Here is a 71,705-nt window from a genome sequence, read left to right as displayed (position 1 = left end):
ACACGTTTGCTTTTATATAGTCAGGTAGAGTATGAGGGATGATAGACAGGCGGCTAGGAATCGCTGAAAACTTGCATATGTGGCATAGGAGTAATTCAAATAAACCGTCCAAATTATAGGTATCGGTTCGGATGTGTTATGATTTGAAAATTACTTTTATTTGATTATATAATTACTAGATTGATGAACATCCATTGGACGGCCAAAAATGAAAAAAATGGGCTTATTTCAAAAGCCAAGTGTCCAGGAACCAGAGTTTAGAATTGCCAAACAATCTGATTATCAAAATTAACTTTGAGACAATGGGTTGGACAATTTAGTCGGTTTAATCTGAGTTAATATATGCTACGTGTACCATTTCAAGTGCCTGCGTATCAAGTGTCATACGCATCCAGAGTATCATATAACTCAGGAAAAAAAAAAACAAAACAAAACCGCGCACTCAGGTCACTTTCTCTGACTTCGGGAAACCTACCGTGCATGAAATCCAACCCGTCCATCAGGTACATCACCCCTTTTTTACCTTTTATCCCAAAAACAGGATGGTTCAACCACTCAGGTGGGCCACCCTATAAAATCATACTTAAAGTCCTATAAAATTACGTGATATGATCCACCCAGAGTTTGGAATACTGTGTTTTTTGGACAATTCTTTCGTCCTAACTAGGCATATCAAACGAATGGATTGGATTGCATGTAAACATCACAGTGGGCCCAATACAAAACTAATGGTGGGCATCTCATGCCAATTTTTCCTAGGGTGTGGTCTACCTGGATTGTGGATGATCATAATTTTAATTTTTTAAAAAAAATGAAAATCATGCAACGTATCTGATGGACGGGTGGATCTCACGAAAGAGATTTTGAGGCAGGGCGGCCTGCATTAGATGAATGGATGGAATAGGAATATTGGTTTTTTTTTTTTTTTTTTTCTTAATTGATATTTCTTTGTCCATGTGTGATCCGCATGATCAACGGATGGATCAGGAATATTCAAGTTAGAAAATAGAGATTTGATCAATTTTCAAGCTGTATGAGTTGGGCTGGGCCAACCATTTTGGGCTCAGGATCGGGCCTTGCTGTGTCGGGACGGGCTTAGCCTAGTCTGGCCCAGCCTGATCCAAATCCGGCCTGCTAGTGTGACATTCTTAGAGGTTTACATGAGTTGAACTGACTCGGCTTGGCCACTAGCTGACCTCAGCTTGAACTCGGCTCAGCTCAGTCCTCGAGCTTGACTAGCCAGCTTGGCTCGGTTCGGTCAGCTCGGGCGAGTTCGAGCCGAGTTTGCCTGTGTAACATTTTCACAGACACATGGACGTCACCTTCAAATTCTCACTCTATATAGAACAACCATAGTGGTTTTACGAGAATTTCATCAAACACCTTGTAGGCAACATTAAAATCAAGAAAAAAAAAGTATTTGTTTGATGAAACATACCTTCCTTGCCATCAGCTAACACTTCGTTGAGTCATTTCATCAAACACTTGGTGAGCAACATCAATATCCAAGTCACCAAATTGGTTCGATCTGAGTTCGATTCAAGTCAAGTTGAGCTCGAGTAAGCTCGAACTCGGTTTGAAATTTTTTCGAGCTCGAAAAATCAGCCTACACTTAGTTTCAAATCGAGTCAAATCAAGCTTTTTCGAGTCTGAGTCGAGTGAGCTAACCGAGTACAGCCCTAGACAATCAATCTAGCCAAGATTAAAAATATGGGCAACATACGGTGATAAATATATTAGACCATATTATCTCGATATTCTCGCTGAGATTTCAAAATCTCAGCAGATTTTAAAATATTACATTTTTATCATAATATTAACATGAAAAACAGTATTTTTTTAAAAAAGAAGAAATTTGTTATGTAAATATGTATTTATATTTTATTCTTATGTAATAATTTAAAATAAATATTTTTGTTTTTTTCCGAGCTTGTAAAATTCTTAGAAAAACTTCAAATTTTAAAAATCTCTTCAAAAATTACCGTTAGACCTAGTTCTCTCTGAAAGTCTGCTCTTCTAGGAGTCCTAAGCAGAATGGGTTGGATGCAGGGCAACTCTAGCCTACTCAACCATCATGTGGGCACCATTTGAAATTTGGACTGTTTGTTGTTTCCTATGGTGTGAACCACCTAATAGTTGTATAGGTTTGATTTTTGGGGCATCCTATCATTATAGTTAGAACTAGGTACGGGACGACTCGACTTGGCAGACTCAGACTCGCCGGATTGGTTCAAACTCAACTTGACCTGAATTGAGTGGGTGAGTCGATCCAAACCAAGTAGAATTCGTCCAATCCGATCACTCAAACCGAGTTGAGTTTGAGTCACCTGGTAACTCGACTCGACTCGACCCGACCTGAAATCCGACTTAGAAACTTGACTCGTAAAAAAAAAAAATTTTAAAAAAAAAAACAAAAACAAAAACAAAAACAAAAAAAACCCTTAGATTTGATGTTTCAGATATGCGATATCATGTAGTTGATGGAGAGGCTGCAATTACGACAAGTGCACCTAAGTTTCGAGCTGTGATTTCAGCTCGCAGATAACCACTGCACTCAACCCAACTCGGTGCTAACTTGACCCGACTCAATACATATGACAGGGTCGGACTCGGTCGGGGTTTGTCTATGTCAAACTTGGACTCAGATCAGGTCAGGCATGCTGGACTCGGTTGAGTTGAGTTTGAGTCATATCTATTTCAAAAACCAAGTTGTGTTGGGTCAGCCGTAACTCAGTCTGACTCGACTCAATGCCCAGCTCTAAATTCATGGTGGGACTCATATGATGTGTAGGTTGGACATCATATGCACATTTCTAAACATGGTGGGTCTACTTATGGGGGGACCCAGCATGGATGGACCATGTCTTTAAGTTTAAGCTTTCATGTAGACGTATAAGAAGAGAAGTAAATGGGCACACCATGTGGAGCATGCTCCAACAGTGGGGCCCAACCCATCAATGGTTGAATCACTGAATGATGGGTCCCACTTCGACCAGAAGAAAGCCAGTGACTCATATGATGGTTCACCATCATTTTGAAAAGGGTGATGATGACCATTCCAACAAACACATGGCATAGTTTTAGTACAATCCAGACCATCTAATCGCTGATTCAACCACGTGCACGCTGCTTTATGTATCACGATGTGGGAGATGTCCAATCCAAAGCAAAAGATGATGATAAAAGCTACCAATGAGTCGCGTCCATTTCGGGTATATAATCTGGGCATCCCATGACAATTGATGAAAAGGAAAAAGTAGATAAGAATGCTCCAAAAACAAAAAAGGGGAGTTCTTATCTCTATATAATGGTAAGAACCATATTTATATCTTTCTTAAAAAAAGGAGGTCTCAATTCCAATGCATTTGGACAACAAATTACAGTACATTCAAAGGATAACTACCAACAACCCTTGTAATAGGTGGGTCTCACTATGAGAGAACAATCATCAATAAAAAATTTATTAGGTTGAGTATTTAATCTCTGATAGCGGCACGTGACTCAGTTGAGGTCATCATGCAATCCACCCCTAACACTACTCAACTTGATAGTGTTGAAAGTGGATTATGTCTTACCTCTACCTAGACGCGCTTAATGCGTCAAAGTAAGGGCTCCATTGGGCCTACTGTGAATGTATGGGTTTCCATCCAATTTTTAGGTTATTTTAGGGCATGAGTCCAAAAATCAGGCAGGTCCAATGCTCATGTGGACCGCGGCACATGAAGTGGTAGTGATAATGAAACTCACCATTGAAACCTTCCTAGGGGCCACCATGAAGTTATCTGCCATCCAACCTGTTCATAAGATCATATAGACCTTGATGAAGGAAAAACACAAATATCATATTGATCCAAAACTTTTGATGTTCATGAGAAAATTTTATTGGTTTGAGTTCAACCCCTATTGTGTTGAGGGTTGGATCTGCCTCATTTTTGAATTCATATCTTAAAGTGATCTAACAAATAGATAGACAGCATAGATAAAACCCATACACTACGGTGGGCCCCACATAGCCCTGCTTAGACGGATTATCATTCATGGAGGGCAACTGGGCAAGACACAGTCCACTCCTGGTAGTGTTAGGGTCGTTTGGCACCATGGATTTGAGGGGATTTGAAATCCCCTACGTTGTTTGGCACTATAAAGTAACTGAGGGTTTCTTATCCCCTCAATCTGGGTTTGAAAACCAAGGTGAGATCTATTACATATAAAATCATTCACATAGTTGCATGTGTAACATGTGTTGTAACAACCCCCTTTTTTAATCAATGGTGGGACCTAAATCCCAGCATTTCCTATGGTGTGGCCCACTAGAGTATCAGATTTATCTCATTTTTTAGCCCATTCCCTAACATGTTTGAATGCAACTGATGAGCGAAGTGGATTTGTCATATCATTCCCATGGAGTTCACTGTATATTTGAAAAAAAAAATACGCTAAGTGATGTGCCTCAGCACGTCACCACTCGAGGCAACTGCCCGAGTTTATTTCTCTCCTTCCTCCTTTTCCGTTTCACATGGTGAGACCCTGTACCCATCTGAGGCTAGCACCATCCATCATTTAGGGCCCACCTTCTAAATCCGGACCGTCCATCCAAATTGAAATCCCATGAAACCTTATCCATTGACGTTTTTTGCTATGAAATTTCACGTGTGACCCACTTTGAATCTCCGATCGAGCCACAAATTGAGCTCTTAAACCATTTCGACCCTACAAAACTGATTGACGGATTTGATTCCTCTTGACTAGCTCGATGAACCCCACCTATCAATCATATTTCCAACTGCAATCTGCACGTTACAAGACTCCATCTACACGACTCCGTCCTTCTCGCAGCGGTAAAGTCACGTATGACATCCATATCTGGCAATTCGTGTGAAATCTTTTTAGGTAATCTCAGTCATCCAAAGCCTTTTATCCAATGACTCGTAAAACACCAACCTTACTCCGCTATCAACAATCAACCAATAAACTCACTTTACGTGCCTCTAGCAAGAACAACGTCGAAACTCTTCAATTCACCTAGATTGCTCGTGAACTTCGATTTACATCATCCATAAGCTCCATCACGATGATCTGGACCATCCAGGAGAAGCAGTAGACCGAGATTTGTCAGCTACAGGAAAATGTCATTGCCATCTTCCTCATTCGCATCAAGAACCCGTCAACCATAGGTTGTCGTTCAACCCTTCTCTCCATTTCAACAGTCAATGGTCCTTAAATCCTCCAGCAAGTCATCCCATCACCAACCAATTAAAACGTCTTCTACTCGTCGTCTTCAACGTGCAGAAGCTAGAACACTTTCTCCTCGTGACCAGCGGATGAAGAGTTATGAACTTTTTTCTTTTGCCTTCTTTTACGCTTCTTGACATCAATCCTCACCATTCATCTAGAAATCAGAAGAATAGATAAAGAAGGAAGAAAGAGAAGTAGACAGTTCAATCGGGTTGACTCAGCGAGTCAACCAGATGACCCACTGGCCCGATCATCTTAGCTAATTCCAGATTTTGACTTCGAGCCATTTATCAGCTAAGTTTCTATCTCCATCATTTGATTTTATACGTTAGAGTAGCCTTGATTCGAGTCAACTCACCGAATCAACTCAGTGATTTAATGTGTTATATTTCTTATATTTTAAATATTAGATAATTAGAAACCTTAGTGTATGTCTTAATAAATCAGTATGTATTATTTATGTAGGGACGCAATCGTTTTACGTTGAAAACATTTATCGAGTGATACTAATTTAAATGCGTCAAATTGAGTTCATGAGATATCAACTCAGACCATCCACATATAAAATCCATCATCACATCAAATCTATCACTTTAATTGTAGGTAGGTGATCTTCCTTGTTGAAAATTTTATATTAACATATCGATTGATTTGATTAGTTATTATGTATTAAATTTATTTGATCATTGTCATTAGTTGCATATTATTTTATTTGATTTCTTGGTTACATATTTTAGAGATAATTTATTTGAGTTCTTAATTGATCGACTTCATTTTATTATCGTGGCGTGCTAAAATTATAATTATTTTCTTATTATTACATGATGAAGAATGTATTTCAATTTACGGGTACTTTGCCCCAAAAGGATCACCATGTTATTTTTATGGGATGCTCTGCTCAGAGTCATTTCTGAAAGGATCGGCACGGTACGGGTGCTCTACCCAGGGTCAATCCCAAAAGGATCGGCACGGGTAGTCTGCCTTGGGCAATTCTCTAAAATGATCAACAGACACGGGTGCTCTGCCCTGAGTATTTACCTTAAAAGTTTATTCACCAGGTGCTCTACTGAGGATTATTCCCTAAAAGGATCAATACACACGGGTGCTCTGCCCTGAACTGAACCAAAAAAAGATTTTAGATAACTGCATTGTCTTATTTTATTGTTATGAAAAAAATAAAGTATTATTGTTGTCATGTAAAATGATGATTCAATACTCGTAATTAATCATATTTGTATTATTAAGTTTTATTTGTATTAACGTAGAATTTTCAATTTTGGAAAGTATGTGACCCTACAAGTTGTCGAGCTCACACCCGTATAAATTATTTTGTAGGATTTGTATATAAAAAATCGGTTGGGCAAGATTGAAGACTTTTTTCCTTATTTATTTAGAAGTTAATTAAATATCAATGTATGTTGTTATTACTTATTTTTGAATGTCAATGTAACTAAATATTCAATGATTAATTTGTGGATGTTATTTAATGATAATTATTTTGACCCATTTTAGTTGCTCCGATTGCCTTGAAAATGCATGAAAATAATGTGAGTTTGCGATGTATATTTTGTCTAAGTACAACTCACAGTCCTGGAATTCGGGTTCGAGCCTGGCCAACTCAGGTACTGATTTTCGGGGCGTGACATGTGTATCACTACATTATTAATTTACTGGACACATAGTCCACTAATGATATTCTAAAATAATTAGATTATCAATTGCATCACTATAATTACTTTAATACAATGATCAACACTATCCAAACATTGTCCATGTAAATCGACGGTTAAAAATCATTGGTTAGTCACTCGTACATGATCTTATGCTTGTAGCCCATATGAGGCTTAGAATTTCATCATTTTTTGGCAAAGTATATATTTCAGCAAGCTTATTACAACCATTGTATCAAAATTTACATAAGTTCACTAGTTAGAGATATTAGAGTTGATTTAATAATCAATTTCAAATACTTGCAAATATATTATGAATGGCTACTTTTGGATTAAAGTTGATTCTCAATCTAGGGTGCTAAACACAATAAAAGGATTTCAAATCCAAGGAGTTCCGAATCCAGGGGTTTCAAATCCACACTCCCAAACAGGGCCTTGGGCGTGTTTGGGCGGTGGGATTAGAAGGGATTAGGTGGGATGGGATTCAAAAAACATAATTATTACCCATGGCAGGGATGGTCCCCTGTTGCCATGGGATAAGATTAATTCCAAGCTTTGTTGGTAATACGGTGGTACATTGAATGGATATACTTACCATCATTTGAAATTACTGACAATAACACATGTGTTATATCTAAACCGTTCATTTGTTTTGTAACCTCATTTTTTGCCATGGGCCTAAAAATGAGGCAGATCCAAAACTTATGTGGCTCCAAAGAAGTTTTCAACGGTAAGTATTCAATCCTCATTGCTTTCTATGATGGGGTCCACTTGAGCTTTAGATTTGCCTGATTTTTTGGCCCATGGTCTAAAATAATCTCGAAAAATGGGTGCACGGTGTGGATATAGCCCACACGTCATGGTGGGACCTACACAACTTGTTAACATTGAGTGAAATTGGCATGGGACCCAATGCAATTCCATCTACAGCTTTTCCATTCTCCCCAACATGGAGTGGAGTTGGCACGGACCAGACGCACCTTCTAATCCCACTGCCCAAACACGCCCTTTTTGGGGGGGGGGGGGCGGGGGGACTTGAACTTTTGAATAATCCCGGCCCAAACAGTTCCAAATCCGGGCCAAACCCCAGCCCGTCCGTCCGCAGCCGTACTCGTTTCTAAAACTAGGGAGTTATTTTCTTACCCTTGCAGAATATGACACTTGATATGCAGGCACTAAAAAATTATGTATGTTATATACATCAACTCAAATCAAACCGTCCAAATTTTATAATCTGTTAGATTTAAGTCACGGTCCAAAATTAATATTGGTTCATTGACATTTGTTTGTTAAAAGAGGACCATTGATATTTTTCATTCAACTATCCCATAAATGTCCGCTGTTTGTGTAGATCATCAAACGAGTGTAATTTTTTTTATTCATGATGCTTCTAAATTGGAACCTTCCAGAGATTAATTTGAATTAATTGCATGCCACGTATGCAATTTCAGAGTAATATATAAGTGCCCGAGTATCATCCATGTCATTTTGCAAGAGCATAGAGTTTTTCTGGAGAAAAGAAAATTTCCCTTAAAAAAAAAAAATCCAAAAACTATTCAAATATTAAAATTTTATTAAAACAAGTTAATTTTGTGAAAAAATATTTGTAAAAAAAAAAAAGTACTTTTGTTCATTTCTCTGTTTACTTTTACCTTTCTCATCTTAGGTAGGGCTGTTAATGGGCCCCAACGGGCTCAGCCAATCAGGCCCGGCCCAAATAGCTCACTGAAGCTAACCTCAAGCCTGGCACATTGACAGCCCTATTATAAGCCCTTTTCATTTTTACCCCATTACAAAAATCATGGGCCGAAAATCGTTCTCCAATCTCTCTAGTCTCTTCTCATGCGGTTGGTAAAGAAGGCAATCGGAGATCGATCCGAGGATAGACAATAGAGAAGGAATCAGATTGCTAATTGCAGGCTAAGGGCCTATTTGATTTCCAATTTACAATGTAAATAAGGTGTAAAGGAGTGATTATTACTTATTCAGCAACAGTCACTTGATTTTGATGGTAAGCTTGTTTGGAATGCTAACTATGGAATAGAGGGAAGAAGAATTTTTTCAACTTAAATTTGTGGGGCCCACTGTTTATGTATGCATTTGATCCATGCCGTCCATCCGGTTTTTCCCCTCATTTTAGGGCATAATTAAGCCAAAAAATGAAGCAGATCCAAAGCTCAAGCCGACCACGCTAAGGGAAACAAGGGGAGTCGAATGCTTACCGTTCAATTCTTCTTGCAAGCTACAGAAGTTTCAGATCAGACTAATATTTGTATTTTCCCTTCATCCATGTCTATATGAAGTTATGAACATGTTTGATGATAGGATACATTTTTGTGGGCCTTAGTCTCATTTTTAACTTTCAATGGCAGGCATTCAATTCACCATGTTTCCTATGATTTGGTCAACTTGAGCTTTGGATCTACCTTAATTTTGGGCTCATGTCCTAAAATTAAAATGTAGAACCGATGGACGAAGTGGATTAGAAACATAATAATGGTGGGCTCCTCAGATTTTATAACCATAATTCCAATTCAATTTTGGAGGCCTAGTTACAAAATAAATACCTCTCTTCCAATCAAGTGTGAGAAGCAATAATTACTCATTTGCAATGTAAATTGAAAAACAAACAGGTCTGAATATAAAGCAGTGAATTGTCAACATGCAAACACGTACAGGTAATACAACATGCCTTTGCTAGATTTGAACTTTCAATAAAATTGGAATATTGCTTGGATCTTTGGCTTGAAAAAATAGACAATTTCACTCTTTGGATGGGCCACAACATATGAAACAATTGTAATAGTTATAAATCTTTATACGGATATTCAATGGTTTTGATTTGTTGTGGGCCCCACTGATGTGTGGGGTAGATTGATTTTTATGACATAATATCTAAGACATTGTAATTCACCTAATGGAAAGCTCAAAATCTTTCAGGTGTCGATTTATGGCATGTGTATAGTTTGAATGCCTACTAAAGTAAGAAATTAGAGAAGAAAAAAATCTCACATTTTGGGCTTTTATAGGTTTTGGGAGGGAGACGTACTTGAATGCATATAAGGCTTTAGGGACTCATTGAGGTTACTTTCTCTAAGGGTCCTAACTCAAAAAATCATTCTGATTCACCATTTAGCTGAGCCACCCAAAACATTATACCTAAAAGGCTAAAGCCTCTTAATCCAAATGGCATAGCCCACGAGAAGTTTGGAACACCCATTTTGGCCATCATTTCATTTTGATGAAGTAAATGGGATGAATAGATTGAATGACATATAAACACCATAATGTACCGGGAGCTGTACACAAGTCAAACTTAGTCAAGCTTGGTATAGTTCAGCTTGGCTCGGCTCGGGCAATAGCCAACCCTAACTTGAACTTGGCTCGGCTCGGTCCATAAGCCTAATTGGCCAGCTCGATTTAGTTCAATTAACAGCTCGGGCCAGCTTGAGTCGAGTTCGAGCCCATGTGACATTTTCTTAAATATATAGATTGCATTTTCAATCTTTTACACTTCGAATGCAAATAAGTAAGAGTATCTTTTAAGCAATTCATCAAATATTTATTAAACAGCATTAAGATCAAGATATGAGGACAGTCTTATAATGTAAAGTTTTTTCTTTTTGGAATTTGTTTATTCAATTTTCACTTGAATACCCATCTTTATAATACTTTGATAAGAGGGCAGTCAAAGAAATAACACTTCGTTGAGTCATTTTATCAAACACTTCGTGAGTAACAGCAAGATCAAAATCACCAAGCCACTGAGTTGATTCGATCTGAGTCGGGGTTCGAGCCGAGTTGAGTTGAGCTCAGGCAAGCTTGAACTCGGCTCGAAAATTTTTCAAGCTCCAAAAACCATCTCGACTTGGTCCGAATCCAGCTTCGAGTCGAGGCCAATCGAGCTTTTTTGAGTCAAGCGAGCTAATCGAGCTAACTCAACTCGTGTACAACTCTAATGCACCTTACCCAAAACTAATAGTGGACATTTTATCCCTACTGTTTCCTATGTTATGGTCTACCTAATCTTCAATTATTACAATGTTTGGTTTATGTATTAGTTTACAATTGCAGTTGTTAATAACTAGACTTAAATCAACTCTGATTGGGGTCAGCTCCTTTTGAGATTGAGTTGGGGCAAGGGCTAAACCTCAACCCATCTAGACCCAATGAACCCGAGTTGCAACCGCATGGGCTATCGCATGGTGGACCCAGATAATAAGTTCCTATCACTAGACTACCTGCACATGTGCCCCAATGCAGATTTCCTATGACCTTTGTAATTGGAAGATAGGTGGGGTCTACAGTGATGCCTGTGAGAAATCCAACTCATTCGTTTGTTTTTCAGCTTACATTACGATGTTAACTCAAAAATGAGGAAGATACAGAGCTTAATTGGGCTACCATGGGACACATGAAAAAGTAGGAAGGGAAATGCCTATTGTTAAAACCTTCATAAGGTCCACCTTTATGTTTACATGACATTCAAACTGTTCATAAGGTCACTCCCACAGGATAACTGAAAATACATAAATATTAGCCTCATCTAGAAATTCTATGGCCTTATGAATGTTCAGGGGCGAGCATTACATCCTCACTCTTTTTTCTTTTCTTTTTTTCATGTCGCTTTCTTGAGTTTTGGATCTACTTTATTTTTGGACTCATTTTTTAACACAGGCAGGAAACATGGATAGGGTTGATTTTTCACAAACACCATGGTGAGCTCCACCTACCTTCCCGGGCCATATTGCCTTAAGAACAGCCCAATTACCTGACTTCTTGCGACACATTATGATATGTTTTATCCATGCTGCCCATCTCTTTTGCCAACTTATCTTATCACATGAGACCAAAACTGAGACAGATCCAAAGCTCTAGTGAACCACACCACGGGAAACAGTAGACATACTGAGGGTCACCAGTGAAAATTTGTTAGGCCTACCATGATGTTTATTTGCCATCCCACATGCTCATAAGGTTACAGAGATCTGGATTAAGAGAAAATATAAATCTTAACTTGATCCAAAACTAATGTGGCTTCAAGAAGTTTTCAACTTCAACAATAAGCATTCAATCACCACTTTTCCTACGGTGTGGTACACTTGAACTTTGGATCTGTCAGCGGAAAAACAAATGAACGGCGTAGATAAAACACACATCAAGCTGGACCCAAAGAGTCAGGTCATCATCCCTATTCTTGTGGTACATTTAAGATTTGGATATGCTTCATTTTGGGACCATACCTAAAATGATCTGGAAAAACTGATGGACGGTGTGGATATACAAAAATACATCAAGGTGGGCCCCACGGTCAGGCCAACACCCACTGACGATTTGACCTGGCCCACCTGGGTAACACCACCCAATCCGCTCGAGAACCGCATAGAACATCTGTAAAAGAAAAAAAGTTAGATACTGGAGCAGGCGATCGTTGATACTCAGGCGCTAATAAGTTGCAGACGTGGCAATAGATGACTAAATCAAGCAGTCCAAATCGTGATTCCCAATTTAAATTGCTTTTAAGTTGAAATTTTTTTTTTTTTTTCGTTACATGGATTAATTGCTGGGCATTTAATGGACCGTTGAAATAAAAATTATTGAACGGTCAGGAGTCAACGGAAACATGACAACGAATCGGAGGTTGTAATCTCTACAAAATTTCCAAAAATTTGGACGGTTTGATATGAACTGAAGCATGTCTAACCATCTCAGTCCCTGCGAATCAGCCATCAGTTCTGCCAGAGTATCAAATCAAAATGAGAAAAAGACTAACTCGCCCCTCGAATTGGACGAAAGTAGCAAGGCAGGCCGCGAAATTTCCGAAAACAGTTAAGGGTAAAAGCGTCATTCAGCTCCATTCAACCGCTCTCATCTGGAGAAGCGAGAGGGACGGAAAACACAAACGAAATAGCCGTTAACTCTCTCTCTCTCTCTCTCTCTCTCTCTCTCTCTCTTTCTCTCTGAAAATCGCTCCAAAATCCCAAGCCTTCTCCGTCCCAGAAACCCTATCTACTCTCTCTCTCTCTGTCTCTCGAATCCTCATTCACGCCCTTTCAGGTGATTTTTTAAAAATTTATTTAATATCTGAAATGGGTTGTAGATTAGAGCTTTTGATCTTTATAAGTAGAATTCAGGAAATTTTGATTTTCTGTCCTTTTTCTCTCATCTCGGTAATCTTTTCTTCTTCTTCTTCTTTTTTTTTTGGGATTTGTTTTTTTAATATAATTTCAGGTGTTTTTTTGTTGTTTTTATTTAATGAGTATAATTCAGAAATTTGATTTTCTTTTCTCTTTCTTTCAGTTCAGTAATCTTTTTTTTAAAAAAAATATTTTTTAAAAATTAAATATCAGGTATTTTTCTTGTTTTTATTTAATGAGTAGAATTAAGGAAATGTTGATTTTCTTTACTCTTTTTTTCAATTTAGTAAATTTTTTGCGGATTTGGTGTTTTTTTTATTTATTATAAAAATCAATGAAAGGTAATTTGGAAATTAGGGTTTGGATTTCTTTTCCTTTTCTTTTCCCTGTTTCTTGGATTTTTGAAGAATCTAACTACTTTTTTTCCTTTTTCTTTTTTAATCTTTCTTGTGTAAAAAGGAAATAAAAATGATCCTCAAGCAGTTCAAGGGGATTCTTTTTGCTTTTTTCCCCCCATTTAATCGTCACTGATTTCTTGTAAATTTTCTTGTAATTATAGAGATTTGGATATTTTCTTTTGAGATATTACACAATTGCTCGGCCTGAATTGCTGCATGATCCTCTTGCCGAGCATTTATTTCAGTGATTCAGATCGTTCATATGGTGGGGCTCACCATTGGTGGGCAATGTTCCAAAAAAAATAAAAAATAGAACCATCAAACAATCCCAGCATTCCAATTGGTGGACTTCTGTTGCATGTGGACTGAAGGCTATGTTGTCCGCTGAAAACGTTCTTTTGCAAGCCAGTAATAGGATGGCTAGGATTGTCTAACAGAGGAGTTCTTGGTAGCATCATCCATCCACAGTAGGGCCCACCAGATGAATTGTTTAGATTGCTGATAGATGGGCTCCACCTCTATGAAAATTGCCCAAGCAAGCAAGAAAAAAAAAGCGGCAGTTTAGGGCGAGCATTAAATATGTCCTCTTTTCCTTTATATGAATTCATTTCCTGGTATTGTTCGTCGCAGGATTCAAAACCTCAGATCTCCTCTGAGCTAACAAGAAAGTGGCCCACATGATCAATTTTCTGGCTCTCAGATTCTGAAAAACTACTGAGCACACTAGTGCGTTTTGCCAACAGGCTACTGAAAAGCCGTTGCTTGCCGGCTGAAAAGCTTAAGACTATAAATTCATCTTTGGAATGTTCATGAAAATGACGGTTAGAACTCCAACAACGCCATTGTCGAAAGTCAATAGGACCCCTTCGTCTACTCCCAGAGTACTAAAAGTTCATGAGGAGAAGATATTTGTCACAGTCCGAGTAAGACCACTGAGTCAAAAAGAACAAGAAAGGAACGATCAAGTCGCTTGGGAATGCAGCGACGATCAAACAATCCTATTTATGAGCTCAGCTGGCCAGCGCTCAAAGACGACTTATACTTTTGGTAACTACCGTAAAACCTTTTTTTTTTCTGGCTTACTGTATTTTTTTTGAAAGGCAAGAATATTATTTACCGTATGTGACATATATGCAATCAATCACATTTCTGACTGTTGGACTGCAAACTCTGATTTTATGAAAGAGAGAATTTCGTATCATGAGGAACTTGCTTGCATGTATGATGACATGGACTGCTGATCTGGTTGGTCATTATGTGAACTGGCCATAGACCGAACGTTGCAGTGATTGGACAACCCTACCTGTTTGATGTTTGTGATAGTTCATGTCGAACATGGTCAGCCCATTTCACATTTTTGCTTAAGCATTCCTTGAACCATCCTTTCTGATGCAACCATATCCCAAGCTGGAACCAAACTTGCAAAAATAAATAAACAATCAGAACCTCGTTCTTACTAGAACCAACAGAAAATTGAAACAGAATCTGGAATTTTTGTTTTAGCAGATTCGGACCCATATATGGATCTGTCCTCCAGCAGGTCTGGTTTATATATATATATATATATATATATATATATATATATATATATATATATATATATATATATATATATATATATATATATATATATATATATATTTACACATGCACACACTCACACTAGTGGAATTTCACCACCTATGGGTACTTGAACCCTTGACCGGGAGTTGAAACTCCTGAGAGTCTACCACCTGAGCAAGAGTAAGGACCCGCAGGTCTGGGTTCCATTTGCTTCAAACATCACACATAGGTACAAAAAATTTATATAGATTCCGATATGGAACTGTTGCAATAGATTAGTATCTGAAATCTGATTGTATTCCCGACAAAGATGCAAGAAGACCAAGGCTATGGGAGGACCCAACATCCTACTAGCCAATATTCTAGTGTTGACATTCAAAATTTCCCCTCTTATGCTGTAGCAAAACCCAAAACAAATTTTCTTTCTTTATTTAATCATAGCAAAAGACTATAATTTTAAGACTCGGATGAGTACCGTGCGACTCGTCCGAGTCAACTTGGAATCAGTCACACCCGGTTAGGTTCAACATCCCGAGCCACCCCAACAATCACCCCCGATTTGGGCTAGTTGGTTGGGCTAGTCGGGCCTATTCACCCACAACTTGATTTGTGACTTAACTCGCGACCAAACGAGTTGGTCTGAGTCGTTGAGACATTTAACCATGTGTAAGGCTGATTGACGGACCAAAGGATAGAAAATATATGCATAATATGTTCTCTTTCTATTATTTGCTCCAATCATGAAACCTAGACTTATATTCTTTTTTTTCTTTTTTTTTGAAAGATAAATTAAAAGAAAGAAGAGAACAAAAGAAGGGAGCTGCTAAGGGGGCAGACCCTTAAGACAACAAAAAGGAAAGATCTACATTGGTCCCTTCCCTAAGGGACGCCCATTCGGCAATAAAGCATTTAGCATAGGAGGACACTAAGTGGGAAGGCTTTGCTTCGTTCTGAAAACAACGTTTGTTTCTTTCAATCCAGAGAGCCCACCAAACCGCTAGGATTCCAGTTCCCCAGATCCTTGATTTGTGTTTCCCTAATCTAACCCCATGCCAGGCTTTGAGAAGCGTGTCCACATCTTTAGGGAAACACCAACTGATTTTGAAACAAGAGAGAATGGCACACCAGACTGAGTAAGCGGAAGGACAGTGGATGAGCAAGTGACTAACTGATTCTTCAGAGGACAAACAACATAAGTAGGCATTTGGAAGAATCATGCCTTTCTTCCTGAGATTGTCCAGGGTCAGAATTCGGTTGTTCCCAGCCAACCAGCCGAAGACTTGAAGCTTTGGAGGAACAACATATTTCCAAATGAAATGGGAGTGTTGAGAGGGGGCAGAAGCATTGCTGACCGATAAGATTTTGAAAAAAGACCGCACTATGTAAACGGATGACTTCTCTGGCTTCCAACTGATGGTGTCATTCCAGCCGATGTTCAGGGGCACTTCCTGTAAATACTGTAATAGAGCCACATAATGATCTACTTACCGGTCCTCTAGATTCTTCCTACAGGGGATATTCCATACCACTTTGTCTTCAACGAGGGAGTAGTTATTAGCTATGAAGTTATATCTCTTACTCGCCACCCTGTATATGGAGGGAAATTTGTCCTTTAGAGGGATGTCACCTGTCCATGTATTTTGCCAAAACTGAGTACGATCTCCTTTGCCCACCTCAAAGCTAATCCACCGGGTGACCTCTTCTTTCATTCGGCTGATTTCTCTCCATATGGCTGAAGCCCTATAAAGGGAGGACCTAATCGTCCACCAACCTCCTGGCGAGCTCCCATATTTTCCTTTAATAATAACATTCCACATTCTGTCCTTTTCTTTGCCAAGTCTCCAAATCCATTTACCTAACAGGGCCCTATTCATTAAGCTGAGATCTTTGATGCCAGCACCTCCATCTTCGAAAGATTTACAAACTTTGTTCCATTTCACTAGGCTGAATTTCTTCCTATCTTCCGTTCCACTCCAGAGAAAATTGCGTCTGAGTCTGTTGATGGACTTAAGAACGGCAACAGGACACCGAAAAAGTGACATAAAGTAGGTGGGTTGATTAGATAATGCAGCTTTAATTAGAATAAGTCTACCGCCAATCGATAGAAAACGCCGTTTCCACCCAGCCAAGTGGTGACGGAACCTTTGTAACACTTTGTCCCAATGCTGTTTTTTAGGCTGCCCAAGCATTAAGGGAAGACCCACAAAAACAGTTGGGAAGGATCCCAAACCGCACCCCATAAGTTCAACTAAAACCTCGCTTTCCTGCTCGTCCAGATTAACCCCAAATATTTTGGATTTGCTCAGGTTCACCTTCAGCCCCACGACCGCTTCGAAGCATCTGATTACTGTTCTCAGATTGGCAACGAAATCGGAAGTTGCTTCAGAAAGGATAAGAATATCATCTGCGAATTGCACATGGGAGAGCGGGTCTTGCATACCTTTCATTGGAACTCCCTTGAAAATGTTTCCCGATTGAGCTTTCAAGATCATAGCTGAGAAAGCTTCTCCGATGATAAGGAAAAGGAAGGGGGAAAGGGGATCTCCTTGTCTGAGACCACGGGAGCTTTTGAAAAAACCTTTTGGGGATCCGTTAACAATGACAGAGAAATAAGCTGAATTGAGACATTCCTTAATCCATTGTCTCCAGTGGGCACCGAAACCCATCCGTTGCATCAGATAGAGAAGGCCTTCCCAATCGACGTGGTCGTATGCCTTCTCCATGTCCAATTTGCAGAAAATAAACTTCCCCTTCGATTGAAGACTGGAATGAAGGCATTCGTTAGCGATGAGGGCAGCATCAATGATTTGTCGACCTGGAATGAAAGCACACTGATTTGGGCTAATGATCGAATCCATTACTTTCTTCAATCTGTTAGCAAGCACTTTCGCCAAAATTTTGTACAGGCTGCCAATAAGACTTATCGGTTTGAAATGTTGGAATTCGGAAGCTCCCGGTCATTTAGGAATCAGAGCAATAAACGTGGCACCAATGTTCTTAGACAATCTACCTTGTTCAAAAAATTCATTGAAAAAGGAGAATATATCCTCGTGAAGGAGATCCCAGAAAGACTGAAAAAAGAGAATGGGAAAGCCATCTGGGCCAGGAGACTTGTCGCCACCCAGTTCCATAACAGCTTGACGGACTCTTCCTTGGAAAAACGGGACTCCAGATATGTATCGTCTTCTCCACTGATACGTTTGAACTGAAGATTATCCAAACGAGGTCTGGTCCAGTTCTCTTTTTGGAGAAGACGTTGAAAGAAGGAAACTGCAGAGGAGCTGATCATGTCTATATCGTCTGTCCAAACACCATCAGTAGAGATACAGGTAATGTGGTTGACCTGAGCTTGGACTGAGGCGATATTGTGGAAGTAACGCGTGTTCCTATCACCTACTTGATCCATTTCATATGAGCTTTTTGTTTCTAAGAGGTTTCCTCCTGATAAATTTTGTCAGAGAGGGCTTGAACTAATCGAATTCTGTGCGCCAAAGTCTGGGAAGACATAGGACTGCTTTCGGCTTGAGAGTCAATCTTCTAAATATCCCTAAGGATGGAGTCAATCTCCTGGACCGAACGGAGCTTATCCTCTTTAGACCACTATTTGAGTTTATCTTTAAAAAACTTTAATTTACAGCAAAGGCGATGACCAGCGTATCCCTGGAACTGGACTTCATGCCACCAATCAGCAATCATCGATTTAAAACCTGTCATGTGAAGCCAAGCTATATTAAAACGAAACGGCTTTGGACCCTAGTCTACCTCCTCCGTCGATAAGATCAGAGGCCAATGATTAGAAGTAGTCTCGGGAAGAATTGACTGAGAGGAGGTAGGCTCGAGATTCAGCCATTCAGCAGACATAATAAAATGATACAATCTACAAAGGATAGGATCTAGTCTCCCATTTGTCCAGGTGAAACGGGAGCCTAGAAGAGGAAGATCGATAAGGCAGTTAGTATCAATCTAGTCATAGAAGGTTGTCATCTGGGATTTAGAAGAATTCCCTGAAGATTTTTCTGCCGAAAACCTGATAAGAGTTGAAATCCCCAGCGAAACAAATAGGACCATTGAAGCTTTGACATATAGAGAATAGTTCATCCCAAAACGTGCTCCTCAGAGAAAAATTGGTAAGCCCATAAATTGAACAAATGAGGTAGTCCGTCCCTGAAATGCTGTTCCTGAGAGTGGCGGAGATAGAGAAAGATCCCACCGAGCTGTTAAGAAGGGACCAATGAGAAGATCTCCAGGCTATGAGAATACCGCCGGAGGTGCCCGAAGCTTCTTTCAACACCCAATTAGCATTAGAGGCTTTCCAGATAGAACTCATGAGACGAGAGTCCATTCCCTTGATCTTGGTTTCCTGAAGACAAATAATGTGGGGGTTGTTTCTACTGCAGGATGACTTAATAAGTCTCCTTTTTTGTTTAGACCCCAGCCCCCGAACGTTCCATGAAATTATCTTCATGGGACGACTTCACTTCCCCGCTTTCCCTTGGGCTCTGAATCATTTGAGATAGCTGAAGTAATTTCTGAATTGATAGAATTGCGCCTTTGAGCTTTCCTTTTTCTACCCCTTGGAGTTCTTTTCTAAGAGGATCGGATAGGATCCAACGGACGACCCCTGTTCTCCACACGCTGAAAAAGAGCAAGGTAATCCTCAGGACAGTGGCCGAAGGAGAGACCCAAAAGTTTGCCGATGTGACCCATAGCGTCCTGAATCCACCCCTTAGTGTGAATCTTCTTGCTTAGCGAAGTCCGCTGATCTACTTCTAACAAACCTACGTCTGTGAGGGCTGATCTCGACTGCAGATGTTCCGCTATAATGATGTCTGCTTCGGAGGGTCGTGAAACAGAGAAAGAAGGTTGAGGTCGGAGCCGGCAACAAAGAGACGATCGGATTTGGAAGTCGCGAAGGACGCAGGAGATAGCGAGCTAAGGGACGAATCGTCTTCAAGAAATAGAGAGTCTGAGGGAGCGTCAAATGGAATTAGTTGCAAAAGGGTATCGCTATCTTCCGGTCTGATGGGCCCAGCGTCGCTGATACAATCACTCTCCACCACCGATGGGGAAGTCACCTCAGAGGGGAAGAGGGAGTGGGGAGATCGAGAGGTAAGCAGTTTCTCCGAAACCGGTGAATGGTTGAGATCGAAAGGAGAAGATTGCTCGATTCTGTCAGACACAGGGAGGGGACCAGAGTCATGGAAGGATGGAGGGTTCGGATGAAAAGTTAGGCAAGGGGTGGACATGTGGCGAGCGAGAATCGGTTTATCGGGAGCGGGATCTCGAGGAGCTGGCGAAGTTCGAAGGGCTGCGTCTGCACATGGAGAAGAACCTCTCCTCGTGCCACGTGGGGGTGATGTAGAAAAGCGGGCAGAGGGCGTGGCTCGAGACGGAGGCGCAGAGGGAAGTTCGCCATGTGTAGAGAGCTCCGAGCGAGTTGCGGCGGACGCGGCTCAAGGCGATGAGTGACAGATGCTACGTGGAGAGGGATTAGGCAGCAACGCAGGAGGTGGATTTATTGCCTCACCTACCACCGAGGATATGTCCGGTACTCCGCAGGAGCACCGAAAACGAGGGTCATCTCCATCTACTATGGCAGTTTCCGGCTGCTGGGAACGGACCCTGCACCACCACAGGTCCCCCCAACGCGGAAGGGGGGAGGCGGGCCCTTCTCTCTGAACTGGTAAGTCGATGGAACTGTCGTCAATCAAGATCACTATCGATGAAGGGGGAGGCCTTTCTTTCTCCGGACGCACAAGCGGATCACCCTCATCTCCACTCCTCGACTAGTCTTCAGATCGATTTCGATGAGGGTGCCCAAATGATAAGCGACTTCTAGGAAGAAATGGTCGTTCCAGAGCTCGAGGGGAACCACCCCCCCCCCTTCGACTAAAAGCCACATCTCCTCAAAACCATAGGCTGAGAATTCATTCCAGTAAATTACACCCCTAACTAGCTCGTCCTTGTGAATTGCTCCTGCCATCAGCAACTGATCCAGCTTCACTCCCGGATCTCCTTTTACCCAAACCTCGTTATAACCTATAGGTCGGAGGCTGAAAGAGGCCGCGTGAATGTTGGTGCATTCTTCGATCCAGTCGGAGAGTTGTTCGATGGTGGCCTGATCGTGGCTCAAAATGACTACCGTGTCCTTCAGCTCTTCCTGCGCACTAAGTAGATCTTTAGAATTGATATGTATGGCGTTGGGAGGGTCGGGGGTTATGTTGGGGAGATTGGATGCTATAGGCGAAGAAGGCGGATGTGGGTCAGAAGAACCGTGGTCTTCTATTCTAATAAGTAAATATATAACCGAAATACCTGAAACTCGACTTGTAAGAATTTCTTAAATCTAAAAACTAAATCTAGGCCTCTAAAGCCAAATGTAAAACTTTCCAAATCATGCAAGTGTCCAAGGGGAAGTTTACACAGCTGTATAGTTCTATTCGGCCATAGGTTGGTAAATTTGCATCAAATATTTATGTGCATGCTCATATTTGCTGGTGATCTGGACATGTGGGCCCATCCAGACCATCAGAATGCATTTACGGACTCTTTTCGGCCATCAGGTTGATCTGTGGAACCACGTCAATCCTGATAATTGATCGTAGTCAACTACACTCGTCAGGACCATTTGATGGATCTGATCTTCCATTGAAAAATCTGGATCGTCGATGTGGTTCAGATTATGATCCAGATGATTGGAACTAACAGATCTTTAATCAGGACCCTTGGATGGGCCTGATATGGTTCTAATTTACAATCTGGTGGCCCAATCGCCAATCAACCTGATCATAGGATTATCTGGGGATCCCATCTGACAATGATTTGTGGCCTGGATGCTCACATTCTCTGGCCACTAACAGGGTGGCTACCATAGCTTGATCATCTTGATTTTGAGCTATACTCCATACATGTTCGGGATCACTAGATCCACAGTTTTGATCACCATGCGCATGTACCATGGTGTGCTAGAGATTTTTGTAGATGATATTTCATTGTACTCCAGGAAAGCAAGATCATATCGGTATTCCTCTTATGGATTGAAAAAAAAAAAAAAAAAACAATTTGGGCCAATTTACCCCAATTAGGGCAAGGCCTGACCAAGGTATTCAAAATCGGTTACATAATGGCTGTAACGGCTGTCACATAACGGTAACAGTCATAACCGTTACACATTACAGGGTCGAAACATCTGTTACAGAAAAAACAGGCCGTAACGGTCCCGTAACGACCTTGTAACAGTCCTGTAACAGTTTTTTCAAAAAATAAATAAACAGGCGTAACGGCGGATACGGGGGGCCATTACAGCCCATATCATAACGGTAACGGTGGTAGCCGTTACCGCCACCATTACCGTTTTGGAACACCTTGGTCCTGACTAATGCATACCCAAAGGAGTCGGGATGAGTCATGGAGTAAAAAAACCATGATTCCTCTTAATGAAAGAAAAATAATAATCTGACCGGTAGATTGTTAACTCAAATGATCTTATGTAAATTGTCAAGTATTTCATTGACGCAGCTTAGTTGAACTTGAAAATTTTAAAGGCCAGTTTTCCAGCTGATTTCCAGTTTTTGAAAGATTCAAAAATAATAATAATAAATAAATAAAATTCCCCCTTAGTATCTGAGTTTCTATGATTGGTTGCAGACAAAGTATTTGACCAAACGTGCTTAACCGAGAAGGTTTATGAGGAAGGAGCCAAGGATGTCGCGTTATCTGCACTCACTGGCATTAATGGTAATTATACATTCATATGATTAGGCTCCGTTGGTTGTAAACAAGGTTTCTATTTTGCTCTGCATGAAATATATGCTTTGTTAACTATTTGGGTGTTGCTAAGAGTAAACCTATTCCTTATTTTGCAGCGACTATATTTGCATATGGGCAGACGAACAGTGGCAAGACATATACAATGCAAGGCATCACTGAATGTGCTGTAAATGACATCTACAAGCACATTTTAAATGTATGGTTTCTGTGCAATCAGTGCTGTCAAAATGTTCTACTTTTCATGTTCAATACTTTATCTCAAGCCGAATCCCATCAAAGAGGAGTACATAACTTAAATCCTATTTTGCAGATTTTTTTATTTTTATTTTTAAAAACATAATTTACTTGAAAATTGGAAGCAGCATTATATGCTTTTGAAGCTAGTTTTGTCTCATTGAAGGAGAGAGGAAAGGGACATCTTGAATCCTGCATACTAAAAGATCCATTACTACGAAAGATCCATTACTACGAAACCCTGTTGAGTGTTATGAGCCAACTATAATTTGATGTGGAATGTTTGAATATGTTTTATTTGGAAACATCCTATGGCCTATATTTTTTTTTAGTCATCTTGATTGATGTTGTCGAAAAAAACCATTTTCATTTGATCCCCACCCGTACTCATTTTATGATCCCATTTGATTTTCAGAACAAAATGTATCCTTCTATCAGAAAATTTTAATATTTCTGTTAGTAATTTCCATTCTCATTAGATTTGATACTTTTTCTTGTAATATAGATGAAGGGTTTTAAACTGGAGAATCCAGGGTATGATGACTGCTGATCTGGTTTTGATAATATCCTTTTGGCATACTCCACAGACTCCAGAGAGGGACTTTGTCGTAAAGATTTCTGCACTGGAGATCTACAATGAGAATGTCATGGACATGCTCAATCCAGAAAATCCCTCCCCTCGTTTGCTAGATGATCCTGAGGTCTTTATCATATAGACTTGCATTGTTTGGAAGTTAGATACTCCTATTCTTTTCTTATCTGTAGGTAGACCTTTCTAAATTCTTCCTGTACATGCAGAAAGGGACCATCGTTGATAAATTAGTTGAAGAAATAGTGAAGGATAGCCAACATCTGAGACACTTGATTGGCGTATGTGAAGGTACATGAGCCAAGCTCTTTTAGATCCACAATTATACCATCTATAGCATTTCCGCCAATCTGGCCTTTACCAATATTTATATTGCAGCACAAAGGCAGGTGGGTGAAACTGCACTAAATCATGTGAGCTCAAGGTCTCATCAAATAATCCGGCTGGTAAGTTTAAAGCTTATACTTGTTTTGGAGGATTATTCCTAGTTTCATAGGATAGGATTAACTTTCATCTTTCACGAGCTATTGCCTTTTGGTTTCAGACCATAGAGAGTAGTGTCCGGGAAATTTCAGGCCGCGTGGAATCTTTTGTTGCAAGTTTGGTATGTTCTTCTTCTTCTTCCATTTCCTACTATAGTTTCAAGAAGAATTCTTTCCAATTGCAATTGCTAATCAGAATATCCAAATACTGCAGAATTTTGTTGATCTTGCGGGAAGTGAGCGTGCCTCCATAACACATGCGGCTGGTATGAGATTGAAGGAAGGGTGTCATATTAATCGCAGCCTTCTAACACTCACAACAGTAATAAGAAAGCTGAGGTCGGCAATATCAGATAAAGATATATTTATTTGCAATTTTTTTCCAAATAAGGAAGAAACCCCATCACACACACATATTGATGATGATGATCAAATTCTATTTGGGCAAATAAAGGATTTTTATTTTTATTTTGTTTGAATATTTTCTAGCTGCTAGTCATCCACTGTACATTTAGGCATACATGTCTAGCTGTCCAGATTGTGGGCCCCATTGTTGATGGAGCATAGCACAAAGGTCACTCTATCAAATGATCTCAACCATCTAACGTTGCCATTGGATTTGGACAGATTAAAAATTTGTTGTTTGCTTTCCATTTGGTGAATACCAACTGGATTTAGGATTGCTCAACCAGGGAAATTTTCAAGCCATACATCATCCACAGTAGGCCCACATTTTGGATGGTCCGGATTTGACATTGTTCTTGCTGGAGTAGTTATCACCACAGTGAGACGATTCCTCAGCATGGGATTTTGTCGGGAGATTTTCAAGTTTTGTTTTTTTTTTTTTCCTTCACGATATTATCAGGAAAATTTCGGTGAAAATAAAATATGAAAAAATATTTATTATAATTAGTAAATATTTAAAATTGAAATACATAGGTATAAATCAAATTATTTTAACTTCTAAATAATTTTCCCTTAAGATTCTGATAAGTTTGCAATAAAAGAGTGACAATTTCACAATATTTTGAGAACTGACAAGATTTTGTAAATCTTGCGATCAATGGCTCTCACCATTTAAAGATGGTGGATTCAATTGGCTGCGAACCTTATTCTTATTTAATCTAGAATATGAAGTTGTTGGTTGCAAACCTTGTCCTTATTCAATCTAGAATATGAAGTTGTTGGTTGCAAACCTTGTCCTTATTCAATCTAGAATATAAAGTTGATGCGTGCTTTTATCCCATCTCATGCTAAGGCAGTTGAAGCACTTCTAGAATCACAGCTGCTGTTGTTGATGGAGCATAGCACCAAAATATATCGATTGGGCAATCTCAACCGTTTCCTCTTGGATTTAGACTGCTGGAAAATTTATAGATGTCCCTTTGATGGGCCCCAACTGGACAACTAGGAGGACTGCTTGTCCAGTGAAAATTTCAGGCTATACTCCATCGACTGGGGCCCAGATTTTGGGTGGTATGGATTGGACATATATGCATGCTGTGTGCACAGTGATTAGCCATCACCTTTTGCAGAAAAAGAGAAGAAAAGAAGTGAAGAGTTCTGTCTCGCCACTCTAAATTTATTTATGATAACTTAACCCTAAAGAAAGTTATGGTGCCCTGAGGGAGTGCAATAATGTGATGCACATACACATATTCTCTACATTCGTGAATGAAATTGTAGCCTTTTTTGGTCTAGAATACAAAAACTGTGTATTTTATGCCATGTTGATGGTGGATTAGTTATCACCATTTAACAATGGTGGATTCTGGTATTGCAAATTGTAGCCTTATGCAGTCCATTATATAAAGATGGTGTGTGTTTGTTCTTATCCCATCTCATCTTGAGGCAGTTGAAACCATTGATTGTTGCTTAGAAATGGCACACCACAGATAATGAGATCATTGACATTGGGACTCTTTATGTCTTTGGAAATTGTGTGGACTTCTTTGTGTGATACATTTTTTTTTAAATGATTGCAGCAGTGGAAAAAGAAATTGTCACATACCATACCGGGAGTCAAAGCTTACCCGCATATTGCAGCCTTCACTAGGGGGAAATGCCCGCACGGCGATCATATGCACCATGAGTCCGGCGTTAAGTCACGCTGACCAATCTCGCAACACGCTTTTGTTTGCAACTCGGGCAAAGGAAGTCACCAACAGTGCCCAAGTAAACATGGTATAGACCACATAGCAAAGACTGCATCTTTTTAAATTTGTTTCTTGTAGATACACATCGATTTTACAAATAGTGCGAGAACTCAAATCTATTGTTTCTTTAGTTTCAATCTATCAATTTTATATAGTTTAAATGCCTTCTCTATTTCTCATATGATGTTTTTAAAGAATGTTTACTTAGAATATGAATTGATATCTTTATGATGGTAAGTCTTTCAAATTTATCATCTAACAATATGAATGTGTAAGCTTGTCTGGTCTTTTCAGAGAAATGTGACACTTGTGTGCTTGCATCCAACAACGACACATGTTTGTGTTGATGTTGCATAGGACACAATCGATTACAGCGCTTGGTTTGAACTTACAGAGTATATGTAATTTGGATAGCTTGGACGCTAATGTTTTTTTTTTATAAATAAATTTACTTTTCGGCTTTTTTACTTGATCAGGTTGTTTCGGACAAACAATTAGTGAAGCATTTGCAGAAGGAAGTGGCCCGACTTGAAGCAGTGTTGCGGACTCCTGACTCGTCCTCATCTTCATGTTCAGAAGTCCAATTGAGGGAAAAGGAGTTACAAATACGAAAGGTATGATAATGCCTTCTTCGGACCTAAATTTATAAATTTAGTTTGCAGAATTTGACTACGTAAGAAGGACAACACTCCATTTGGAATACTGTTGTGTCCAATATGAGTCAGAACCAGTCATTCCGCGAGTGGGCTAAAACCCACATCCATGATCCAACCACACAGACATGGGTCGAGAAAGTTTGCTGTGTAATTTCCATACATGTGACACATGTACGAAACCCAGATCATTCATGTATTTTTCCCTATCATGGATAGGCCATACACCAAAAGTCAACCAAAAACCTGTACACCGAGGTCACACCAATCAAATGATCCTAGTCATTGAAATCTTTTTTCATATTGAGAAGCAACCATTGACTTCTAAACTACCATTCGTAATTCTTAAAAGAGTCTTTTAATGAGTAGCTAGGATCACTCTGCCGTTGTGATTATTGGGACATACCCCATCCATATTGAAATGCAACCTTTGACTTGTTTCTAACCGTTTCTCATCATGTTTGTGTTGTACTAATGTAGTTACAGGGTATTTCTTATATAGATACATCTTTCCATATCTTATGTTTGATGAAGTAAAGTTTACATGATGCTTTTCGTTCGACATTATTGGAATAAATCTCTCTCAAAATTACATTCGTATGGGAATGTTAGCATGTCCTGTTTTCCAGGCTCGCCATGTCTAACGCCAAAAAAATGTATCTGTGTGCAAGTTATCTTCATCCTCATGTATTTTTTCCTTTTCCCTTTAATGCAACATCCGATGTGCAGATGGGGATGGAAATGGAAGAGATGAAGCGTCAAAGAGATTATGCACAAACCCAGCTGTATGAATTGCAAAGAAAAGTGCAACAAGAGCAGCAGGTACGTAAGATTCTTTATCCTAGTAGTGCATTATCTTGTTTTTAGCTAATCTCCTTCTATTTTGACTTTAATAACCTTTTCTCACTGAAAGAACACAATCTCATTCATTCATTTATATGGTCTTATTTTTTCCAGGGATCAGACCGATTGAAGTCACCTCAGAGAATAGTGAAGTGTCTTTCATTTTCTGAAAAGAATAGGCTGCTTTGGGGAAATGCAAGCACAATAAACAGTGGAAGAGACATGGAAGGAGGGCCAATGGTGGCAAGTCAATCAGCTATAGATCCTGTTGTGCTCATGCATGAAATACGAAGACATGAGCAGCTACAGAAGCAGCTCGGAGAAGAGGTGAACCGAGCATTAGAGGTGCTTCATAAGGAGGTTGCTTGTCACCACTTGGGGAACCAAGATGCATTTGAAACCATTTCGAAGCTCCTGTCAGAGATAAAGGATATGCGGGCCATTAATCCCGCGGTGGAGGAGATTGAGGTCAATGGCATGGCTTCTAATCCCGACCTCAAAGAGGAGATCACGCGATTGAATTCTCATGGAAATATGATCGCCACCTTAGAAGAGCAGCTCGAAAATGTTCAAAAGTCTATAGATAGATTGGTATTGTCTCTTCCGAATAATAACAAGGTGACCCCAAAATCTAGAACTCGGACAAGGATCAAGAAAATGCTCCCATTGGCCTTGAGCAGCAGCATCAACAGACAACATGTAATAAGATCTCCATGCTCGCCTATCTCCTCTTCTCAAAATGTAATTGAGCTCGAGCTTGAGAACAAGGCCCCAGTGAATGATGATGTTGAAATATGTGGTGCATTGCTAGAGTCCAGTAAAGCAACTCCAACAAAGAGCGATAGTGATGGTATGTCCTCAAGGGAGGGCACATCAGGCCGTTGTCGATCGAGTTCAGTCAATGTCAGGAAAATGAAGAAAATGTTTGAAACTGCAGCTGACGAGAACATAAGGAGCATAAAGGCGTATGTCACTGATTTAAAAGAGCGTGTTGCCAAGCTACACTACCAAAAGCAGATCCTTGTTCGCAAGGTAACCAGCACTTATTCCATCACATCATAATTTTATTTCTATTGTCATACCATTCAGATTTCATTACATTTTAGATAGTTAACTTGGAAACAACTACATGCTGGTGTAGAACCTGCATACAGGTATCAAACATGTTGGCTTTTAAAAGCCAGATTTATGAGCAAATCCATACAAACATTTAAATTGATAAATATTACATATAGTATATTGTAGTTATTTATTTTTAAAATCATGATAATAAATAATAATAATACCCTCAAGTTAAATATTTACATGTCCAAAAGATATAGATAATGATAAGTAATCATAAACAATCAGCTTTTTATGAGTCCACCTGAAGTAGCTGGGACAAGGCTATGATACTAGCACACCCATGCAAACATTTAAATTGATCAATATCACATTTTAATAGTATATTGTTGTTATTTATATTTAAAACCACAATAAATAATAATAGCAAACCTAAAATATGTATCCAAAAGATAATAATAACTTAACATATAGAAAACAGTTTTTTATATGGGCAGTGGGCCAACCCCATCTGGGGACAAGTCTATGATGATGATGACGACGACGACGACGACAGCGACATGAGCTTTGTCCATGAGTGCCGGACACATGGACACATGTCGATAGGCACAACTTTGAAAAGGTTCCATGTCATTGTTGCATATTTACCTTCATAGAAATGTCATTGGATGTTATAGATTGATGTTGGATGCTAGAATATGGTTGACTAGTCCTTTTCTAATTCTAATCTAAAATTTTTAATTTTATGGAAGTCTAAGATACTCATATGGCTTTTACTCAGTGCCATTAATTTTCAGCTATCATTTAAATTTCAAAACATCGAAATTTCATGCTCCCCCCTCTAATTATTCTGTTTTACTCTGATGCCATTAGGTATTGGAGCTAGAGACAAATGATGATGCAGCATATGAAGATGAACTACCAGATGACTCTCTTGCATCATGGTACACGATGTTTGAGGACCAAAGAAAGCAGATAGTTATGTTATGGCATCTGTGCCATGTTTCTATCATACGTCGGACGCAGTTTTACTTGCTCTTCAGAGGGGACCCTGCCGATCGGATATACATGGAAGTAGAGATTCGAAGGCTGACGTGGTTAGAACAGCACTTGGATGAGCTGGGAAATGCAAGCCCGGCCCTCTTAGGAGATGAACCTGCATTCTCTGTTTCCTCAAGGTATATTGACAGATCTTTATTTGTTGTTGGCTTAGGATAACCACCATCCTTTGGTTTTTTCTTTCTTTGTTAATGTGGAAATCTGTGACTTGAATCGTCGGCCAAGCAGCTGCATCATTGAGGAAAAGATTCTGTACTTATCAATGATACGAAGTTGTTTGTGTCAGATTTTCTATTATTGTATTTCTTTCATTGTATTTTTACAGAGATATTGTACAAATATATAGGGAGATTAGCAACCCTATTCTTGGCTATACATAGATATTGTACAATCACGAATATAATCTTTCTGATTTGTCTTTTAATTGACAACTCATTGATTGATTTGACAACTCACGCCAACAATTTGAAATCAACAAAATGTTACTTGGTAAGCTGTCGGATCCTGACTGTTCATCATGTGAGCACTGCAATGGATGGTCCACAGCTCAAAAGATCAGATTGTTCCAACAGCTTTAACCCTTTGAACATAAAAATTTTGCCCGTGAATGTGGAGCGAACTGCTACATATTTCTGCTCCTGTTTGGTCTTTTCTGCAATGGATTGTCAAGATCACCTGGAGAGCACAATTTTTTAAGATGGACCGTCCATAGCAGGCCCCACCCTATGAATAGTCAGGCATCGGGTTCCATGCCCATGACAGATACAAAAGTCAGGTGGGTCTTTCCATAATTAATACATACAAAGGGAAGTCCTGCATCTTGAATTAAAATATCCTTTTTTTGTTTCCTTCCTCTCTTATCTCAATTTGATAGATCCTGATCATTCTTTCCTTCTTCTTCTTTTTTTTTGGTTTCCTTTTATGTTTTGATGATATGCAGTATTAGAGCTCTGAAGCAGGAAAGAGAATCCCTTGCTAAGAGGATGAATTCACAGCTTACAGCAGAGGAACGGGAAATGTTATATAGGAAATGGGAAGTCCCACAGGGTGGGAGGCAGAGGCGCCTACTGCTGGTGAACAAGCTATGGACAGACCCTCATAACATGCAGCATATACAAGAAAGTGCTGAGATTGTGGCGAAGCTGATCGGGTTCCGTGATTTTGACAGTCACATTCCAAAGGAAATGTTCGAGCTTCACTTCAATCCTCCCATGGATAAAAGATCATGGTTCTTTGGCTGGAATGCCATCACTGACTTCCTACGTTTGTAAGAAGACCTTGATGAGTTGTTCTGTCTTGTGCATTTGGAAGCAGAGGTTTTCTGTCATGGCAGCCATTTATTGCAATCTATGGCTTGCCACAACATGCACACCACATGTAGTCATGCGGGCTGGGCATGTGATATGCTGATGAAGTGTTTCTGACTCGTCTCCATGGCTTCGAATGGAGGTTTGATTCTTTGTATGTTCAGTGGGATTTGGGGTTTCTTTCATGGAGTAGGCCATGCATGCATGGTTTAAAAATCATTTTCAGTGATCGTGTCTCGTTCACCAATGATGCTTGGTCTTATCGCCCCATCTTGTGCTGTATCGGACTGTTTTGGGTCGATATGGGCCCATACAGCCATATCGTTCATGGACAATACTGGTACATGTCAAGCGGTGCATACCAGTTTTGGGCGATATTTTAAACCTTGCATGCATGTGTATGTGCTATCTTTGGGCACAAGAACATTGGAGAAACTGGTTAGAACTGTAACTAGCCTGGCACAGGAATCATCTCTTTCCAACTCATAGGTAGATGTGCCCAAATGACGAAAAGACGAGTTCATGTATATCTTGATTATATGAATGGGTGTAATCCACCCCCCCGCGGGCAGTATCATTTTCAATTAACATTCTCCAGCAATTCAATTTATTCTTTTGCTGTTCTTGATTGTCAATGCTCGTTGTTGTTCCAGAGAGAGAGGAGGCGGGGGGGGGGGGGGGGATCTCGGTGCTCATGACACCATATCCGTTTGTATATACTCTTTTAATAAAATAGATTAAGGAGCCATTTGCTTTTGAACACTATATTATTCCCCAAATCTCTCCTCCCTTTTACATGGTATTAGAGTTATGGTTTCAAACAGTCATCCAGCACAAAACTACAATTTCTGCTGTCATGTTGCTACAACAGCTTCTAAAGTTTCATCTCAGGGTATATGTGGAAGCTCTTTTTATTCTGGCAGTGGATATACAAAAGCAGCTCAAAGCAGTTTTTATCTTGCTGCAATTTGGAGTGGAAGATGTGGAGAAATGGAAATGCCAGCAATGCAGTTTCTATTTCCTTTCACGCCCCAAATGTTGTAGCAGGTTGGTTCCTCAGGAAAACTGAACTGATTCTGATTTCCTAAAGTCATGGAAATGGATGTGTGTTTTCTGCAGAGACTTCTCAACTCTTTCTTGTTTCCCAAACAGAGCAGTAGCAGGTTGGTTCCTCAGGAAAACTGAACTGATTCTGATATCCTAAAGTCATGGAAATGGAAGTATGTTTTCTGCAGAGACTTCTCAACTCTTTCTTGTTTCCCAAACAGAGCAGTAGCAGGTTGGTCGACTGCATTGGGGTCATTCAACCAACCATGACTCGTGTGTGCAGATGTGTACACATGAGATTGTGCAAAAATCATCTCCACCGTAAAATTCGGGTTGTGGGGAATCTTAAGGCACTTTTTTTTTTTGCCAGATTTTGTGTGTGTGTGTGTGGGGGGGGGGACATGCATTGATCTTCCCACACCATTTGTTTTAAGTTGGGTGTTGGTTTCCAGCCTCTTTGATGCAGTGTGTTTGATGTTTTCATTCTTTTTAGATTGGGCCGAAAAAAAAAAAAAAAAAAAAACCCACACAAACAGGTGATCAGACTGTTCATCTGGTGAACTCTGATTGAATTTTACGTGCATGTACCAGTTCCTAAATTTTTCCAATTGTCCAATTGTCCATTTACATGCCCTTGAATTATTCAGGTAGATCTTTTAGAGGTGTTAGATATGGACCATTGTCCATATGAATCAATTCTGTTTTCTATAAAGAATATTGGTGGAGCACCGTGATAGATAGCAGCAGCACTTGATTGCTTCTGCTATTTTTGATTTATAACTACTGGCTATTGCATTGCTTGCTCAGCATTTTGGTTCTCCGAGACAGGGCTCTTCTGCTATTTTTGACATGTATTTTGTGGTGAGTACATCACTGGCTTTGGATTCCTTGTGGCGCATCAAATCTTTCAGTTCTGTCTAAGGCCACCTTCTCCGTTGAAGGCATGAACACCTCCCTTCATTTCTTTATCTAAGTACTAAATCAAAACTGAACCGCTTTGAGTACATCATTGTAGGGATCTTATACCTAAAACCCATAGAGAAGATCTAGGTCCGAAAGTTCGTGGTGAATCACTAAATGGGTGGGTCATAGAACCTCTCAAAATTGACCTGACATAGATCTGGTTTTTAAATGGGTCTGATTTGGGCCCACCCTAAAATGGACCCGACCCGAACATGACCTGTGCCTGTAGAAAGTAGTAGTCAATTAATACAAATATAAAATTTAAAAGTTTGATTAATTAATTAAGACTACCTAATGTAAGTGGGAAATTATGAACTCCTGGATGAGATCCAATGGACCATCCTAAGATGGAAATTGTAATGGGTGCTTTGTTAGTGGAATTTTCTTTTAATTATTACCTGCACAGTGGGATTAGTCGTTTTGTCTAAGATATACAAAATGTTCTTGGAGCATTTTGTTTTAAATTTTGATAGAACCAATGCACTCGGGGTTGTTTGTTTGTGATCCTTACATTTGTGACCCATCCGAAATTTTCTCTTTCTTTTTTTTTTTTTTTTTTGTTAAAGTATATATTTTAATGGGTTTAGTTAATAAAATCCAAGTCTTGTGAATATACTGAAGAATTTTAATGCATTCAAGATACATGCTCCCAAACAAAAGATTTGGATCCTAGTGCAATTCAACCAAGCACAAATGAGGATTCAGAATCACCTTCATTCCAATATAATTGTGATTTAGATTTCAATACATTCTAGATCCAAGCTCCCAAACAGGCCTTTAGAGTATTGTTGTTTTAAAATTCAATTACAATTTTTTATACCCAACCCATGAGATAAACAGGGTTGGGTCTAAATATAACAAGATCTAGACCCGACCTAAATTTTAATGGGTTGGATAGGGACCAAACTTCTAAATTAGTTATTAAATTGATTGGATCTAAGACTCCTCTCAACCCAACTTGACTTTAGTGATACATTTAAACCAATTAATAAACTGGAAGCTTCAAATGAACATTGAACCGTTAGATATTGAGGCTGCTGGACTTTTAAATGTTACCAAAGGGAGCACAAGGAGCACAAGTAGATATACTTCTAGAATGCTGACTTATGATAAAACTGGAAGAAGGAAAAACAAAGTTGAATTATTAACTAATTACTTGTATTTTATTGAGTGTAAGGTCTTAAATTTATATATGAGGAATAATTTCAATACAAAATAATATAATAAATACGAAATCTAATTTAATTAGCTTATATCGTAATAAATTTTAGAATATATATATAGCCAAATGCTCAACTATGCACCAGTTCGCACGGAACTCGTGTGAACTTTTTTGAGAACTCATCACACTTATGTTACTCCAAAATCCAAACAGTGAAGCAGCATCTCATGAAACCCCTTGGGCCCAATTTTTACTTTGATCCAAAACTTTGGTTGAACAGTCCATGTGAAGCAATACCTCATGAACCCTCGACCCAATTTTTACTTTGATCCAAAACTTTGGAGGACCATGAAAAATGAAAACAGTTTCATCCCCTTGATTTGCATTTCTCTTTGCAATAGCCCATCAGAATTTTAGATCAGGGTGAAATTTTGTGCCTTATGGTTTTATGGGATTTCGCATCACACAGACCATTCGGATTAGACACCCATGACACGTGTACAAAGGTGCACAAGTGAGCATGACTTATATATATATATATATATATTAAATGAAATATTTTTCTAATACACACAATGGGAAATGAAGTCCTTCCAAATAACTCGGATTGAGGGTCAACTCACGCTGAAACCTCTCCTCATGAGTTGGCCCGAGGACCAACCCAACTGGAGCTAATGTTGAATTTCCAACCTCCAAACCAACTCAGGTTGGGTCATGTTAGGGCAAGCATGCAGAATCACAGCGGCCCAACCTGACCCGACTTCAGGTACAGGTTGGGCCACTCGGGTTCGGGTCCATCCCAAAGACAGTAAAACCCTTGATCGTTTGTCGAGTTGAGTAGGTTTTGGAGAAATGGGAAGAGAACGAGAGATGTCGTCTCCCTCCTCATCCTACACCGTCGAGCAGCTAGTCGCAGTCAATCCGTACAATCCCGACATCCTTCCCGATCTCGAGGCCTACGTTAACGAGCAGGTCTCTCTCTCTCTCTCTCTCTCTCTAATTAGGGAGCGTTTGGATGCTCACTTTCGAATTTAGGTGAATGAACAAAAATGGAGGTGGAGAGTCGGATCACTCTGGCCTTTTTCTGATTTTTCATTGAATTGAACGATTGCAATTCGGTTCACTTGAGCATCCAAACGCTACCATAAAAATTCAGCTGTTGTCATTCGACTGGAAGAAATTGCACCCATTTTATAGTTAAGGTTATCGGATGGGATAGGTTGTTGGGCATGCCCCATTAATTGTGGGACCCACCTCAAACGAACAGTCAGGATCACTGATAGGTGGGGTCCTTTGTGTATGGTTGCTGGCTGAGCAAAGTAAAGCGATTTTGCTCCCAGATGTTTTGTATTTCCTCATAAGGGATGACTCTGCTTCCTGAGAGGGTATCTCTAGCATGTCGTGAATCATGATAATTCATCTTGGTTAACAGTGAATCAGCACAATACAGGGTTGGCCCATGGTAGAAAAACGACACCATTTGCACGATCCTACCCATCGGATCCATGGCTTCCAAAAGGATGGCAAAAATAATAAAAGGGGTCAATGGTTCAAATTCAAAGTGGAAAGTCTATCCGTTGGACATATAGGATTTTCAAATTGGCACAGTGTTTGTACCATAGTCCATACACGGTAGGGCCTACTATATTGATGGCTACATATGTAGAGGCTTTGGTACATTACAACTAAACCAAAACCTCACGCTTGTCGAATGCATGGATATAGAGAAATTGAGTGGTTGTACTGTTGTTGGTGTTGTTTTGGAACTCATTGATTTCATCTGTTCCATGTTTCATGATGTAGGTTTCATCACAAACATACAGTTTGGATGCAAATCTCTGCCTTCTTCGGCTCTATCAGGTTGGAGATCTTACGATTCTCGTGTGCATCTCAGTATTTCTATGTATGTAATGTGACCCATTTGGTGTGCACGCAGTATTCACAGAGAGTTGCTGAACACATTTCTCAAAGAGGAGAGAGATTTGGTGGGAATCCCAAAATATTTTGAAATTGCATTTGAAAGTCAGATGTTGAAATACCTATCTGGCATGATCCAAAGAAGGGTGGATGAGGGTCCAACATGTATTTCAAAATGGGTTTTTCAAATTTTGTTTCCAAACATGTGAGGATTCCTGCTCACTGTTGTTGTATACCAATTCATAGTGCATGCTATCCTTTTGTTTATGCAATTCATGATAGCAAATCAGATTTCTTTGTGCAACTAATCCCAAGATCACCATCACATATTAAGGGCCTGTTTAGCTTTGCTAAAGAAAATGCTTCTTCTTTTTTCTTTTTTTCTTTTTGTATTTTTTATTATGAAAATTACCTTTTTAGGCCTAGCCTCTGTTTCTTGATGGCATTTCCATTTCCACAGACTTGTGAAAATGACTCTCCAGAAATTGAATTCGGCCTCTTGGTTGGAAGGTTTGTTGCACAATAGTGTAGAGATGTACACCTTCACACGTGAGCACAACTTTGCAACATCCACTCCATCCATCAGTTTCTCCATATCATATTAGGATCTGACCCCAAAAATGAGGTAGATCCATGTCTTAAACTGGGATTGAACACCCACCATTGAAACCTGCGTGGGGGCCGCTGTGATGTTTATATGCTATCTAAACAGTTCATAAGGTTATTCGTACCAGGTTGAATGGAAAAACAATATCATCATAATCCAAAACTTCTGTGGCCCCCTTGAAGTTTTCAATGGTGGGCATTCAACCACCACTGTTTTGTCTAGTGTCACCCACATGAGCTGGTGAAACTAGTGGATTGAGTGGATGTCAGGTGGGCATTGTGGTGGGCCCCACGGAGCTTCCACTTACAGGACTCCTTGCAGGTGTGGTGATAGGAAGGATGTCCTGAGGCTTCTCTCTCAGTGACATGCAGAAATGTACGGAGTCAATGCACCAAAAGGCTGAGGGGCCACTATGATGCATGTGACCTATCCACTCTGTACACCATATGAAACAGCTCATGTTAGGATGTGAGCCAAAAAATCAGCCCTATCTGAAACTATAGTGGGCCACACTAGAGGGAAAAGTGGAGAATGGTCATGTGTGTTGTCTGTTAACAAATTTGTTGTGCTTGTTAACCAAACATGTTCTTTTATAGCAAAAACATTTTTCTACAAGAAATTGCCAAACATACATTTTTTTCACATACACAAGAAACAATCTAGAGAATTATTTCTTGAGAATCAATTTTGCTATTGTGAGAAGCAACCCCAAATAGGCCCTAAGTACAATAAGAGAAGGGAAATAAAAAAAATATCGACACATACCTAATTGTAGGGTTAGGATTTGGCACATGTTTGAATTTTGGATGCTAGTGAATTGGATCGATTAGCTTGAATGCTCAAGATTTACAATCCAAAGTTGGAACGGCTGCCACTCCTAATAATTAGGGTGCAATGGGACCTGTTTGAAAATAGAATATTCTTTGAATTGGAGATCCTGTGGTTGCACCCATGTGTATTAGATAAATGCCTTTTGTCATATAAATAGGGAAAATGAAACACTTACAGTCCAACCAATTTTGGGGTCCTAGGCTTTTAGCGGCTCCATCAGATTGGTTCTTTGAAACTTCAAAGCGTGCAGCTAATAGCACTTATTGGGGTTACCTTTACATCTTCAGTGGGAGGAATCCCATTAGGATCTGTTTCTATGGTGGTTGGTAGGTGCTACTCAAGTGGATTGGTTCTCCTAATCTTCCCATTATTACTATGTTCACCATGCCCTTAATGCAAGTGCACCTGAGGCAAAATCCTCACCATCCACCATCAATTATTCCCACGATCCAACAGTAGGGCATCTTGTCAACTCTCACAGAGTCTGAACTGTTGATCAAATGACCAACATAATGCTCATGATAAAACTTATTCAATGCCAGCATTAATCATCTGATCTTCCACATCCTAGAATCTGTGCTCTCTATCTCTTTCTCACTCACTCAAAAGGCTTTGCCTTGCTACGTTTTCTCCTCTCTCTCTCTCTCTCTCTCTCTCTCTCTCTCTCTCTCTCTCTCTTTTCTGGATAAAAATTGGCCAACATGTTGAGCTGAATGGCAGAGATTCCAAATTGTTTTCCTCCCATTTTTTCATGCTCATATGTTTTTTTTTTCTCTTACAGTTTGAGCCAGAGCGGATGAGCATCCAAATTGTTGCTCGGATTTTGGTCAAGGTCTAGTGCATTTTCTCCTGCTAAAACAGTGTAGAAATTATTGGATTTTATATTTTTCTTGGCATCTAAACTAAGTACATTTTTTTGTGCAATTATTGTTTTAACAGGCTCTCATGGCAATGCCAGCTCCAGATTTTAACCTCTGTCTCTTCTTAATCCCAGAACGAGTGGTATTTTCCTTCTTTCCCATCTTTATTAGGCATGTAAATCACTGTCATGCATGCCTCAGAATTTGATCTCGGATCCGACTCTGCCAATCTGTGTGAGATGTAGGTCATAGATTGGATGGGCACCACAATTGATGCACTGTGGCTTGAAAAAGTCGTTTGGGCCATGTTTATGCATTGCACAATGTTGCTTGGATACTGTTAAATGTTGATTTCTTTCATACATGCATGGCCACCTGATTAGAGTACCAGCCTGATTTTTGGGCTGTGACTGTGAGACATGCATTATTGGTCCCACCTGATGAATGGCATGGATCTCGCCCATTTGGGCAGGCTTCAAGATCCTATTACGGTGACTGGTCTATGGAAGTGTTTACTTGTTCAATCTTTAATGAGATTAGAGTGCTCAATTTTCATAGCTATCTTTTTAATTGTTTAATAAGAGTTTTTTTTTTTTTTTGCAAACATATGAACCATTACCTCTTTTCCATTATCAGCAAATGGAGGAACAGTTCAAGACACTGATTGTCCTCTCACATTATCTTGAGGTATGAATCCAGTTTTTAGCTCAAGCATGTATGTGTATATTCATGCATGCTTGAAACTGATTGAACATGCTATTTTGCCCCTTTTTTTAATTTACTGCAGACAGCAAGGTTCCGTGAGTTTTGGGATGAGGCAGCAAAAAACCGCAGCATAGTTGAAGTTGTACCAGGTAACAGAAAACCTATTAGGATCTAGGCTTGTCCCATGTTATCCCTCATTCTTTTTCCTTTTTTTTCTTCTTCTTCTTTTTTTTTTTTTCTTTTAAATGGCAACAGTTCAATTGCTAGAATCTATAACTGTGGAAATTGTTGCATGTCTTTTAGATTTTCCCTATACAATTAGGTGGTTTGCTATCTTGAAGAACCATCTATGTAATTCCAACAGAAAAGAAGAATTTAAAAAAGGTTAAACTTTAAAGGGTTATCTATGAGTGATGTTGGAAGGGTAATCAAAACTGAAATATCAGTTTCGAGTCTCAAACATCTAAGTCTAGAGGAGGATTTTCAAATTTCTAGGTGTAGGAACTGGTTTAGAGGTTGTAGGGGAATAGGGAATGTAAGTAATTAGAAGCACAAGTTATATTGCAGATTATATAGATATCAGTTTAAAGGATTGAATGAATTTGGCTGACAACTAGAAATTAGGCTTTATAAAGCTAAATTTATTGCAACAGTGGTTGGATGAGGTTGTATGCATGTGTGCCAAAAGAAAAATATAGATAAAGAAAGGAATAAGGGAAGGGTATAACTATATGTTGATTTACACAACTTGTGCAAAGGGTAAGGAGGCATACTTCCTTTCAAGTCTTTGGGGACACCAAAACAGAGGAAAATAACTGATTTTTGCTTTATTAAAATTTATTCTTAAAACTGAACTATATGGCTGGTAAGGTATGAATAGCTTGTAATGCAAGTTGTAGAAAAATTCCAAGTCAAGTCTTTGACAATCGTCTAATGGAAACTAACTTTACTTTTGTAAACTATTGACTAATTACTAATAACTTTGACTAGGCAAACACCAATATTGACTGGACTATTTGACTAGATTGGATAGGACCCTGCCCGTACTATTTGATTGGTCAACCGTGTCAAAATAGTAAACTGATATTGAAAACTCTAACTGTAGGATCAACAGTCAGTCTTTTAATATAGATTCTTCAGGTTCTTCTTTTTATGTGGATACACTTTTTATAAAGTGTTTGGATTTGCATCACCGAGTTCTCAAGGTTGGTTTGGTTGTTTGTTTCTCATGTCCACCACGAAGTTGTGAGAAGTGTGAGGCGCATGATAGTGATCGTTCATTGTTGGGACGGGCACCATTTTTGCCACTCCATTTCCAAAAGAGGAATGAAGGCTACATACAAGAGTGGGATGTTATCCTACTCACGACATGCATGCCACTTTGTGAACAAGATCTGAGCCATTTATCAGGTGTGCCCCATCACGTATGTGTTGTGTATATAATGAAGATCACTCTTCTGTCTCTACCTTGGTTTGGGATACTGTGCTGCATTTGCATGGTTGGTGGTGCGGGATAAAATTCTTACCCTTGGTCATTTAAAGAGTAGGGGATTCACCCTTGTGCATGCGTGATGTGCAAAATGGGGGAATCAAATCAATTCATCATCTTTTTCACCGTTGTCACATGGCTAGTTCAATATGACGCTCCTTCCCAAACATGTTCAGGATATCTTGAACATTTGGAGAAAAGATTGGAGAGCTCCTTTGTAGTTGGGGAAGTGATCCAAGAAAGAGTAAGCTGCTTTGGTGGTTGCTGCCCTTTGCATTATGTTGGGAAATCTGGAAAGAAAGGAACAATTAAAAGTTTACTAATGAATCATTCCTGGAGACGAAATTAAAAGAGAGAATCAAAGGAAATATCATCATGTAGGCTCCTCCACAACCTTCCAAGGCATTCGAGCATCAGATTCAAGTAGGCATATGTATATAAATGTAGCCATATGTATGGAAGTTGTTTTAGAGATTAATTGAATTTCGAATGAATCAAATTAGATTTTCTTGTTTCCAGCAATGGGATTCAAATCCCTTCTTCTTTTTTTTTTTCTGAAGAGTAATGGGATTCAAATCCCTAGAAGAGCGATTTTTCTAAAAAGCCCTTGTTGTGACTCCTTGGGCCTTTTCTGGAGCAACTCCACAAAGTTATTGTTATTTCCTGTTGTTTCTTAATTACTTGCGGTGATTGGATCTATTGGTGACATATTGGATCTCATCTAGAGGTGAAATTGTTCATCAATAATTAGGATGGAATTGGATCCTTGTGTTTCGAGTTCAATTCATTGATACACCCCATCAAAATGTACACCTCGTTTCTCTCTATTAATCTGAAAAAATATAGTATCTTGGACATTTTGGATAAATCAGGTCTGTTTTGGTCGTCGCCTTGCTGGTTATTCTAACTTGCGCGAAAGAGCAAATGCAGGTTTTGAGCAAGCAATCCAAGCTCATGCAATTCATGTCCTTTCACTGACTTATCAGAAGGTTCCGCGACCTGTCCTTGCTGAGGTAAGCTTTTGATTTTCTCTCCTTTACTCTTCTAATTTGTGAGGGATGTGGTTTAGTACTGAAATTGCTATGCTTTCAAACTTACCGTGTTTGGATGCTTAACTGAGTTGATTTGATGATGTTTTAGAGTATTTATAATGAGTAGGTAGTTTTAAAATGCAGTGGTGTTCCTTTCAATTCCAACTTAAAGTAATTGTTTTTTGGCACATTCTCAACACCATGTAGCCCTGTCTTTACACGTCCTCAGGCTAAAGAATACCTGAGGTTTTTCCATGAAAGAGGGTGCCAAATACTGGCCATGCCCTTCAGGCATAAGGCTGCTTTTTGGATGGTAAATCAGATTGAATTGCAATAATTCAATTCAATAAATGGTAAATGATAATAGTGTTGCCAGCCCCACTAGCCCCAAATTGCAATTAGTAACTATTCTCTTCCAACTTGAAAGAAATGGAATTGCGATCAAGGGGTTGGCTGGCATCATCAAATAAATGAGTCCTATTCACATTATGTTCATTTCCTCTATAAATGAATTGAATGAAGAAGCATCCAAACAGACCCTAAAAGATTTTGTGTTAAATTTGTTTTTTTATTATATATATATATATTATTTTTAATTTTAATTTTTAAATTTTATGCACAGCGTAATCTGGCCTTTTTTTTTTCTCCCATCATTCAAACAATTTTCTCTGAGACTTATTATTACAATGCTCTGGTCCAGAGTTGTACAGTATGTACAAGTGGGGTCCATGTTCAGTTTTCAGTTTGTGCATGGGCCTCACTGGATTGCCCATGCTCCACCCAGATTGGGAGATTCTTGGTTAAGAATATAGAGCCCTTAATATTAGAATGTGTTGCTTTATTTTCTTTCCTGTCCATTTGATGGGAGCCTCTTGAAAAGTTAGGAATTTTCCACTGGGGAGATTTTTGGTGCATGGTCCACTCAGAATGGGACCCATTATTCAACAGTTTCTGTCATTAAACCATGTGGTCCACTTCTACAAACTGAGAACCTGAATGGTTCTCTACAAACTTTTGCCTGGAGCAGTCTCGATAAACTTGCCTGACTGTGTCTGCTTCACAAGGGGCTCATTTGGATGCACTTCCTCCAAAGGTGGTTGCAAGCCTGCAATTTTGGTTTTTGCAGAGTCAGCGTTTTAGTGCCTATTTTTTTGAGCTGGAGATGAGGCGGGGTTTTGAAAAGTGCATCCAAACGCATAACATGAACAGGCGTTTTGATCAAAACGGCATTTACAAACAGGCCTCGGGGTTGTGTCGTGAAACAAACCAACACTAGCAATCTCCTCACTACATATGCACAATCAGCCTCTGCATTGGTTTTTCCTGCAGTCTATGATCACTGCCCTGTGTTGGAGTTAGGTAGGAATGTACAACATTTGACTGAGCAATTTGTTGCCCAACAAAACTTTAGGGGCCTGCATTTTGGTGGTCAAAACCATTGACTTAGTGGGCCCTGGGTAGATTGGAGATGACCGAGGTGCCATCAGATGATCTTAACCATCCAATTGGGCCCCTATCATCTGTATGTTTCCATTTCCAAGCCACCAATTAGATTGCTGAGATAATCTGACAGTGGGGGACAGTGGGGTATGGCCTAATCCCATGATGGGGTTTGCCAGAAGAAGAGCTCAGGTACCAGAAGGTTAGCACCACCTGTACAACTACTGGAGGGTACAGAAATGGTGTACCTTCCAGTTATTTTTGTATGGTACCATTGTAAACATCCGACTTGTGCGCATGTAACAGGCGATCAACATCGAGGGCCTCTCTTTGGACAAGTTTCTGGAGCACCAGGTGGCCAACTGCGGGTGGGCCCTGGAGAAGGGCCATGGCCGGGGCCAGCTCATTGTGCTTCCTCGCAACGAATTCAACCAGCCGGAGCTCAAGAAAAACACTGCAGACAGCATCCCGTTAGACCACATAACTCGCATATTCCCCATTCTCAGCTGATTTTTCATTTTTTTTCTTCCAGTATGGTGACAGTTGCTAGTGAGGTGGTGCATTATGGATTGATTTGAAGTCCTATGCAGGATATCAGCTATCTGATCATTCTTGTAATGTTTGAGACTGCAAGCTTCTTGTTGTTGTGTTTTGAATTTGGAAGATATACTTGTGGCAGTTGTTACTTGGTAAATGCATTCTTAGGATTAGGGCCTTGTTGGGTCAAAATAGGGATCAACCGTTCTTGGCAATCTTGGGGCCCCCATGCCCTCCATGTTGGATTTGCCAGGCTTTTTTTTTTTTTCCTTGTAAAACTATGTAAATTACAATTATGCAGAGGAAAACGCCCCTTTATTACATCAAATCCAATGTGGAGGGCATGGGTTCCACCAAAATCGATTTTAGCGGATCTTCGACCCAAATGGACTGGGCCAATTTTTATTTTTAGTTTCTCTTCTGCTATTCTAGTGATGTACTCTTTACTAGTATCGCCTGCTGGTGGCTGTCGGGCTGAAAATTCAGGAGCGGTCTGTGACAGCCATAGGTGACTTGGTGTGGACTCTTGTGGGACAGTTGGGGCCCTAATGTTGGAGCCTGGGTGCTGTCTGTCTATAATTTGATTTAGCCTTGTTATAGAGTGGGGTCCTTACAGGACAGGCTCCAAGCGTAGATCATGCTGGGCTATGCCTGGAGAGTTACTGCGTCTGGCCTGGTCTGGCCCACCCAAGCTCCGATGAACCACACACGACATATATACATCCGCCCAACTGTCTAAATTGTGTTCCCTGTTGTAGGTGGGGCATGGATCATATTGATCGTTGCAGGCTAATTGGTGGCCATGGAAGTGGAAGCTGGAAAGAAAATGGTTCGAATAGAGATTCAGTAGGTCAAATCATAGGTTGCTAATCATCCGGTCAATGTGGATTTTTGATTGCACTCAGTCCACAACGGGCCCTACTTGTATAGCGTGCTGGCTGGAACAAAAGGGCCAGCAAGCAATTCTTGTGGAACTTTGTATGATTATCACACATTTTCATTCACCAGATGAAATGCGGGCCCCAAGTGCATGGGTCCCCTTGTGGTTTTGTTGAGTGGACCATCATATGTACCAATTTCACTTGTAGGTCGTTCCGTGTCCCCAGCCACTCATCTGGTGGGACCTGCATGAATGTGTCGGATGATCCTAAACACTATGGTTGAGGTAAAAGATGGATGGCTATAGAAGTAGCTCTGATTGAAAGGTAACAAATTCAGTAGTAGAAATGATTGACTGGGATTGTTTGATTATGGAGCTCACCCCATAAGAACTAATACATGGATGGATGCACCTGTCCTGTCCACAAGTTAAACATTCACTTATGCAGAATAGGGTAAGATATGGGGCCACGTTTGGTGATCCAAACCGTTGATCTGACAAAGAAATACAGTTGATGGTAGCTACTGGGGAAATGTTCGAGATGGGAAGGTGTAAGCCAAGATTTTTTTTTAAAAAAAATATTTGGGCAGGGTCTAGCTTGACCTAGGCCCAACGAAATTTTCTGTCGGGGCCGGGCCTAGATTGGACCGCCGGCTACTCAAGCCCTGGACGGTTTTGGTCAATTCCACGTTGAAAGCTAGGGTTTTTAACCCCAAAAGAAACCCTCCCCCTTTCTTTCACTTCAGCATATACGCAGCAGCAGAGCAGAGGAAGAAAGGGATTCCCGGCTTGTTTTTGAGGAAGGAGCTTCGCATCTAGGGTTTGAGAGAGAGAGAGAGAGAGAGAGAGATGGCTGAGAAGGGATTGTCGCAGAAAGAGGCGGATATACAGATGATGCTCGCGGCGGACGTGCATCTGGGCACCAAGAACTGCGATTTCCAGATGGATCGCTACGTCTTCAAAAGAAGAACCGATGGTCAGGACACACTCTCTCTCTCTCTCTCTCTCTCTCTCTCTCTCTCTCTCTCTCTCTCTCTGCAATTCGTTGTTTCTTGTCCTTTTAGAATTTCCGTGCTTCTTTGCTTAGTTCAGTTCAGTTCCGCGAAACGAACGGTTGATGTGTGATCGAAAGGAAAATGGATGGAAATTATAGATTGACCCTACTGTCATGTGGTGAGGAACTATATAATCTTCAACCAGTGAGTTTTTATGAGTAGGGCCCACCCTTTCGTTATCAGGACTGTTGATCTGATGGGTCCCACCGTGGGTAGACTGTGGCGTGAAAATCAACAAGGCAATCCTAATTATACGGTTGATAACAACGAAATAGAAGGCTTCGGATTTTTGTTTTCCCATGTGATTTTGTTTGAACAGCTGTTATTGTTGTTTCATGGGACCCATTTATTCAAACTGGCCCACCCTGTCCAGAATCTAGCCATCGTTGGACCAGGGTTCTGGATGGGTTTCAAGGCCTATTGATTGGAGCCAGGCTTGAGTTTTAGGATGGACCTGTGGCCTGGGCTCCGATATGCTTCAAGTTCTGGCAAGAAAACCCAGTGGTGCCAACTTATAAAACATTAGTGGGCAGCATTTCGCGGGTTGGTTTGGGCCAGCCTGAGTGTGATCCTTCAGGTCACGGGCAGTATCTTGAGTTTTCTTGTAAATGTTAGGAGACTATCATCTTTGTTCATGCTCTAGAATTGTAGTTGCATTTTTACAGTTGGACTACTTTCAATGGTGTTAGGTTTTGTTGATAATGCTGTTTTATAGTCTTTCAACAGTATTCAAAGATGTCTAATTTAATGATTTTTAATTTTTAATTTTTTTTCTGAATTGAAAAGGGTTAATCTTCATTATTGGTCAATGGTCAGCCAGTTTGTTGTTTTGCCATGAGTACTTAAACGGGCTCTTCAAGGAAATCTTGGAGAATTTAAGAGTGAGTGGGTGCATGTGTCATAGACATTTTTTATATAGTAGCAGGTGGTAAGTTAATGAAGCTTGAAATTCAAGGCACATTTGAGATTTTGTTTTCAAGCATTCATTCTTGTTTAGGACATGGCCCAAGCATAAGGAAGATATGAAACTCAAATCTTCCACACCATAGGAAACAGTGGGCATTGAAAACCCCACATTGAAACCTTCCTAGGGCCTCCTATGATCAAGGTATTTTGTAACGGTAATAGTGACCGTAACAGCCACCATCATTTCCATTTCAATACTAACCATAACGGTTGTTATGGTCTTCCTTTAAAAAAGAAGCTATATTGGCCCCGTAATGGGCCGTTATGTTTCATTTTTATTTTATTTTTAAAATTTTTCCATAATGGCCTTTGCAGCCATTATGATCCTATAACGCGTAACAATTGCCACCATTGCCATTACGGCATTACGGCACACTATGCCCATGATGTTTATATGCCATCTATTAGGATCTATGGAGCTTGATTATCAGAGATGTACTGTTCATCCAGCTAGCACTTTCATGGGTCGAGCTTTGTAACTTCACATGGAGTTTTATGTAAAGCCTAGTTTGGTTTGGAGTATATATTCTGTCGTGAGAGAGAGCTGTCATTCTATTGAGTGCTGCTTCGCTTTTTCTTTTTTTTTTGCCTTTGAGCATAGTTGATTGGTGTGAATCCATGGACGTACCGAAAGGGAACCACATAAATCTCTGTGTTGTGGTTTGCATCTTCTTCTTCTTCTTTATTTAGATTTCGACGTTGCCGTGTGTGGTTGAGAAGGGATCTCTTCCCTGAACACCACCCGACCCTTTCATAATGCGATTCTCACTTGGATGAAGGGAAACCACAAATATCAGCCTAATCAAAAACTTCCATGTCCCCCAAGAAGGTTTCAACAGTGGGAATTCAATTCCCAATGTTTCATGTGGTGTAGCCCACTTGAGTTTTGGATCTCCCTCATGTTTTGAACTTGTGTCCTAAAATGAGATGAAGGGATGGATGGAGCGGATCTAACACAAACATCACAGTGGGCCCCGCAGATTGGGTTACAGCCACAGGAGATTCCAGTAACCCCAGGTAGTAGGCAAGTCGTGTCTGATTCCTTCAGACATCTTATAATAAGAATTTGAATCCACTTTTGCTTCTATCACATAGCATATTAACCTGCTATGTTTCCATCCTTAGGCAAAAAAGCTGGCAAGATTAGCTCTTTGTATTGTGTTGTTTTTCGAGTAAAGGAAAATGTTAACATTTTAACCACTCTTGTTATTCAGTTGTCTTTCTATTGGTACTTGTTTGACAGACTAGGAACGAGCTTATCCTGTTAACTATTTGTGTCACTTCTTCCCTTGTCTAAACTCTTCAAGGAGGAAGTTCAAAGATTAATCTCTATGTTCTGGGGATTCCTATCCACCCTCTCTATGTTCTGGTGATTCCTATCCATTGTTATGGTGGATCTTTGTTTGCTTTCTCCTCTATCAATGAATTTTTTCTCCCCCCTTTTAATCAAGTTATCTTTCAAAAAAAAAAAAAAAATGAATTTTTTTGTTGGTGATTAAAAAAGATTGTTTGCCAGCTTAGTTGGCTTTTGATCTCAGGTATCTTTATCATAAACCTTGGTAAAACATGGGAGAAACTTCAACTTGCTGCTCGAGTTATTGTTGCCATTGAAAACCCACAAGACATCATTGTTCAATCTGCCAGACCTTATGGCCAGAGAGCTGTTCTGAAATTTGCACAATACACTGGCGCTCATCCAATTGCGGGGCGACACACACCGGGGACCTTCACAAATCAGCTTCAGACGTCATTCAGTGAACCCCGTCTTCTTATCCTGACTGATCCCAGAACTGATCATCAGGTATGCCCTTTGACATATAATGTTAATTTTGTGTTTAGGATAATCGTTTCTGACTGTTTTTATTGTTTTGGTAATCGTGTCCAGCCTATTAAGGAAGCTGCACTTGGAAACATTCCAACCATTGCTTTCTGTGATACTGATTCACCTATGCGGTATGTCGATATTGGAATTCCTGCCAATAACAAGGGGAAACACAGCATCGGTTGTCTTTTCTGGCTGCTAGCAAGGATGGTTCTGCAGATGCGTGGCACTATTCTTCCTGGGCAGAAGTGGGATGTAATGGTGAGATGCAGCAGTCTTTTGTTACAGTTTCTGTTTGAGAAATGCAATTGATACACACCAGAGAATGATTAAGAAACCTACCCTCTGCGGAACTGCCAATGTGGCATGTATGTGTGGGAATCAAGCCATACATCTGGGTGGCTCTGCTGTGTGACTTGGCTTAAAAACAGGGTGGTTGGGTCATTAGGCAGGCGCGTCTCTGAAAGAAGGGACAGCTAAAATAATAAACCAATGGTTCATGTATTCAAGAAGTGCATGCGGCTCACATTCACCAAACTGGCCTATTTTTGCGCCACGGCACAATACATTGTGGGTCCCACCTGATCAACGGACTGGATCTTGCATCTACTTTCTATTCTATGTTGACACATGTTGGGAGAGCGGGATTCTGAAACCCCACAACCTGCAGCATAGCAGGGCTTGTAATGTTTAGGAGAATGATTTTTGGGTGTCTGTTGAGGTAGGCCTGGTCAATACATATATATCAAGTCTACCACACCTGGCAGAATCTCATGAATTTCCTAATAGCAGTCGATTCTGAATCTGTGTGGTATATGCAGGTAGATTTGTTCTTCTACAGGGAGCCTGAGGAGACCAAGGAACAGGAGGAGGAAGAGCCTGTTGGAGTTCCTGATTATACAGCAACTGCACTTGGGCTATCCGGCGATCAATGGCCCAGCCAGATCAGTGATACGCAGTGGGTTCCAGACGTGGTTGCACCTCCCTCTATTCCTGCAGTGCCTGAGGTTGACTGGACGCCAGCTGCAGGTCAGAAGCATTATGACCTTTTCGTTATGTTTTAAATCATAATTGATGCAAATTCATCAGCCCTGTTTGGTTGCCAGTTAAAAATGATTTCATCTCATTTAGTCGACAGTAGTTATGTATTATAGATCATAGTTTATATAAATTCGTATGGCCATCAAGATTATTTTTATAGTTCATAATCGCTCTTAAACTAAAATGAGGTGAATTCATTTTTAAGTGGCAACCAAATAGGGCCTTATTTATGGTTAATATTAAAACAATTCCAACTGGAAACTAGATAATAGAAGGGCTGACCCACCTTTTATTGCAGAACTGCCATTGTAATTTCATTAACTACAATGATTACGGGTGTGTTTGGTTGCATCAAACATAATGAAATTTCATGATTAATCAGTCTAATTGGTGCAAAATATCATGAAATTTCATGATATTCAGTGCAACCAAACACACCATAAATTGCACTTTAATATGTTGTGGAAATCTTCAACCTATGATGTTAATTCCACTGTAAAAAAAAAAAAGAAAAAGTTTGAAAGACTTGTGCTGTGTTTGGATCAAGATTCTGAATATCTGTTTCAAGAGTCGTATTGCAACTCCCGAAAACCAATACGATATGGACCGCACATCATTTCCTAGGCCCGACCATTATTGTGTCCACCATGGATCATTTGATATGATACATTCTTATCAGATATATGGAACCATGGTTTGGATGGCATTCAACTTGTATTGGAAAGAAATAACAGAATCAACATCGATTGTGGTTACGATTGGTTCAAGTCTAATTTTGAATGCAACTAATTGCTATTTGGTGCCCAAATTCTCAATATGAATGGGAGGGAAATTGCCATTTGGTTTCTTGCCAGACTAAAATACTCCCAGATATATTTATGCTGCATTCTATTGATTTTTACCAATAATTTGTTATGAATTGCAGTTGTGTCAGGCGATGGATGGGACGCGGCTGTGGCACCACCAATAGTTGCTGCTGGGATAGATGTCATTCCTCCTACCATTGTGCCTTCAGGCTGGGAGTAGGAGAAAGAGCTTTCTGTATCCATGTTGGATTTTGTATCCTAAAACTCAACTCAAAATAGCCTCTCTTTTTCTTTTTCTTTTTCTTTTTTTTTCTTTTTTTTTTTTTAAATCCTATAGTAATTAGTATAGATATGTGAATTTTTCTTGGGCTCTTGTACATGGCCCCCTTATTTTTTTTTGTTTTGCTTTTGTTTTTGTTTTTTAAATCTGATACACATTTTACCCATTTGATGAGTAGGCTGGGTTGTTGGCCCACCATGATGTACGTGGCATACATTCTGTCCTTCAGTTTCTCCATCTCAAGTTAGGACGTGATCCCCAAAAAAGAGAAAAGAAAAAAAGAGTAAGATCCAAAGCTCAGGTGGACAACACTACAAGAAACAGTCGGGACTGAATATGCTCAAGGCCCACAGAAGTTTGGATCAGGTTGGGAATCACCTTATGAACCGGTCGAATGGCATGTGCATTGAGCCCGAACATTTGAATACCAGGCCGTTCAATCAGCGTTTCTTGTGGTGTGATCTAGCAGAGTTTTGTATCTTCCTCATATCTGGGATCATATCCCAACATGATCTGGTGAAACTGGTGGACGAAGTGGATGTTATACAGACAAATGTGGCAGGCCCCACACCAGTCCCATAAACACATGTTTACATGTAACCCGTTTCTCGGCGCATGCATGTTGTGGCCTACCTGGTGAACCGTGGCATGATGATGCCACGCGTTGTAATTGTTGCAGTGGAGCGCATCATGAGTGGTATCCGACAACACAAAAACAGTGAGAGCCAAACCCACAATTTATCAATCAATTTCAATGCTTAAAATCCATTGCAGAAAACACAGTAAGCCCTGTTTGGTAGGCGCCTAAATACTTCTCATTTAACAATTCATGGGCAACTAAGCTTTGCGCCCGATTCCCCAATCCTGAAAATTGAGGTTGCAAAGCATGCTTTTCAAGTAGACCTGGAAAACACCAATCTGACTATGCATTTTAGCGCCTATTACTGAAATCTACAATGTACGTGGATCCAAATGCGTTTGGATCAAAATAACGCTGGTACCACAAAAACCATATCAGAAAGCGCGTCCAAATGGGGTGTTAACAGAGCTGTATATGACATCTCCAAAACAGGCATTTATTTCGGGTAAATTTGGCTATATACCTGAGGGGCCAATATTCCCAATTTCAGCCATGTTAAGATGGCGGGCATCAGTTTTGAAGGCATTGTAACCATCTATGGGCTCAAGATCTTTGTCCCAATCTGATGTGAGACAGGCGACATATGCATACCAAGTTCCAGGTGGCAACATTCCTTTTGAGAGATTAACCACTGGATGGAAAAACCCAACGACTCTGAATCATAATCACAGCTTTTCTGAACAGATTTCAGAGTAATATAAACTGCTGCAAAGCTCTCGAAAATTTAAATGGGATTTTTTTTTAAAAAAAATTATTTTTTTAATAATAATAAAAAAAAGAATACTGAAAATCCTGAATTTATTTAGAAAAAAAAGGATTTAGATATTGAATTTTCAAAAGGATCCTCTTACTGTACATTTGAATGGCATAACTGACAAAATGTGCTTAAAAGAAAAAGAAATTACAGGAAAAAAACCAATGTAATTTTGTGAGGGGTTTTTTTTTGTTCCCCTTTATCTATTACAAACATTTTCTTTCCTGAAAGTGCTGTGTTCGAGCATTGTGGTCGACATGGTTTGAGTATAATTTCCAGATCGAACGCTCAACCATGATGATCAAATGCCCACTCTTACAAGCAATCGATGAAAGCAGCACTTCAGCCACTGTCATCAAACCTTACGGACAAAATCCTTTTGAAAATTCAAAGGTCGTCTAAATAAGTTCTCTGACAGTTTCTTTTTTCGTGAAAATCCTAAAACAGTTGCCATTTGGTTTTCCTTGCCTACTTGTTTTTTTTTTTGCTTTTCTTTTCTTATATATGCAGATTCACCAAGGGGGAAAAAAAACGAAATAATGCTATTGTAAATATGGAGCTCGAGGGAGTGAATATATATCATATCTATTTACACGTAGAAAATTCAAGGTTCATAAACCGCAGCGAAGTGGAAAAGAGCTCCAAAAGAATTATAGCTATTTTTTCCTCATACTTGTATTGGACCCTGACCAAGGATTTGATGGTCAAAGTAAATGTACGTGAACCACGAGAAGAGTATAAAGAAGAGATATCTTACAAGAGGATGCCGGGTGCCTCATGCCGTTGATTCTTGCTCTCTCCTATAACTTATTCCTTATATGGCCGATGGGCCGCCGACATCCTTGGAGCAGTGGGTCAGATAAAGTTGGAAGTAAATACTGATGGAAATTCAATCAAAGCATCAATGCCATAGGGTATCGCCATGGGTAACCCATTCCACAAAACTCTCGGAAAATCCACCGACAAGGTCTGAATTATGGGATCCATCCGACGATGGTTTTGTACCCTGCAATGATTTTGAATTTTTTTAATCCATGGAGATAACATAGTATAATGTTTAAAGATTCAACTATCAAAACCTATCAGAAAATGGGGGTGAAAACTTCAACCATCTATAGTTGCCAGAAATGACATACTTTTTCTGGTTTTGGAGTACAATTTTTCTACACTAGAGATGTCTGTTAGTTTTAGAAGTTTTCTAGCCCCAAATAAACCCCCTCTTACATGCATGGGTGTGAATTGCATGCAACCAGCAGTTGCAGGGGATTTGTGCAACCCCTGATCTCCCCAAATGAAAACGTGTTGCATATTCCTGTTAGATATGGGGCCCACAGCGAAAGCAAGGATTACCCTGCATGAAGTTATGATTTGTTCTTTTCACTGTGGCCCCGCATTTGAAAGGCACACATGACACTTTTTCATTGTGTCATGTAAGCACTGTCAATCCTCATCATTTTACATGCAACACATTCTCATGTGGCATTTGCCATTTGAACTGGAACAAATTTCAAGCTGGTCCAGTCATCAGATGAACATGTCCCCTTATCAGGTTTAAATTGGGGTTTAACCATGATCCTTCAAGAACTAAATGAACGTGGTTGGATAAATGGTATGAAGATTACTGAAATAGTAAAAATTTTTCTTTTTTCTTTTTTTAAATCCTATAAATATGCCGACTGAAAAGAACACTGACCTTCGTGCTGGATCCATTTTCACTCGAGGGTGGGGTCATTTCTACACTCGTGCCATTAGCAATACTTTCTGATGATCGGCTGGCAATAGGGGAAATGATGAGTGTGGAGCTGTGGCAATGAAAAGGGGGAAAGTTTGTCATCTTTCAATAAATGTGCATTCACACACCATGTACACAATCTGTATTTATTCATAGATTAACAATGCAATTGGATGCAATACCAAATTGAATTGCATTTATCAATTCAATAAAGCGGAAATGACTTTCTAATTGTTAGTGACTGGAGTTGAGCAGAATGTAATTGCAATTTGAAGGAACTACAATGAATAACAGAACTTGCCTGTCGTATGTCTCTTCCTCACATGAGTTCCCAGAGGAAGAAAGCCAATCTATGTCAAGGAAATTCGAATCTCCAGGCCCGTTTTCCATTAAATAGACATGATCACTTTCAAAGCATCGATCTCTTTGCATATCTGCAAAAAGCTGCCGGCGAGTCATCGAGGGGGTGTACCTATAGAAGGCAGCATATTAGCAAAATGTAAGGGGAATCAAATAAAAAGATTCTTTCCATAATTGAAAAAGAATATTCCCTTTTTTATTCTCATCTCCGATCAGGTTTTTATTTTATTTTAGTGGGTCCTATGGGTGAGAGTAAAGCAAGTTATGGATGGGTGATACAGATGACAAGAAGGAAAAAAGATGAATAGATCTGGTCAGGTTGGTCCGACCTTCTACATGTTTTCCCAAAAGTAAATCTGATCCACAAGTAGCCCCCAATATTAGAAACAGGTGGATGGGTTAGAAAACTCCATCCAAAATTTTCAGAGACGTGCATTCTTTTTGCAAACTGTGGCCCACCGATCAACCTGATTCTGATTCGTAGGCTACGGTGTCAAGATAGCGGTGCCATTCTGATGGAAGGATTAGATTTCAGACCTATAGTTCCATGCTGGCACATGTGTGGTGTGTACATGAGCCTTCTTGCACACATGTGTGCACCTAAGCAAAGCTCTTATATGTGATATACAAATGAGGGGTGAGCTAACCTAAGCACAGCATGCAATTTCCTTTTGAGAGACTATCCAATGCTCGACCAATGAATATCTTCACTCTTCAGTATACGCAGGTCTTCAGTTTTAAAATGTAGGGCCCATGGTTCATTGATCCAAGCCTTTAATATGATTGCACCACTTTGGATGGTCTATGCACCAAAGAATCCCACGTGGGGAAATCGTTACCATATATTTTACGGCTATTACAGCTAGTGATTAGACGGTTATGAAAGAAAGTGTTGCTATTTTCTTTGCGCAACCAGAGAAAGCAAAAGATTGCCCATCAGATCGATGGTTTGGATCATAGAACAATGGCCTTCATTTAGACAAACTGTAAACCTAAGCATACTGTAGTAGGTAGATGGCTAGATGTCCATGTCCAGGGCACTGTATAATAGAACTTACAGGAGTGCTGCCCTCAAAGGATGCTCTCAACTTATTGGACCTTTTACCCCTTAATGTGGATCATTGCCACATTCTTTCACTGTCCATTCGTAGGTCATCAATAGGATGGTTAATGATCATCTGATCAATTAGTCAACCCTTTTCTTTTTTCTTTTTTTCTTTAGAGGCGACGAATTTTTATTCAAAAAGCCTTGAGGCAAAGAAAACAAAGAAGAGAAAAAGCAAAACAAAAATGAAACTGACAGGCTGATCCACAGCAGGAACATGGTCAAGTGAAGAATGGTTCTGCACCATGTTTGGTTTGAGTACAAGGAACATGAGTTGGTGAAGCAAGCTAACCTCGAATATGAAACATCACTTTCACAAGTTGAGATTTCTGGAGTGGAATCGGAAAGACCCTTGTTAGTTGCTGCTTGAACTGTTCTTTCAGATAATGCCGAGTTAGAGAGTTTCTTCTGTCCAACATTTGTGCTAGATACAGGCGTCTTGCTTTCACATAGAATGTTGCCATCTGATAGGGATCTTATGAATAATGACCTGGAAAAAATAGAAACACAATGATTATTGAATAAGATCTAGATAACAGTGTAACCTAGAGGAATTCCTCAAAATAGATGGAAAATCAAATATCAACAAGACCTAAACATGCTGAAAACATCTAAGCCAAACAATTGGGTTCATATATCGCACTCGATATTGTCTGGGGAATGATAGGAACTGCATTTCAAACTATAAATGCAAATTCTGTAACATTATCAACAAGATCTTGTGCTAAATAAGGTTATTTAATAATTAGTAACCCTCATAAGCACTCCCATGAGAAAAACCATTCAACCCCGTAGTTGGTAGGTCTCACACCAAACCATGCCTACCCCATTGGAGGGGAATCAGTTGTGAAAACAGCCAAAAAGGTTTTGGAAGACATTTTTTGCCAAATTATCTTAATGCTTTGGATTGGACAACTAAACCAGTTCTTTTTTTCTTTTTTCTTTTTTTCGAGTAACATAATTAACTGCATTTTCTCATGTTTCTATCTGAATTTTTACAGGGGAGGGAATAGTGGTTATTTCAGTGACCAAAAGAAAGTGTTGGTCAAACAGTGACAAGACTTTGACAGTGAATAAAAATTATTGTATCAATACCTTGCATTTCCATCACAAAAGTTACGCCCCCCAACATTGAAGTGCTGGCCCGAGTCAAGCTCCCAAAGTGCTGGTTTACCATCTTGAGGTTGGAAATACCCCAGAAACCTGCTTGTTCAAAAACCAAATGTGCACAACATGACTAAACATTTGATAGGATGGAAACGTAACAACATGAAATCTTGTCCATTTCACATAGTAAAACGAGTGTCATGAGGCCTGTCTAAAACAATGAGGAGCATAAACGTACACATTTATTGCATCTTGTTTTTCAGCATCCATGTAGGCATTGCTGTAGTACCGCTGAAGTGTTCTGAAGAACTCCTGGGACTGGGTGGCAGCTTTCCATTGACCCCTTCTTTCAGAGAATATCTGGGAAACAGCATGGCATGATGATTAATAGATATTAGAGTGCTATTAATTAATTGCAATTGGCTGTTGCAAGTGTTTAAGGAGATCAGAAAGTGTAAACCATTTATTCCTCAATTGCCCATGGGTCCCCAATCTCCAACATTTGGTGGTGGTTTAGCAGAAAGTAAAACATAAATGATACTAGAGTATTAGACAGCGCTTGATTGTAATCAACCTATGTAATAGTCTATTACATTGCACCTGTGGGCGTTTTGTGCTCTCACTTCCACCCCAAGCACAGATAAGGGAGGGGGGTTGTGTAAGGTTGGCAGCCGGTGTAAACTTATACCATAACTTCCATCAAGAGACCGACTTAGATCAGCATAGAAGTACCTTGTTGTGGGCAGCAGAACCACCATATTGGTGTGCAAGCGTGTCACCCATTGTCTCATAAAACCCCATCAAAGCATCAGCCAAAGGGGCATCTAGATCAATTTTCGGGACATCTATGAAGCCCAAGGCATGCAGCTGATTTCCTAGAGCAACCAAACCATAGGCATATTGTGCTACATTCGTTCGATCCAAGCAGTCTATGCAATTAGTTCTGAGGACACCTCTTTGAAGCATTGGTGGCTTCACCAAATCGTTTTCATTAACAACACCATTATCTTGCGGGCTGGTTCTGTTATCTGAGAAATCGACATCCTCTGTATTAACGCTGCAACTATTTTGAAGAGAACAGTTACCAGCATCACCGTTCCTGTAACACATAGGTCCACCAAAAAAGAAAGGAAGAAGAAGAAGCAGAATCAATCGACTAAGAGCAAAACAAAAAAGTATGTCCAATGATGGTCTTTGTTCACTGTAGTATCAGGACTAAAGGTAGAGGATGATGAATTTAACATTTTCGAATCTTTAAAGTACTAAATAGAATTAATGCATATATGAAAACAGTTTATACCTTAAGGGAGGATTTGGTGAAATCAATATTACCTAAGTTATTAAGCATTAAATATCAGTTTCACGCGGAACACCAGAATGAGATATGGACCTTTCATCTGTTGGGTTCTACCTTACCCAACAAATCACAACAGCTTGGTGAACCTAGCCATAAATTGGAGGATTCCGGTAGATTACCAGTGGGCAGTCAGGAGAAGGTAACAGTTGGCATTAAATGGACAAAAATCCTCCAACCAACGACCATAATCATCTGAGTGGTGTGATTACTGGTGGGCCTATCCTTGATAAGTGGCTTCGATTAGCATTTAACAACTTGATTCTTTCTCATATGATATACTACAAGATTAGAAAATAACGAAAACCACTTAAATGATTAATGGTAAACTAGAGTTGATGTGACCACTGTTACTAATATTATAAAGTTGAAACTGATCTTCTGTAGGGAAGCAGACAAAATGATAGGCTGTAGATGACCAATACAAGTAATGAAAAATTAACATAGAAAAGATGAGAAAGACAAAGCTTAATGATACGACTCTTTCTAGGTATTCAAAACCTGAAGGGGAAAAAAAATCCAAACACTTAAGCTTCAAGGCATGGTAAAGGTATATGAAGTGAAGAATTAATTTAAACATTATCAGTAGTCATTCATTAAAGCTAAATGCTAAGTCAGCGCATGTTCAGACATATTGGATACTAAAGGACCTAAGAAGAGACAAGCATGGAGCTTGAAGCTAATGCACTTAAGAACAAATACTTACTCTGAGATATTCCATTTAAGAGCTCCCTCGAGTCTTAAAGTTGGCACAACTTGACAATAAAAGAAGCCCGTTAATTTCAGTGCATACGTGGCTACTTTTCCTAAAAATGCCAACACATTCATAGCTTTGCTGAAAATCAAATTATTTTATTTTCGAGTTAGAAACAAATTTCCAGATAAAAATATTAGCATCCTAAAATATTACAAGCCCACAAGCCAGGTACCTTCTAGAGTGTCTGTGTAGATCCCAATGAAGGAATTTTAGTCGGTTCTCCTCATCTAGATCTTTATTAATGCAGTCAATTGCATTAGCAAACTCTGCACGGAGTATGGATTCTCGAGGCTTCTTCTCACGTGTCTGTTCACAACCAACCACGATAACGAAATAAGAGGGAGAAGCCATCAGATATTTATAAAATCCAAATTGATGGATACACATCTATAAATAAGATGCAGTTCTTTGCGATGCGGTAAAAACTACCTTTATCAAATTTAGAATGATTATTGGATGCCCATATCTCTTGACAAGATTTTCAAAATGAAGGCGGGTAGCGTTGTAATTTGAGTCCTTCTTCTGCACTGAAAGAAGAAAGACAAACCATGTCAGTAAATAGACGACATACACAACAAGTCCATATTATGTTCATAGTTGCATATCATGCAACTTACATATGATATCAGGCTTAATATTCAGGCGTGAAGTTTCCTGGGACCAATAAAGGGGTATTGAGCCCCTATTCTGCACAATGGAACTTATTTGGGTTGGACATCCTTCAGGAACGTCTTCAAACACGATCTGTTCTGTCTCAACATCATTAGCTACCTTACCCTTCTCATTTACACCTCGTTTCAGATACCTATCACAGAGAAGCAACCACCTAGGATAAGCAGTAGTTCAACTTCAAAATACAAGAAGAGCTATGAACTTGACCCACTGTATGCAATGGCATTTTGTTAAATGTATGAACTTATGACTCTAATGCAAGTCATTAAAAACCCAAAATATCCATTACAAGGCATAATTTATCTCAACCTGGTGCCAGCATAGTGACGTGAGCGCCTTGCGATGAGTGTCAAGTTAAAATCCTTTCCTGATAGTGAAAGTTTGGCCTGAATTCACAAAGACATACAACTATCAGTAATCTTTCAATAGTCAAAACCTAAAAATAGAAAACACAAGAATCCATACAAGACAAAAAGACCAGTCACAAACACATTGTAACCAAGAGTGAATGGAATAGAGAAAGTACTACACAGCTCATTCGACAAAGATTGCACCATGTCAATCCAGTATTGTATTTTTGTATTTACAGGGACTTGAAGAGTATTTTCCACAATCTCACATGTGCTGAATAGCCGTTCAGCTTATAAATGCATCATGCCACTAGCGCAGTACCTTATGAGATAAAACACACACACGCGCACACACATGCGCGCACACACACACACACACACACAGAGCTCACCATAGTGTTTATATGGCATCCCACCTGACCCATCATGGTCATCCCACCATGAAAACGAAACACCCCAAAAATCAGGTTGAACCAACCATTAGATGTACCACAAAAGAATGTGGAGATTTTTTAGTTGTTCATTGTTTTTGATGATGTGGACCACCTGATAATTAGATTGACTTGATTTTTGGGGGTCTCTCAATTTCATTGTGGAAAGACCTTGCTAGACAGGTTGGATATTATACAAACACCATGATGAGCTCAAGTAGTTGTGTGTAAGCATTTCTCACGTGTGTGTGTGTGTGTGTGTGTGAGCATGGTTTTGCTTACGTCCCACCTTCATGGGGGCATCAGCAACCTCCCCAATCCACATTTAAATGGCACACACAGTAACCTAATGTCGATCCAAACAGTTCATTCATTCATAAAACTAGGAGCAAGCCAAAATCATGCCAATCGGGTGATTCTAAGCTTCTAATTAGTAGCATGGAAATGGACAGTCAAGATTTGAGTGGAGAAACAAATAGGTCCAATCATCATCTTGAAACATCTAGTAGATAGATCCCACTCTGTATTTCTAATGACTCTAAAGTAACACTCTGATTTGATGATTCTAACGATGTGATTTATGGCTCGTAAACAATGGACGGTTCTAACAAATTGGCCCCATTCAGAGTGTTAGGATCATTCGATCGCCGTGATTCTTGCACCACGGCTTGCTCCAAGTTGTATGAATGAATGAATGGTTCATATCGACATTAGTGCTATTTAAAAGGTTTGGGGACATTAGCAAAACCCGTGTGTGTGTGTGTGTGTGTGTGTTGTCATGCAGCTTTTATTGACTGAACTTCTACTACAATGCCATGCCACTTCTTGCAATAACAATGAACTTCCATCCTAACATACAATAGGAATTAAGCATAAAAATTACTATCTAATCAAATCCCCAAGGAGAACAAGTAAAACTCCATAAAATTAGCTAGCAGACAGGTGAACGATAGAGTGGAGTGGCAGATTTGTAGGTCTTGTAGGGAGTTGAAGACCACTTTCGTAGGAAAGGATGGGATCTTGTATCGGTAGAAACATGCATGAGACCCACAAGCTTGTGTGTTTGCATCAGTATCACCCATTTATCGTGGTATTCAAAATTTATCCTATTTAGTATCAAATGAGTCCTTGCAATCATTTAAACCAAGGTGTTACTAATTTTGGGATTGATCACTTGCGATGCTGGAGATTATAAATGGAAGAGATGAATAGTGAAACATAGCTATAAAGGGAGAATACAACAATAATTTTTGTTCGCATTATCTATACTATGGTCATTATCTTTTAGTTACCTATTTTAAGGCATGTGAGCAGGCTTCAGCTACAAGTCTGGGAGAGTTTTGGAGCATCCCCCAACCATGTTGTAGCACATCAGATCAACGTCTAGATTGTCAAACAAAGGGCCCCACTTGTATAGAGGAGGCATATTATCACACAGTTTATGTCCTGATGCATCAGGATTATGCATATACCACATGTTTTACTCAATTTCATAAATGTTCACACCACTTTCCCATTTTTCAATGGCCCTTTGAATGTTTAATTGGCAAAGATTGGAAGGACTGATTGAGAAAGTCTAGCAGAATATGCTTGTGGCTCTCTAGGCATAGGCTGCTTACATTTCACAATTTCCATAGATGATCGATTTAACACCCGAAGCAAACAGCTGCTAAAATTGGTGAAATATGGATCCTAACGAGTTGAAAAACCTTTAATGATCTGAAAATGAATAAAATAACTACTATGCTGTAAGCCTACTGGTAAAAGTGTTTGCTTGACAGAAGCAATCCTCTGAACTTTGACAGGTGCTCATTGGTGAACCCAGGCCAGGCAGGTGCAGGTGGAGTCATGATGGATGACAGTACTGGGAATTCCATTCCTGAATTCGCAGTCACTGTCAGCATATCTGATTCTATGCACAAGCTTTCGCTTCACCTTGTCACAGGGAGTCCAATATGTAGTCAATCATCACTTCAACCACAAGCCAAGTCATTATCGAAGGTGATTCTGCCAATGTTATTGGGTGGGTCAAATCTGGACAATGCGCCTGGCCTGTTCTGGATGTTGTAGAGTTGTTCTTGGATCTGTCTCTTTCATTCGTATTAATTGTGAAGTGAATTCTTCGGCAGATCTATTGGCTAAGGAGCTCATAATAACTCGATCAGGACTGTTATTTGATCATTCCTCTTGAGCAATCATTAGCAGGAATCCCTGCTATTCAAGATGAGAGAGTTGCTGTAATTTGTTTCAGTTGTATTGTATCCCTTGGTTGCTGCATTTTCTAAGTTTTTTGTTCTTTATTTTAAAAATTCAGGTTATTAATCAAAAAGTAAAATATAGTTTGAAAACAAAATTGGACGAATTTTGAAAACATCATAGATGGTAATACCCTAGTGATGCAAGAAGAGGTAAATCTGAGATATGGATCCTGTTGAAAGTCCTCGTAAAATAAAAACTTAGTTGCTGATCTTAAGAATGTACTAGCTTATAGATCATTATAGCTTCTGGCATACTTTGCAGGAAAGTACTTCATACAAAATCCATATGAAATTATGAATAATTTCGTTCCTTGAGTCATCTAGAAAGTGATAACTGCATTAGGGGTGTTCTGAGGGACATTAAAGGCATAGTTAAGCTTTCTTTCTCGGGATTTAGTGGTGTAGGGGGACTCTAGTCAGGCGGAATTGCAAGCACTCACAATATGGGTCTTTCCTCGTTAAAAGAGGGTCTTGGATCTCTTGCTAATCTCATGGGGCAAGGAGATCCAAAGAGTGCTTTTTCTTTCTCATTAGATCCCCTATTTGGAAGATTGCTTTGTTGGCAGTTTGGTGGACAGTTTGGGAAGAGAGGAACAACAGATGCTTCAGAAATGAGTCTCAATCTTCTTTGTCCCTCCTCCGTAGAGTGAATCAGTTCATTATAGAATGGGCTTCTAATGTAGACAAACTCAGGGGCTGTAATCTTTTGTTCCAAGGTGTGTAGCTGGTTTGCTATCTCAGCGTCCCTAGTTTCTGGTTTTTCCTGTTTTCTTTTTGTTGTTCTCTTTCCTCTTTAATGAAATTGTGTTGCTCTTCAAAAAAAAAAAAAATGCTGTAGTGGATGATCTGCCTAAGAGTGGTGTGGCCAGCCTCTCCCTTTCTGTTGGAGACTCTAACCCATCGCCTTAATGTATAAAGCAACTTTCTAGCGGTTTTAATAAAATTTTGTTTGCTTACTGGAAAGGTGGTAAAATGCATTTATATGCGTAATGGCTCACTCCTGACTATGATTATTAAAAAGTACACTAAAAGACCTTGTCAAAAGCAAAGATATGTACTGGCTTCGTTGAGAGAAATCAAATTGCAAGCACTCACAGACGGATACAGTTAAGTGATAAAATTTAATCATTTCATTGGTGTGAAGTAAGATTATGATCGAACTTCAATGTCAAGTGTACTAAGTTTAAGAACACAGATTTCTTCAGCAAACCAAAGATGAAGTTGAGATACCTCTAATATCAATACCATTCTGATAATTTTCTAGCAATCCTTATCAAACGATGCAGAATAAAGGGTAGACTTTTATGACAAAATTTGAATTTATTAATAGTTTAAGCCTTTTAGCTCACACCATTAAAAAAAAAAAAAAAAGGTCTTTTAGCTCACAAGATTGAATTTCCAAATCTTGGATTCTTCACATGGATGAAACTTGCAAGAGCAGCATTAAATTCTTTAAACTTTTATGTTTTCTTATCGGTTATCTTAACTTTTATGTTGAAATGTAAAGGCATGAATAACTTAAATGTTTTGACATAGAAATCACAAGATTGAATTTCAATACTTTGAGAACTTCACACGGAAGAAGCTTCCGAGTGTTGTTTATCAATGAATAAGTTAAATGCAAAAATCTTATTTACTTATAAAATGAGCTGCTTATCAAAGAAATGGAAGTGTACATGCAATATTCTTAATGGTTCAAGAGCTATTGTAGGAGACTAAGACCTCCGTATATGGCATTGTCATTGGAAACCCAGAGTGCAGAGTATCTTTTGGGTTACCTCTATCAGATCACTTTCACTTGTCTTCTGATTTGAGGAGGGGACTTTAACCTTAAAAACGTTAAGGAAATCCTCTTCCCAGCCTCTATACAGACAGATATCATAGCAATCTTTTGGTCATACGATGTTTACTAGATGAATTATCTTAATGATTCTTTCTATAAATGATAATTATGTCTTCCAACATTAGTTCCTCTGATATCCATCCAGAACTGTATTAATACCTTGCAGCATTTAAGAAAATAGTCTTAGAAAACTCACTAATATGATGAAGTTACTCTTTCCAAACCATTTTACAGTACCTGAGAATAGTCCAGATTCCAGGTCCCAATAGAAAATCCACAAAATGATGAATACAAAAGAAGATAGTTATGCAGTCGGACTAACAACATACCGATGTTTATATAAAACATTGAAAGAGAAGTGAAAATAGTACATATATGTATACATGTAGTTTCATAATGTCTTTTTATTATTACCCCAGAAACATCTTTTCCAGAACATTACCTGTTTAAAGAAGCCATATACCAATGCAACTGTCCAGAGAGTATTCTTGAGGTTATTTCGAATTCCACGCGTCAAAAACTCATTCCAAACAAACATTGTTTCATAGAGAACTTGTCCTGTCTCATCATCACATAAGTTCTTTTGAAGACTACGCATAACATGGTATGAATAGCTGAAAAAGAAGTCCTTGGTAAGATCCACTGTGCACAGGAGCTTCTTGTATCTATGCCATGAAAATAAAAACACAGAAATACATGAATGAATGTCCATTGAAGATCTAAATGAAACTAAAAAGAAACATAAGAAAGTTGTAGAAGAATGGACAGATAATTTTTACTATAGCTGGTAAAAAAAGAAGAAAATAACAATAAATATGTAACTCCAAAGAACATGATTCATTTTGTTTTATTTAGCATTAAAATGCTTGATGCTTGTCTATGTATTCATTTACCACAAATAATCAGGCAATAGACTAAAAATTTTAATATTACATGAAACACAATTTTATTTATTTAAAATAACAAACCTATAATTACATGAAAATTCCCAACATGCATGTCGAATTGTTGAGTGGGAACAACTTCATCTCAAAGATTTTAAGACTGAAATGCTTGTTCACAAAAATAAGATGTAGCATTTGGCTCTTACATAGGCCATGCACATAATAACAGACCTCCCATATTAACATCCCATCTCGCATGGGCCATGATCATATTAACAGACCTCTGAGTTGCTACCCATTTTTTGTTTCTAATATTAAAATAGAAATAAAGACTAGAAGATCACATCGGAACAAATTTCTCTTCAAGAATACATGGGCAGCGTACGATTCCGAACACTAATTTCTACAGACTCCTTGAGAAGTACAATTGACATTATATACATTTACATGCGGAATGGACTAAAGACCTGTTCTCATGCTTAGAATTAGCCATATTTGACTGCACAGTGGAATTTGGAAGTGGAATCATCTCGCTCTTGGTGACAGCATATACTGTATGGCCACAGATAGCTCCAATCTGCCTTCTTTGTGTGACAAGTAACATGTAATAAGGCCCCAAAAACTTAATGAACCCTGCAAAACAGAAAAAGCACCATACGGGGTTCTAAAGATCTTCCAATGAAGGTAATGCAAGTCTATGAGGCAGTAAACAATACTTTTTCTCTTGAACTGTACATACCAACAATTCCATAACAAGTGGTGACGAATTTCAGTCCACCAGTGGACTTATTCCCTTCATGTACCCGCTTCAAAAGATCGCAACATTCACTCTCTGAGTAAGTGGTAGAATCTTCACGGATGTTTAACTCAGAGGGCTCTGATCTGTCAATCTTTAACACTCTCCACAATGTTCTACTCTTGTCTCTTCCTATCATGTAAAATTTCTGCGCATTTTGTGATCAAATACACAAATTTGTCAACATGCAGTACATGGACTTACATAGAAGCTTCGTTGAGTTTAGAAGAAATAGTTATGTCTGAATCTCATAGAATCCGGTAGAAATGTTGCATCTGTTCTTATTCCCTGTGAGTTTATGGTATGAATAGGCCTGGGTGCAACTCCTAAATTGTTGTCAGAGCTGTGATGATTGCAGAAAAATAAAAATATATCTTTTTTCAATTTGTTTCCACCAATTCAAATGCTTAAATCACTTAAAAGATATGCCTGGAAAGCATCGTAAACAACACAACCACCAACCTAAATCAGTACAAACAAACTAAAAATGGAAATACTTCTATTTCTCTGCAACTGGTCAAAGCTCTACCAACAATGTACGAGCTGCAACCAGGCCCATATCATATGTTATAACAAACAAGGAATAAGGACAACAATAACATTTCTAATTATGATGGCAATTAATGTGATCAGCACCCAACGATGGGAGTACTGGAGTCTGGTGCACTTTTTGAGGATGAGTACCCATCGATATGTTAGTAGGTACACTGCCCAGTGTTATCAGCTCATGAGCCGGGCAAAATACTACAGTTATGGAAAGTAACAGTATTATGGCCACCCCAATAGGAATAGGGATGACAACTTTGAGCTGCCTAGCAATTCCATGTGGATCTGAGACCAAGTAACATCTTCTTCTTCTTCTTTTTTGTTTGTTTGTTTGTTGTTGTTGTTATTGTATTGTTTGTGTTTTTATTGCCTATATTTTATGACATTTGAATGATATGAACTCATTCTGGATACGAGCATCATTCCTTATATGGAGAATAGGGCAGTCAAAGTCGAGTTCGGATTAGGTCCTAGAGCACCTGTCCCCGGGCCGATCTAGTTCAGGTCTCATTTTTGAGAAACTGGACCCAGACTATCGGGTTCAAGTACCCATCGGGTCTTTGGACCTTGGGTTTGAATCAGGTTTGGGTCAAATAATGGCATTCAAATGGTCGAGCCCACCTGATGGAGATGTCTGCCCACATCCATAGTGCATAAACAGTCTCTCTTACATGAATGTAGCTTTTTTAACTTCATTCTATTGCTAGAATAATTATATGAACTCATTCTGGATATGAGCATCATTCCTTATATGTAGAATAGGGCAGTCAAAGGATCGAGTTCGGATGAGGTCCTAGAGCACCTGTCCCCAGGCTGATCTAGTTCCTGTCTCATTTTGAGAAACTGGACCCAGACAATCGGGTTCAAGTACCCATCGTGCCTTCGGACCTTGGGTTTAAATCAGGTTCGGGTCAAATAATGGCATTCACATGGTCGAGCACACATGATGGAGACATCTGCCCACATGCATAGTGTATAAACAGGCTCTCTTACATGCATGTAGCTTTTTTAACCTCATTATATTGCTAGAATAATTAATACATATTTAACATATGTATGCGCTACTAAAATTAGCTGGACCCAACCTAACCCAATTTTAAAAGGGTCCAAACCAGACCCGATATTTTAACCAGACCAGATCTGAACCAGACTAGAGCTGATTTTAAAATCAGGTCCAAAATGATTTAGCCCAACCTAGCACACATTCTGAAAGGGTCTAAAATTGGACTGAGACCCATAAAAACAGATCGAGTCTATCAGCTACCAATTGATAGCCCTATTGGGAATGGGGAATTCTCGCAAGAAATTAACTCTGTCTCCTTCGTGATAGAATCCTTTGGGCAAAGGTGGGGTCTTATCGACTCTCGTACCCTTATGCGTGCCATTTGAATGTTTGCCACTCATGGGCAAATAAATCAACATCGCTGAGTCAAATCCAGGTGACAAACATTTATAAGTATTTTGTTTGGGAGGAACAAAGATGTGATAGGGGACGTGAGGATAAGATCCATGCCATCAGCCTAGCTGGGGAAGAGGATCTATGGCGGATAATACTCACGAGTCTGGTAGAGACGGTCAAGGAAGAAGTGGAAATTGGTGATGATAGTTGTGGAGAAGATGATTCTTCATTTGATAGATTCAAAGTTAGAAGGGACCCCTTGGTCGGAGAGTCACCATTGCTGCTTAGCCAGGAGATTTCCAGTCCTTGGCCACCAAGTATATCCAACCCCAGGCCAGTATCTTCGTCATCCATTGATTCATCTCATATGGGAGTCAAGACATTCATGTCGCTACCTTGGTCTAAGAAAGCTAGGGTATATTGGTTGAGACGTGAAGATGTTTTGATGATTCTTTGAGGACTGTGGTAGTTAGGAGGGAAATCTCAATAAGAAATTGGATGACCATTCAGTATTGAAGAACAATATGGGTGGAAGCATTGCTGGGGTCACTAGCCACAAGCTTGGATTGTCATTCGAAGATGTTAAGAACCTAACAAATAAACTAAAAGCCTTAGGACCATGGAAGCATTGCTGGAGAACCTAACCAATGTGGCAAAAGCCCTAGAAATGATTGGTGTCAAGCTAAGCCCTTAAACCGGATCATAATTGAAGGGTACAAAGGCGATATGGATAGGCTATTTGTGAAATTCAAAGATCGAGACACAAATCAGAGTTTCGTGGTGGAGGGAGACAAATAACAATAAAAAGAAAAGGAAAAAAAGAAGAAGAAGAAGAAGAAGAAGAAGAAGCTGTCCAACATATTCTCTTCAATCAACTTTAGTGTTGCGATTGGTTGGCTTTCCTCGGGACAATATCAGTGGGAGTGCACAAATAAGCTGGATGAAGCGGTCGATATTTCTCCACTACTACCGCATCCCTTCATCTTGTCAAAAGGAATGCAAATGATATTGCTGATCAACTAGCAAAAGAGGGAGAGTCTTTGAAGCAGATTTAATGATATAAGATGTTTTAAAGTTAGCTGTTTTGTTGCCTTTTTCTTTTGTATTTTAATCTTCTTTTTCTTTTTTAACAAAATGACAATTCATTTTATATATATATATAGAGAGAGAGAGTTGATCATGAGGTCTGAAATCAAGGAGAATGAAAGATGGTAAAGAGGAGGATAAATTGGGTGGCAAATGAAGGTGGTGTCGGGTAATGTTAGGGATCTCTTGACCTATATATATATATATATATATATATATATATATATATATATATATATATATATATATATATATATATATATATATATATTTTACACACGCACACACACCCCCACACACTCACGCTAGTGGAATTTCACCACCGATGGGGACTTGAACCCTTGACCGGGAGTTGAAACTCCTGAGAGTCTACCACCCGAGCAAGGGTAAGGACCCTTCACCAATATATATATATATAGGGTGGCAAATGAAGGTCGTGTCAGGTAATGTTAGGGATCTCTTGACCACTGATCATAGGTTCATGATCGAATAATTGATCGGCTGTGTGAAGGTTGATGTCGTAATTTATATAGATAGTTTGGTAGAAGACATGAAATGTAGAGGTGGATGGCAAATGCCTCCTTGGCTAGCCGTTCAACTCGAGGTTGTCAAATACGGATGAGTGCAGCAGATGTTTGTTTGCTATTTGAGGGTTTTGGATGATACAACAAATAGTTTGTGTTTGTGGCAATTGAAGCTTTGGGGGTTTTAGGTTTCAGGTTTTACTGTGATTGTTTGTATTCTTGATATAATTATGTTTTTTGGGTTCTTATTACTTGGGGCTCGTTTGGTTGTCTGGGAATTTATTCAATGGATTTTACATTTCATTGGGGATGATAGAATAGCGTTTCTTCAATAATGATTAAATTTTGTTCGGTTGACACACCAGGTTTCCCAGAAAATCTAGGAAAAGTCTAAAATTCTATTTCAATTCCCAGGTTTTGCCGTTCCCACCTAAAAGCTGGGGCAAATATTGCAAGGATAAGCTAGGGAATTGAATTACGAGAGATGTAAAAACCAACCATGAAGTATGAACCAGGCTTTTTTTTTTTCTTTAAAAATAAATAAATAAATAAAATGAAAACCAAGGAATTGCTAAGCTGAAGAGGAATCCACTCGCTTTGAATAAGCAAAAGAGAGGGAAAAAAAAACCATTGGAAAGGAAATCATTTCTTTGAAACTCAGCTTATTGCATTGAAAATGAATTCATTTCCGTAGAATTCACTTCCATAGAAATCCAATCCTTTCTGTTGGAATTGGTTACCAATGGAAAATGTTTCTATCTTTTTCCACGGCCCCAAACGCAGGAACGACCTAGATCGAATATTGCGAATATAAAATTTTTAAGTAAAAATAAATAAATAAATAAATAAAATCGAATTTTCATAAGAAAAATACAAAATAAAAAAATAAGAAAAACAAATCCTAATTATCAGACATCTCACCGATTGAGTCTCATAGAGCTTGAACTTCTGCAAGCAGCAGCTCCTCCTCCCCGCCACCTCTTTCTCCTCCTCGATCCGAGCCTGCGGTTCGTTCTCTCCCTCCATGGTCCGGATCCCGAGCCTCAGGCTCGGGCGAGATCAGAAACACATACAAGAAGAAAAAAAAAAAAACAAAACAAAACGAAGGCGAGATCACCGGAATTCCAAGCTCCGCGGGACAACGTTTGGCTGCTTGAGATATAACATTTTCCGCCTCAGATCTCACGCTCCTCCAACGCCTCCTCTTCCATTCACGAGAAGAAGAAGAAAGGAAAAAGACGTCCGAGGGCCTGTGATCTTCTAAAAGGACTTGTAGCACGAGGCTGTGAAACGAGGAAAAAGGTTCAAATCCAGGGACAGAAATGGAAATAAAATTTCTCAGAGAGAGAGAGAGAGAGAGAGAGAGAGAGAAGGAAGACCACAGCTTGGGAAGACGCGCAATCCACAAAAAAAAAAAATAGAGGGAAAATATTGATTTCTCTTCGCGAGAATACAAGAAAACAAATAGGCCTGTGTTTTCGATATATTTACAGAGAGAGAGAGAGAGAGAGGTTCCCTGTCCTGAGAGGGTGGAGGGATTATGATTAGAGAGAGAAAATTAACGTAATAAACGCGTCTTTAAAAGGTATGAAATCTTTAATTGATGTCATGAATTTAACCTTTCTTCGCTGTTAAAATTAGTTTTTTTTTTTTTTCCTTCTTACTATATATACATATATTGTTCTGGTTATACTCTGGCAGATCATGATGGTTAATACTCAGGCATCAGGAAATTATACACGTGGCATACCAGAACTCAAATTATTCCGGACCCAGAGTTACCAGCTTACAGTTCCAAATTCGGACCCGGATTGCCTGGAGAGCTTACCTGAATTGTGCTTTATCTGTGCTATCTATTTGTTTTTTTAATGTTATTTTAGGGAATTAGCAAAATATTGAGACAAATTCAAAACCCATATGAATCCATTATAAAACTAAAAAATCCAAAATTCAAATAGACCCACCGTAAGAAATAATTGCCAGTTGAAAACTTAGTGAGGCCACGTAAATTTTGAAGCAATCTCATGTGAACATTTCTCCTTCATCTTCTTGATCTTATGAACTTGTTAAATAATAAATAAACATTATGGTAGACCTGTGGAAAGATTTATAAGTGGGTGTCATTATCCTCCTTGTTTCACCTGTGTAGTCTATTTGAGCTTTCAATCTACCGCATTTTTTAGCAAATTGGATAAACAAGATGGATAAAACACATACATTATAGTGGACCCTATAGGCTCTCAAATTCAAATTGCTTGAAAAAAAATCCAAAGATGTGATTTTTGGACACTATGAAATAGAACTATCAGATTTCATAAATCTGCTGATACAATACATCATTTTTCTTCACGACGTATTTATATTGGGACCCATTACTTAAAAAGCAGGTAATTTCTAAGTGCTTTAATATCATCTATTACACTCACCTAAGGACATTTGACTGATGGTAAACAGTTGTAATGAGCCATAAATAAATGCACTTGTGCAAAAAAGGTCATTTGGTTGATAAT

At 39.3% G+C, this 71,705-nt stretch overlaps 4 protein-coding genes across 9 annotated transcripts; 3 read left to right on the top strand and 1 right to left on the bottom strand.

Annotated features, from left to right (window-relative positions):
- Positions 1–12,831: 12,831 nt before the first annotated feature.
- On the top strand, positions 12,832–31,788 carry LOC131227384 (kinesin-like protein NACK1). Of its 4 annotated transcripts, none has more exons than XM_058223173.1 (15): positions 12,832–12,962; positions 14,071–14,487; positions 22,651–22,740; positions 22,869–22,969; positions 23,595–23,708; positions 23,806–23,887; positions 23,975–24,042; positions 24,141–24,200; positions 24,293–24,417; positions 26,067–26,262; positions 26,711–26,848; positions 27,617–27,709; positions 27,845–28,762; positions 29,666–29,970; positions 30,792–31,788. In XM_058223173.1, exons 2-15 carry the CDS (start codon positions 14,244–14,246, stop codon positions 31,120–31,122), a joined length of 2,865 nt encoding a protein of 954 aa, XP_058079156.1. In that variant the 5' UTR covers positions 12,832–12,962; positions 14,071–14,243; the 3' UTR covers positions 31,123–31,788. The 4 variants fall into 4 exon arrangements, with proteins under 4 accessions (XP_058079156.1, XP_058079154.1, XP_058079157.1 ...); XM_058223171.1 differs by having other exon boundaries at positions 26,064–26,262; XM_058223172.1 differs by having other exon boundaries at positions 12,844–12,962; positions 14,184–14,487; positions 26,064–26,262.
- Positions 31,789–35,146: 3,358 nt separating this feature from the next.
- On the top strand, positions 35,147–43,904 carry LOC131228183 (eukaryotic translation initiation factor 3 subunit K-like). The gene is made up of 8 exons (XM_058224038.1): positions 35,147–35,302; positions 36,134–36,190; positions 38,467–38,517; positions 38,625–38,687; positions 39,182–39,232; positions 39,333–39,399; positions 41,670–41,752; positions 43,517–43,904. The coding sequence occupies exons 1-8, from the start codon at positions 35,183–35,185 to the stop codon at positions 43,718–43,720; spliced, it is 696 nt and encodes a 231-aa protein (XP_058080021.1). The 5' UTR covers positions 35,147–35,182; the 3' UTR covers positions 43,721–43,904.
- Positions 43,905–45,367: 1,463 nt separating this feature from the next.
- LOC131228181 (small ribosomal subunit protein uS2-like) lies at positions 45,368–50,714 on the top strand. 2 transcript variants are annotated; one of them, XM_058224036.1, is made up of 5 exons: positions 45,368–45,603; positions 48,187–48,449; positions 48,534–48,731; positions 49,292–49,499; positions 50,437–50,714. In XM_058224036.1, exons 1-5 carry the CDS (start codon positions 45,477–45,479, stop codon positions 50,535–50,537), a joined length of 897 nt encoding a protein of 298 aa, XP_058080019.1. In that variant the 5' UTR covers positions 45,368–45,476; the 3' UTR covers positions 50,538–50,714. The 2 variants fall into 2 exon arrangements, with proteins under 2 accessions (XP_058080019.1, XP_058080020.1); XM_058224037.1 differs by having other exon boundaries at positions 45,464–45,603; positions 48,165–48,449.
- Positions 50,715–52,515: 1,801 nt separating this feature from the next.
- LOC131228164 (phosphoinositide phosphatase SAC3-like) lies at positions 52,516–70,672 on the bottom strand. 2 transcript variants are annotated; one of them, XM_058224005.1, is made up of 16 exons: positions 70,117–70,672; positions 65,584–65,788; positions 65,312–65,477; positions 64,403–64,625; positions 59,388–59,464; positions 59,024–59,211; positions 58,836–58,933; positions 58,579–58,712; positions 58,356–58,484; positions 57,028–57,394; positions 56,534–56,655; positions 56,284–56,391; positions 55,481–55,678; positions 54,025–54,195; positions 53,685–53,793; positions 52,516–52,997 (listed from the first exon to the last, which is right to left on the bottom strand). In XM_058224005.1, exons 1-16 carry the CDS (start codon positions 70,219–70,221, stop codon positions 52,893–52,895), a joined length of 2,505 nt encoding a protein of 834 aa, XP_058079988.1. In that variant the 5' UTR covers positions 70,222–70,672; the 3' UTR covers positions 52,516–52,892. The 2 variants fall into 2 exon arrangements, with proteins under 2 accessions (XP_058079988.1, XP_058079990.1); XM_058224007.1 differs by lacking the exons at positions 65,312–65,477; positions 70,117–70,672 and having other exon boundaries at positions 65,584–65,722.
- Between the last annotated feature and the right edge of the window lie 1,033 nt (positions 70,673–71,705).

Source organism: Magnolia sinica, chromosome 15 (assembly GCF_029962835.1).
Source record: "Magnolia sinica isolate HGM2019 chromosome 15, MsV1, whole genome shotgun sequence".
NCBI lineage: Eukaryota > Viridiplantae > Streptophyta > Magnoliopsida > Magnoliales > Magnoliaceae > Magnolia > Magnolia sinica.
Note: the sequence above shows the minus strand (reverse complement) of the source record. Positions and strands in the feature narration are given on the sequence as shown.

Bases quoted from the DNA above. Each gene is read 5' to 3' on its own strand.
- LOC131227384 (XM_058223171.1), top strand. From the start codon at position 14,244: ATGTTCATGAAAATGACGGTTAGAACTCCAACAACGCCATTGTCGAAA. The intron at 22,970-23,594 runs GTATGGTTTCTG...CATACTCCACAG, and splicing joins TCTACAAGCACATTTTAAAT to ACTCCAGAGAGGGACTTTGT. The intron at 28,763-29,665 runs GTAACCAGCACT...TGATGCCATTAG, and splicing joins AGCAGATCCTTGTTCGCAAG to GTATTGGAGCTAGAGACAAA.
- LOC131228183 (XM_058224038.1), top strand. From the start codon at position 35,183: ATGGGAAGAGAACGAGAGATGTCGTCTCCCTCCTCATCCTACACCGTC. The intron at 36,191-38,466 runs GTTGGAGATCTT...TTTCTCTTACAG, and splicing joins GCCTTCTTCGGCTCTATCAG to TTTGAGCCAGAGCGGATGAG. The intron at 39,400-41,669 runs GTAACAGAAAAC...GAGCAAATGCAG, and splicing joins CATAGTTGAAGTTGTACCAG to GTTTTGAGCAAGCAATCCAA.
- LOC131228181 (XM_058224036.1), top strand. From the start codon at position 45,477: ATGGCTGAGAAGGGATTGTCGCAGAAAGAGGCGGATATACAGATGATG. The intron at 45,604-48,186 runs GTCAGGACACAC...TTTTGATCTCAG, and splicing joins CTTCAAAAGAAGAACCGATG to GTATCTTTATCATAAACCTT. The intron at 48,450-48,533 runs GTATGCCCTTTG...AATCGTGTCCAG, and splicing joins ATCCCAGAACTGATCATCAG to CCTATTAAGGAAGCTGCACT.
- LOC131228164 (XM_058224005.1), bottom strand. From the start codon at position 70,221: ATGGAGGGAGAGAACGAACCGCAGGCTCGGATCGAGGAGGAGAAAGAG. The intron at 56,656-57,027 runs GTACTTCTATGC...GCTGTTTCCCAG, and splicing joins GTTCTGCTGCCCACAACAAG to ATATTCTCTGAAAGAAGGGG. The intron at 52,998-53,684 runs GTCAGTGTTCTT...AAATCATTGCAG, and splicing joins AAAATGGATCCAGCACGAAG to GGTACAAAACCATCGTCGGA.